Genomic DNA, 72,089 nt, shown 5'->3' with positions numbered 1-72,089 from the left:
TTTAATTTGCCTTTTTTTTTTTTTCCTAGAGGAATAAAAACAACAAAAAGACAACCTAGTCTGTCGTGAGATTTCTGACTGATTGTGGAGTAATTTGGGCAGAATGGAATAGAGCCTGCTCAGTGGTTCATGAACAGCACTTATCCGTACTCCATTATTTTCCTTTTAGTTTGCTTTACAAATTAGAAAAGGGCACCAGTGTCAAATTCTTGATGCAAGCCTCTGTGTGAAATGATAAGCTAAATCCTAAATTGAGGTCAAAGCTGTTCATGTGGTTCCTGCTGCTAATAAAAACGCTTTTCTTTGTTGCTGCCTGCTAAGAATGCCTGCCCCATTTATGAAAAAGATCTTATCCCAAAAGAGACACCTTTCTGCAGATGTTAGGGAAAAGTACCCCACTTAGTCTATAACCTCTCCTTAAAAATATATTGCATTTTGTAAGGAAAAAAAGTAGCATCGCTGCATTGAGAGTCATGCATTTATGCTAGCTAAAATTCTGGTTTTCTCTGCATGGATCATCCCAGGGTATTTTTCTGAGTGGTTCACAATGCGAACAAATAATTGGCAGCATCATAGAACTATGTTCCAGTGACTTGTCACTTGTGAAATCTCCCTTTAATTTCAATTCAGAGAGGGGCTGAGGAGTTTCCCCCCCACAATTTCCTTTTTTTTGTGACTCCTGAGTCCAAAATGGAAAAAAAAACCCCACCAACCCTGTAGTAATTTAGAACCAGCTCTTGCTACCTGCAGAGCTCTGGCTGATGTGACCCAAAAGCTGATGCCATCACACCCTGCTGTGGGATGATGCAGCACCTGGAAGAGTGATGTCCTACCTTGGGCACGAGGTTCCGTGGGCCCAAAGCTGGGTGGAAATGACTCAGGAGAGGTTTGGTGTCCCTCCCTGAGGAAGAACAGCGTCTGCCAGAGGGATGGGTTCAATTGTTTGGGCCAGTTACAATTTTATCCTGAAAATCATTATCTGAAAGTCACTCGATTTTAACATTTCCATACATCTGTCAAAGCCTTGGTGCCTGAACCTGTCTTTTTGAGTGAGCTACTGACTCTGCTGTAGCTATGTGCAGCCATGTACTACTTTGTGTGAGGAGATAGCTGATCCTCCTCCTCACACTCGGACACCAGCTGTCACTGTGACTCTGCCTGCCTTGGTTCTGTCCCCTCTGCCGTCACAGTAAATGGTTTGGAACCCGGTTACTGCAATTAAATATATTCTCAAATATCGCAGATGAATCTTCTTACGTTTTCTTTCCTTTCCTGGGAGAAAGGAAATAAATTCACCTGTAAATACAAGAAATGCGGTTGCTACCCGTTGGGGTTAGACAGCTCAAAGTTGTCACAGGAGCCTGACGTTTCGGAGACTGCAGATCCGCTCTTTTTCTTCCACTTTTCTTTATGTCTCTGCTAAGCCCTTGGTAACTACCGTGAGATGAATTAAAAGCGTCATTTTGAAATGGCTGGAAACGCTTATAAATTGGAACCGTCTTTGCTGGGAAGTAGTATGAGATGGGATCGAGGCTGGCGGCAAGGGAGGTTTTGGAAGGGCATCGCAGTATATAGCACACGGGCTGTGCGCTTGCGTGTGTGCCCTTAAAACGACTACCCGTAAAGCAGAACCACAAGCAGAGATGTGAAAGCAAACCAGGGAAGATTGTTTCCTTTCGTACTGTTTCTATAAAATAATTTTCTAATGAGATTTACAACAATAATAGTCAGGCAATGCAAAATTTATATGTATTTATGACGAATTATACAAATGTGATGATACGAAGCAGTGCTCTCCCGCATCGCTCAGTGAAGATAACCCTCATCTGCCTTGCTTTGAAATAGCCTAAACGCTGACACAAATACACATACAAGGAAAGGCAGAGTAAGGATAAAGCTGAAAGATGTTTGTGTGTCTGCCCTGGGAGCTGCTGAAGGGCTTGAAAGATGAGAGAATAAGAGTGGAAAAGTTTACCTGGAAAAAAAAAAAAGACATAAACATCCCAGAACCAGGGACTGCAGTCCTCTGGCCTTCTCCTCAGGAATGTGCTCCAAAGACAATGTACTCCAAAGAGAACTGCTGGTTTTACTCAAACCAGGCTTGTGAAACATTTGCCCCGTGAAAAAATCGAGCAGCAGAAACAGCTCAAAGACTGCTCATTTCTGCATGATCTGCCCCAAAACCACTGATGTTTGTCCCCAGCTCTGACACGTCAGGAGCTCACAGGTCTAGAGGTGACAGGCACCTCGTAAACATCTGCTTTACCCAACCTTTCTTCAAGGAAGTCCCAGATTAATTCACTGGAGGGAATTTTTCACAGCCTTTGCAAACATTGCTGTCATAACCACATGAAATGGTTGTGTTGAGCAAACGTCCCATTTTCTCTCCTGTTGTACACGGTTCCTCTGCAGAGCCTCCCACCTGAGCAAGCACGGGGAGGTGGGGAGAAGAGTGGTGGAAGGCCAGCAGAGACCACGCAGCCTGTCCTCCCCAAACAGCTTGAGTTTCTTTACAAGTAGAACTCCTCTCGCCTCCAGAGACTGAAGATGCCCTGCAGCAGTGCTGCCTACTGTGCTGAGATCCCCGCGGGGACGCCGGGCTGGCGGCGGAGGAGAGCCAGCCGAGCTTTTAGCCACGTCTCCTGGGAACAGCCCTGGAGATGTCCTGCCCTCCCTGCTCACCTCCTCTCTGCTGAGGCTTGGGCTAGATGTAATTGGTTTCAAAGACTGAGTTTAATGATTTTTAATACCAGTTAAGTGGGTGGGTAGAGGTACCAGTGCCAAAATGTCTTGAGGAGGGGAAGAATTCTGTATTTCCTGTTATTTGTCTCGCTTCACAGAATCCCATTTTTTAGTGAACAGATGGAATATTTTTGGTTTGTTGAACCATTTTGTCATCACTATTCAGCACCCGCTAACCTGACAAATGCTCTTGAAAAACACACAGTTATTGCAGTCTCTGGTCCTCAGTTTTACAAGAGCTACTTTACTACTTGGTTCCCATGAATCAAAAGAACTATTTATTTTTCTTTGAATTTTTTTTTCTGCCTTAAGATCCAAAGGCTATTCTCTACCTATCTTAACCAAAATATGTTGGTCTAAGTGGCAAAAACTCATTCAAAGTAAGATAGAGGTTATTCTGCCAAAGCAGGAAAACTCTTGGATGAAACCAGTAGGGAGCGGGATTTCTGTCCAGGGAAATCTACTCCCTGTTTGCCAACACTGACTGACAGCCAAGGACAATTGTGATTTTTTATTTTTTTTTTTTCCCAGTTGGAAGTGGTGGTTTCTATTAGCTTTTAAATGCAGAAGTACGAGGAGGTTTAGGTCAGCCTACCCTACCTCTGCAGACTTCGTTGGTTTGCTTTCTGTCCTGCTGAACCCATTAGCTCGTGCTTGGCTGAGGCGCAGTTTCTATGGGGCAGACGTGCCTCTTGTAGAAAGGCAGGCTGTCTTCAATCAAGGACATAAAAGATGGACCTCACACGGCCGCCTTTGGTAGGACATTCCCCTGCTGAATCACCACGATGGTTAAAACTTGTTTTCTTTGCAATTTGAGTTTGTCTGGCTTCATTTTCCATTGCCAGACATTTTTTGTTTGTTATTCTTTTCATGCTCTTTTTCCCTTCCCCTGATTTCTACTGCCTCCTACTTTTCAGAAATCTTTAAACTGTGACAATCAACTCTGGATTCTGGATTTTTGTATTGATTGCAGCACCCTACATACAGATACAAATCACACCCCTATTTTTATTCACTTCTCCTCGGTCAAAAGGGAGAGTACCTGTCTCATGCATTTGGGTAGGATTCATATTAGAGTGTTACCGCATGTGTTCTTTAGAATTCTGACTATGCTTTTCTACCAGCCTCTAGTTCACCTCTCAGACAGAAATCACAGCAACAGAAGAGACTGTTTTATATTTTTGCTGTGTTGTGACCCTTACAGTGGTTGTCCATGTGTTCATTACCTCTACGGCTGGTCTGAACTTGCCTGAATTAGAGACTGTGAAAGCAGCTCAGAGTTGCAGGGTGTCTGTCAGTTTGTTTTGCATCTGTCATCTCTGATACATGGCTGCTCCTGAAAAAGAAAAGAGCACGAGCATGGCTATAAAACCAGAGACAAGTAATATTTTCATGAATTATGTGCATGTTTCCACTGGTGAAGGTTTTTTTCTCCTTTTTCTGATTTCCAGTTAGAAAACACCCTTATGGATCTTAAACTGTAAATGGAAAAAAATCTCAAGAGGCACACGGGAGTGAGTGTAACTGGGCTTCTACCCTGTTTTGTTAGGACTACTAGGGGAAGCTGTCTCAGGAAGGAATACTAAACATGCCCTCCTCTTTCACCGTGGCAGTGAGTCATGTCTCACTTTGGATATTATGAGTCCTGGAGAAGACTTCCCCAGTGTTTCTCATGTGTCAGGAAGGACAAAGGAAAGAGTCTGCTTTGAGGGATTCTGATACAGCAGCAATTCTTTACAGAAAAAAAAAAATAATTCTTAAAGATCTTTTATACTCTTTCTGGTAAATTCCTGCATTTTTTCCCCTTAATTTTCTCCATGGTAATGATCCAAGACAAATACTCCTATCTACTGCTCTAAAGGTGATAAGACAGTTTAGGCAGCCTATGTCTGATCTGTGAATTCTAATTCAGTGAATTCCTGAATTTGTTTTATTATGCGTATTCATAGCATTCTCGTAACAGATCCAGCATGTGATGGCAGATCCACGCCATTTAAGTCCCTGACCAGGAACAGCAGAAGATTGTTAAACCTTGATACACTCGCACAGGGAGGAGGAGCGTTCCTCACTAGCAAAAGGCAAGTTTGCCAGCGGGGATTGGGATTTCAAGGTTAGAGATCCCTATACAGCCACACCAAGAAAAAAACCCAACTAAATACCAAGAGGAAGGACACATAGGAAAAGAAAATTTCAGGCAAGAAAATTAAAAAAGAGGATCTGCTTTTGTGGAAGAAACTGTTTGTGACTGTTGGACCAGCCAAGGTGAATGAAAAATCACTTAGGTCAGTTGAAACTCCAAGATTTGGAAAAAAATATTCATGAGGGCAACGTTACATCCCCCAAAAACCTGACTTAACCTTGAAAAATCTATAGATGGTGAGAAAACTGAGGAAGATAAATTCTCTTTCCTCCTTTGTTGCTGAACATTATGTATTTGTTCTCTTTACTGCCCAGGTTCGGGGGCTACAGTATTTAAAAGTTCTGTAAACCCAGGTATGTCTGCCTTGACTAGCACACTGAAGAGAGGAACACCAGCCCTGAAATGCTCAAAAAATCAGAAGCTTTGGGAAGGACTAACAGAGAGAAATCCCATGTTTGGGGAAAACCAACATTGACTACGCAGGAATATAGTGAAAATTTACGCAGGAAGTTTAAGGTGTGTGTAAGCCCAACACAACAGTGCACCAAACGTGTGCCTGAAAGCCACGCTGCCTTTGGGGGTGTATTATCTTTACGACTAAGCCATTGATAATCTGCAGTATCAGATTTTTTCCAATGCACTTAGCTTCTTTCATCAAATTCCTGAAGTTTCTTAGAAATCCCGATTGCCCAGTGCTCCTACTGAGGATAAATAAAAACCTTCTGAGAACTTTCAGCTATTTATTCAAGTATTTGATTTGGAACAGGAGTTTTCTGTCTTTTGCAATTCAGCATACAAAGTACCAAATGATTTTACATGAAGTGATGCGGTCAATCGATTTTAAAGCCAGAAGAGCCATTATTGTAATCCTACCTACTGCAGAACACAAGCCCAAAGAATTCATCCAGTAATTCAGAATTCAAGTATACCTGAACACATCTTAGTACAAGTCTTCTGTCCCCAAAATCAAGAGCTTTAATTTTTATCACATATCTAAATTTGATTATTGACCAGTTGAAAGCTGACCCCGTTACTTAATGAAATATTTCATTAGTCAAAATCATGAAATCAAGAAAATAAAAAAAATTATGCAGGAGAATTTCCAGTGTCCCTAAATATAATATAGAAAATGTTTAGATTTTTCCTGTGATTTCATATTTCAGTTAATATTAGATTTTAATTCCTTTAACAGGAAAAGTAAATGATGGCATCACTATAAATTACTGAAACAAGATGTTTTGTCTGAGCCAGGATCTTCTGGGAAAATTTATGTTAAAAATAAAAAAAAAAAATAATTGACGTATTCTGATTGAAGCCAAGCCCATTTTTCAGATCCTTTAAAATCCTCATGAGAAGGAATCCTACCAAACATTTTACATCAGCTCCAGATGAAAGAGATTTGTACTTTTGAATTCATATTTCTGCTTCTGAAATTATATTTTAAACGAGCATTTACACAGTGTTTATAGTATAAAAGCATCACGTAGTTTGTTTGTTCTTTATTATTGCCATTCCTATAACATTGACTGTATCCACATTAGTACAATATTTTCTGAGCCCAAATTTAATCGCACTTCTACCACTGTAAGTACACTGACAAGAGATAAGAATTACTGAACCAGTATGCTCACAAACAATACTGATGATAAGAGATTTTTGCTATAAACAAAAAAAATTAATGTGTGTTTTGTTATGAAGACCATACATGACATGGTTTAGTGCTGGACTTGGCAATGCTAGGTTAACGGTTGGACTTGATGATCTTAAAGGTCTTTTCCAACCTAAACAATTCTATGATTCTATATTCCACAGGCAGACGAATGCCTCACTGAAAGTTTGGTCTGGCCATGTGAAACAACAGTCCCGAGGACTGAATGGATTTTACGGCTTCTTTTGTAGCGCTGTGGAGCAGAGGCTGAAAAAAAAAGAAGCAAACGAGCAGAGACTGTCTGTATGTCGCGATGCTGTTATCAACCAACGCTTTGGAAAAAACTATCAGAAACTCCATATGTCCCAGCTGCAATGCAGAAGAGGGGAAAGCTGCAAGCCCGGATGAATTTGCAGTTTGACTCTCAGTCACAGAAGTTCAGAAAACTAGGTGAAGGTAAATTATGGTTATTTCAAAATTATATAAATAATTTTGAGAGGCTCATTTGAGAGGCCTCTCATTTCATCTTTCACTTATCAGTTGAAGAAATGAGTCCGGCCCATAATCTGACCGGTCCCTCCAAACCTGCCACAGGGGTGCTAGTTTCAGCTTGGGTGGCTGGTCTGCACTAGCAGTGCTGCTGATGGACAGAAAACAGTGACAGCTGACTGAACAAGCAAATCGGAAGGTAACATAACCCCAAAAAATACATAAGGCAGGGGATTAAAAAAATAAAGACAGGAGAAAAACAAAGACCATGGCTGTTGTTAGGATGCAGCCAAAGCCAAGGAGGAAGGGACATCTTTTCTTTCATCTTCCCTGTCTCTGACATTGCTGCCTTCAGCATCGGGCAGGGATCAGAGTCAGCTGGGAACCAGAAAGCAGAGGAGGGTCAGCAGGTGTGATGTGAGGATTGGCTTTGAGCTCTACCCACCTCGTTTCACTTAATCATATGCTTAAAATTAAGTGATTAAGTGAATTGGGCCCATGGTTGTGTCTGAAAGCAAATGGTGTTCAGCTCTATGGAAAATTATTCATGCAGTTTTCTCTGCTCTACTTCTTTAGAAAGCTTTTGAAAACATAAAACCGTGCAAACGATGGAAAAAGCACCATTCCCTTTGACTTTCAGAAGTTACTCAAGGGTCTCTGCCTGTCCCAGTGATAATCATGAAAAGAGCTTTTCAGCAGTTGACATGGGCTCTTTGTTACCCTTCGGTCTTTTTCCCAGAGATGCTTTAAAGCTCACTCTTCTGCTAAGTCTGTGTCTGTAACACTGCATAGTTTTCAAACCGTGGTCTTAAATTAAGCTCATAGCTGTCAAGGGGACAGTAACCTTTTAAAGGAAGCAAACGGACAATCAAACATGGCTACATAAACACAGTGTCATTATTAGCCAATACTTGGCGAAGGGTTGGCAGGCAGGGAAGGTCTACAGAATGCCTATTTCTTGTTCTGCTTCCTATTTCAGGGAGGACACACTTTTCTCCTGCCATAGGTTGTCTAAGGGCAGCATGCTCTGCCCAGGCAGCTGCCCCCAGCACTGTCCCCAGATGTCCCTCACTCTCCAGGGCCAACTGGAAACATGAGCCTGCAAACAGCCAACAGCACAAGGGGTTTTGTTTCATTCTCCATGGGACCCCAGCGCCAGCCCTAAGAGCCAAGGTCCTGTACATCGCCACTGTAATGGTAACGAAGCTTCCTGGTGCCAACACCAACAGCCTTTCAGTCTGATGGGGTTGAACCTTTCTTGGGGTGAAATGGAGGGAGTTCTGCTCCCATGCCCATTACTGAATTCTGCACAGAAATTGCAGGCAAGGATGCCAATTAACACTAATTGGGATTTTTTTTATAGGTGGACACGTGTCCATTAGGAATCTGATTGATAGACTGAGACAAGTGACTCATTTTGCTGTTGCCATAAAGTTACCATTGTACCATTTGGGCTTCTTTAAAAGGAAAATACAGCAGACCTCACCGGCAGCCATTAAAGCCAAAGAGTTTTGCCACCACTGGAGGAGAGAATTTTACCTTTGGATGCTGGACATTTGACCTAGGGGTAAGTATTGCATTGCCTTGCAGTACGTTTATCCAGAAAGAACACCTTGCTGGATAAAAATATAGCAAGAAATATTGCTACTTAGCTTATCAACACCTCGTGATTTCTTTGTAAATGCTCTTCAAGTTTTTCCTCTTGATGCTCAGTTTCAGAATACCCAATTTGAGCTTTATGTCAGTACTAAAGCCTGTTTTGTTTAGGTTTCCTAAACACTTTCCAAACACCTGGCTATCATTGATTCACGGTGAGCTGAAGACCAAGGAAGTATATCAGCTTCTCTGATAGGAAACTGCTTGGTTTGGGCACAGGAGGAAGCTGACAGCTCCATTACGAACTTGTCAGAAATCAGCTGTGTTTAGAAGAGGACACCAGCCTCTGGGTCTCCAGCATGAGGCAATGAAGGAACAAATACGGACACCACACAACAAAGGTGAGGGACCCCAAACGCAATTTTCAGCTGCTCATCCAGAGAAGTAAGTAGCCAGCCTACGGCATCATTCTTGAACAACTCTCTTGGCAGGGAAACTGGTTTTGAAAAATGCTGCTCATTTGGTTTTTCTTTCCCTGACCCGGGGCCCCAACGTGTGGATCATATGCAAAGGCAAGATCAGAGATGACAGATCAGTTTTGCTCTCAGATACAGTCAGGTAGATGAATAAATTCATCTCAGTGAGTTTTGGCATTTAGGAGCAACAGCTGGAAAATTCCTTTTAGCACTTCCTTGACATAAATCGGTTGAAAAACAGGTAGGTTTTCTTTGAGGGCAATCGGCTGCGCTGGTGTCCCCGGTCAAGCCCCAGCTCTCCCCAGTGTAGAGCACAGAGACCAGCCTGCCTGGGAGAGCTCTGGAGACAAATCCAGCCCTTGAGTTTTCTTATGCATTTTGGTCATCAGAAGTAAGGCGAGGCTTTGGAAAAAAACACCTTTTGATTTTATAAATCTCTTTTTGTCAGTCACTTGATTTTCACTTAAGTATAGTATTATGTACAGAATTCTAAGAAGTATTACTCAAGTCTTGCTTAATACCATCCCTGAAGAGAGGCTGAAATCTCCTAAAAAAAAGCAGTGGAGATTGACAGACTGGAAACAAAACCAAGAGCGTTGACAACAGCATCCAGTGGATTGGGAAGGATCCCAGAATCCAGTGCTAGCTTTTCCTTCCTGGCTTGGAATCTCTTATCAGCAGAAAGGCTGCTAATAGAAAACAAATTTTCTATCTGCTAAAATCCCACAGGTATCCAGGCATGAGAAGGTATAGTGGAATTTCTCCACCCTTTGCCTCACCTAACCCTGTCCCAGCCACTGAAGGTTCCTTCTCACAGACTTCTGCAGTGGTTCACCCTCTAGTGAGTCCCCTCCCAGGCCAGCAGGATAAATTATCTCCCTACACCACTCTGATCCTTTCAGGCATATCAGTCCTCTCGAAATCTGGGCTGGATTACGTATTTACCAAGCCCCAGTGCCAATGGCTTTCCACAATATATAAATGTTATTTCAATGTTCCTCTTACGAGCCTGCTGACGATGACGTGACTCGATGGTTCAAAGACTATGAGCCAAATGATTTGAAATGATAAATATCTGCAAAAAATACCCCCACAACTTTTTAAGTTTGCACCCTTACACAGTAGTGCCCCTCTAACAGATGGAGCGCTGCTTTGCTGTGTACACTGAAGCAGAGGAAGAAACACGCTGAGTGCTCAGCTACTGAGAAAGGGAGTGCCTGCAGGTGAGGTTGGTAAGTAGGCATTTTTCTTTCTTTTATACATCAAAAAAAAAAATATGAGAGAACATTTTTTTTCTTACACCCATTTTTTTTCTTACATATACTATCAGGTGAGTGACTTTGTAACATATATTATACTATATCGATCATGAGCTTAAGAAATAACGCTGACTGTAAGATAGTTGGTAAGTCATGTATCAGAATAGGCATTTTTTTACCATTTGCACTGGCACTAACTGTTGATCTGTTGTTGCTAACACTGTAATTCCTAATTGTCATTCCTAATTATGCAGGACATAATCTTGCCAAACTAATCTCTTTTTTCTGTAGATGATCCATGCACGAGTTTATTGCATGCATAAGGATGCAGCAAGGTTGTTTGCTTCCCGAAATGGATGGTTTCCGACCCTGGCTGGGTCATGGTGCCTCCTAAAACAACATGTTCTTTAGGCCTGGGCAGAGCTTGCGGTTGCTGTGGGCAGGCTGATGGGGCAGTAACACCAACCCAAAACGCTCACCCTCAGCCCCATGAGGACAACACAGTGCCAACAGCCCATATAAAATAGTGAGACTATCCTCAGCTTTACTTAAATTGCTGAGAAACACTGATTTGTTCCAGGACAGATGCAGCAATGCCAATGCTTCATATTTGCAAATTAAATCCCACTGTGCTGGGTACGTGTCTGGTAATGAACTAGGACTAGCTGTATTTATACTACAAGAAATCAGAGTTTTCCTCTGTTTTTTGATCAGTGAGGTGGGTAGACAAAAAGTACATCGTGTTTCTGTCTTGCTGCACTGAGCTGCTTTCCCACTGGTAGAGCTGTGGATGCCCACGGGACCTGTAGCTGAGGGGTGAGCAGGGCTCTGCTGGGTGCCCCACGAGGGGAGCGGGCAGCCTGCCGTGTGCTTGTCTGCAGTGATGAAGAAACCCCGCCCTCACAGTACCCCTCTTTGGCATCTGGAAGGAGCTCATGAGATAAATCAAGCCAGAGGCACGAACCTCACTGAGCTGTGCGATACCCTCTGACACTGAGGTTGCCAACAGCTCATGCCCTTTGGCAATGTCTTGTGTGGCTCTTACCATGCGCAAATAGGCCTGTCTGGCCCCTGGATAATGCCAGGCAGCATCCTTTGGGAGAGCCGGAAGAGCCCCAACCATCAGTATCTTTATCTTACCCATGATGATGCTCACGTGTGTGCGCTTTGCCCAGGTGGTGAGCAGCTGCGGGCATGCACTGGACCTGCTCCTAAAGCGACCACCTTTTTGCAGGTACAGCCACACGTGTGTTCAGGTGCCAGCCTGGGACATAAGACCCCCTTACTCCTGTAAGCCAGACCTCAGCCCAGGAGTTGCAGATACCCTCTGCAACAACACAAACCTTGATTTTTACTTTGGTATAAGAACTATTTGGTGCCTTATGGTGTCCCCCTCTTCCTGAAGTCCATTCACACTACCTGTAAAGTATTTCTGTCAACGTGCCAAGGAAAGCCTTCAGACCTCTCTCTGCATTTCAGTCTGCAAACCACAGAGCAACCAGGTCAGCCATTAGGCGACTGAGTGTCTTCAAACGATGGAGGCAAAGGTTCAGGTGAGACACGGCAGTCGCTGCACACTGCTGGGCTATGGCGCTATGGATTGCGGACTGCTGTGGAGTTTCGGTAATATTGCTTCTAAAAGCAATATTACAGCTTCACTTTAATGACCTTATTGATAAGCTGAAGTGGCTCCCATATTGCATCACGCCCTGGGAGCGGTGCTACTTTGCTTCTTCACTGCTGAAATACCAACCATCCAGATAGTGAATTGAAGGGCTAAGGAGATTTTGTATTCTGCTGAGAACTCTGGAACGATTTAAATTGTAAATTATTGAGGGAATAAATGGTCTTTTTGTTCTGTGTTTGGATAGATGTTAATGTCTTTTAACAACAGTGACTAAAAAACGGTCAGGGTATCTTTCAGTGAGAGCTATTGCATTAGCTCCGTTTGCTTCATCCCTTTTAGCTATGATGTAGCTAGGATACTATAAAGTATCCCCATAAAAAGGAAAAGCCATTTGCAACAAATTTCAATCTTTACAACATAACACATCAGTGGACATTTTCTCCCTTCACAGAAAAAAGCCGCAGAATATTCCCCAAATCAGTGTATAAGTATCTGGTTTCTAACAAACAAGAGCTGAATTTCAAAGAAAAGACACCCCCACTTTTTAATAATTATGATTTAGGCTACAGTCCAAGAATGTTTTCTACCTTCAGACAAAAATAATTCCCACTAAAATTTTATACTCATGTAAAATGTCTCAAAATGAAAACCTACATAAACTTGTATTTAAATTGTGTGGAAAATTATCAGATCACTTCTGCTGTCATTTCAATAATATGACAAAACACTAATAATGCCACTGAGGTTGAGACTCACAGATTCAACAAAATTAATTTTCTGAATGGTGAAAGGTAAACTAAGATAAGAGGTAATGTAAACCAACACTAACAGGACAGAAAGAAAACAGAGTAATTCCCAGACTTTTTAAACGGCACGGAGGTCATTTACATGCCAACTACAAATTCACAGCCAGCCCCTTCATAAGACATTTGTTTAGCCTGGAGAAAAGGATTCTCAGGGGAGTCCTTATCACTCTCTACAACTACCTGAAAGGAGATTGTAGAGAGGTGGGAGTCAGTCTCTTTTCCCAGGTAACAGGTGATAGGATGAGAGGAAATTGTCTCAAGTTGCACCATTTAGAGGAGGTTTAGATTGGATATTAGGAAAAAATGTCTTCACTGAAAGGGTTGTCAAGCATTGGAACAGGCTGCCCAGGGAAGTAATTGAGGCACCATTCCCAGAGGTATTTAAAAAATGGGTAGACATAGTGCTTAGAAATACGGTTTAGTGATGGTTTTTGTCAGAGCCAGGTTGATGTTTGGTCTAGATGATCTGAAAGGTCCCTTCCAACCTAGGCAAATCTATGATTCGTGTGCATGATTCTAGTGGGACTCTTCACATGAGTAAAACTACTCTGATATATACGATATCTACGATATCCCCAACTGGAGTACTGCGTCCAATTCTGGAGCCCTTACTACAAGAAAGATATGGATGTGCTGGAACATGTCCAGAGAAGGGCCACAGGGATGATCAGAGGGCTGGAGCACCTCTCCTGTGAGGACAGACAGAGAGTTGGGGTTGTTCAGTCCGGAGAAAAGAAGGCTCCGAGCAGACCTTATAGTGGCCTACCAGTATCTTAAGGGGACCTACAAGAGGGCTGGTGAGGGACTTTTTAGGATGTCAGGTAATGGTAGGACTAGAGGGAATGGATTAAAACTAGAAATGGGACGATTCAGACTGGACGTTAGGAAGAAGTTCTTCACCAGGAGGGTGGTGAGACACTGGAACAGGTTGCCCAGGGAGGTGGTGGAGCCCCATCCCTGGAAGTTTTTAAGGCCAGGCTGGATGGGGCCCTGAGCAACCTGATCTAGTGGGAGGTTTCCCTGCCCATGGCAAGGGGGTTGGAACCAGATGATCTTTAAGGTCCCTTCCAACCCTAACAATTCTATGATTCTATGACTGTATGAAGCTGAGGATTTGTCCTGAGTTTACCAGGGAAAGGAAAGCCTAGAAAAGCAGCAGCTCAGAAAGAGCGGGATGCTCTCGATAAACACAGCAAGGCATCAAGTATTGGAGACAAGTACTTAAGCCAAAGAAACTCTTCAAGCATAGGAAAAAAAGCATTAGCTGTCCATGGATACATACAGGGCAGACTAGAAAAAAGATTCCTAGGCATTATACTTCTATCAGGAGCCACTCTTACCTGCGTCTCTGACTCACTGCGTCTAGAAAAAAAAGTGTTTAAATGAGTAGGTCAGGTCTTACCAAACTGGCCTGCCTTGGACCCTTCTGATATGAACCCTATCACTGACTGACATTCCATCTCAGCCAAATGCACCTGGAGGGATCCTGTGCCAGGAGTAGGATGATTTCTTCTCTTCTTCCCCTTGAGCCCTACTTCCCAGGTTCCAAATCAGCCAGAAGGTGCTGCTGAAGTCATCATAATTTTTTTCTGTTAGATATCATTACTCTCACCGGCCATCCAGTTTTCCATGAAGAAACCAGTGATGTCACCATAACTTTTCCCTTACAAAATAAAAAAAATAACAACATCTGTGATGTTCAGGCAAGCTTTTCAATTTTTTTCCCCCAAAAAACAATGTCAGGCCTTGCTCTGGGTCTGGCTGAGGTGGAGTTAATTCTCTTCACAGCAGCCTGTATGGTGCTGTGGTTTGTATTTGTAATCAAAACAGCATTGATAACAGACCAGTGTTTAGCTATTGCCCCATCAAGAAGTAGGCTGGGGGTGGGCAGGGTGTTGGGAGAGGGCGCAGCTGAAAATCTGAACATTGACCAGAGAGGTATTCCATTCCATATAGCATCAAGCTCAGCAATAAAATGGGGGATAGTTTTTCCAAAGAAGCTGTTGCTTGAGGACTGGCTGGGCATTATCTCAACCCATAAGGTTTTTTTGTTTTTTGCCTTTCCAATTCTCTCCCTCACCCTGCTGAGGGGGGGTGAGCAAGAGGCTGGGTTGGGACTCACCTGCTAGCCAGGGTCAGCCCACCACAGACCTTGGTTTTCCAAATGTGTCCAGTCTTAGTCCAAGTATCCCAAACGGGATCCTTAACCAGAACTGGCTCTCTTGTATGCCCCGCAGTTCTATGGCACAATGTTTCATAGGAGGTATAGCTTTCATTTGAACTGGGCCCATTTTTCACCAGGAAAAACATGTTAATTCCCATTTGGTAGTTCATTATATGCTTAGGTAGTTGGAACTTAAAATATCCATTTGAATAGGAACCATATTTTTGCTCTAGGGTTTTATTTAATAATTTATTCTTATAATAGTTTTATTTAATAATTTATTCTTATAAAGTGCTCTTGGTAGGGTTTAACTACTGCAGTACCTGCCAGAAAGGCAACACAACAGGGTACAAGGGATTCTGGCTGTTTCCAAGGTGCATTAATGATAACTCCCTGACAACTTCTTGGTGAAGGAGCCGATGGGAGGAGACACCCTTCTGGGCCTCATCTTTGGAAATGAGGAAGGACTGGTCAGGGATGACAGGGTTGGAGGCAGCCTTGGCTGCAGCAACCATGAAATTGTGAAGTTGAGGATCCTGAGAGGAAGGAAAGGATCAAATGGCAGGATGACAATCCAACAGACTTTGGCCCGTTCAGGGCGAATTCTTGGAAGAATCCCATGGGATATGGCTGGAAAGAAAAGTGGTGCGGGAATGCTGTCTGACTTTCAACCCCCTCCAAGCTCAAGAACAGTCCATCCCAAAGTGCAGAAAATCCAGCAAAAGCTATAGGAGACTTGCACGGATGAACAAGGAGCTCCTGAAGAAATTCAAACATAAAAAAGAAGCAAGGTCAGATGACCCAGGAGGAAGAGAGGCACTGTCTGAGCATGCAGGGATGGGACCAACTCCCACCTGAACATGAATTTGCCAGCAGGTCGAGGGAGGTGATCCTTCCCTCTGCTCAGCAATGACAGGACACATCCGGAGTTCTAGGTCCAGTTGTGGGCTCCCCAGGATTAGAGACATGGTCTTAACTGGCATAAGACTGGTGAAGATCCACAAAGATGATTGAAGCATCTGTCATATGAGGAGAGGCTGAGAGAGCTAGGACTGTTCAGCCTGGAGAAGACTCAGGGGTATCTTATCAATATGTGTAAATGATGCTTCTGTGAGGAACAGTGGTGTCCAGTGAAAGGGCAGGAGGCATTGGGCACAAACTGAAATACAGAAAAATCCATTTAACTATATATACATACACAATTTCTCTCTCTCTAAATATATACATATATAAAAGTAATTTTTTTTTTTTAATCTGTGTAGCAGGTTAAACACAAGGTTGCCCAGAGAGTTTGTGGTGTCTCCATCCTCAGAAATATTAAAAACCCAACTGGCCCCAATGATGAGCAACTTATTCTAGCTGAACCTGCTCTGCTCAGAACGGCTGGGACAGACAATCTCCAGTGGGTCCTTCCAACTTTAATAACGCTGTGAGACAATACACATGCACACATATAAATACATACAATGTTACAGAATAATGTGATCCAAATTTATGACCAGAGATCCCCAAACTCATATTAATACCAGAATATTCAATCTGATAAGGAGTCTCATTAGCACACATTAAAAAAATCAGTGTAAGAAATAAAGGGAGAGGGGAGAAAAAAAGAAAAAAAAATTAAGATGGACAGAAAAATCTCCACAACCCAATGACAGACTTCACACTCAGGAGATCTTGGCTCCAGTCTTGCTTCAGTTTTTGCCTTTAGTTTTCCTCTTAAAATGGAACGGTGCTAACAAGAACTCCTCACCCTAGACCACCCCATAGTTAGCAGGGGATGCAAGAGCCTTCAATCCAGACCTGTGCTTCAATTCAAGCAGGAGAATCTGTGTTCTAAGTCTTCAAAGTACGCTTTAATCACTAAGCAAATGGGTAAAATACATCAGCTGTGTCAGACAAGACACACGAGGATAAAGGAGCCCCTAGAGATATCCCATATGGTATGGATGTGGTGCCCGGGGACAGGACAAGAGGCAATGGGCACAAACTTGAACATAGGAAGTTCCACCTAAACATGAGGAGGAACTTCTTTACCCAGAGGGTGGCAGAGCACTGGAACAGGCTGCCCAGAGAGGTGGTGGAGTCTCCAACTCTGGAGACATTCAAAACCCACCTGGATGCGTTCCTGTGTAACTTGCTCTAGGTGACCCTGCTCTGGCAGGGGGGTTGGACTAGATGATCTCCAGAGGTCCCTTCCAACCCTATGATTCTATGATCGTCAGGCCTGGCCTACTCCTGAAATCTTGTAAATACAAGATGGAAGCGTCTCCCTGATCAGTTTGTTGCTTTTCCCAAATGTCCATTTTTTTCCCGGGTGCTGGCCAGGGAAGTTGAGACTCTCCAATTTCTCTGAAGATACCTAACCCCAAACCAAGTTGGCAGCACTGCAACAGACAAATCCCACTGAGGACTTGGGCATCAGGGACAGATACTCGCTAAGGAGACAAAAGGCACTGTTCTGCTTACCAGCTCTGTCCTAACACAACTTGAACAGAAACCTTTTAAACATAGGCATTGGGATAAGCCCAATATTATTATTATTCAGAAATTAATTTAAAATCTTCATAGTACCAGCTATTTGAGAAGTCAAATATCACCACGTATGTCCCTGCTGACATTAAATAATGTAGGAGTTCTTAGGGAAGCATTCAGCCTGGTTTGGATTTGTGGTCTTACCTGGTAGTACAGAAAAGAGCAGCGCACTCATCACTGCATTTTGTTCCACCTCCCCCCAACATGTGCTTTACAACTTCCCATTTCAAGACAAAGTCGAGCTTTAAGGTCTAACTCTTCTCTTTATCAGCACAGTTGCTAATACCCAAAACATGCTCTAGTTTATCAGCACAGTTGCAAACGGACTGTCCTGCCCAGAGATATATTCCAGAAAAGCACCTCTGCAGATTTTTTTTTAATGGCCAGTTTAAAATGGAGATTAATTCTATTAATTTACCTTTTCCTATCTCATGAGGCTATTAAATCTGACAATTAACCCATCGCTTAGAGGGGTGCTTCTCCCTGCCTGGCTGAATTAGGCCGTCGCGTGAGAAGGCTCCAGCACAGAAACCCGCGTCCTCTGCAAAACGGGCAGCCCCGAGGTTTAAGAGATTATACTGGATGAGTCATTACACAAGATTTACTTCTGGCCGACAGTTTCGATAAAGAATAATGCTTCCTCCAGACAAAATTACCCAGAAACTGGCACCTCGACATTTCCTAACCTCCTCCCAACGACAGCCCCCAGCAAGCAGTGCCACCAGGCATCGCCGCCAAGGGCTGGTAAATACCAGGATTTATAAACAGCAGTGAGAGGGAGCTGTAATGAGATCAATGTCGAGGATTGCAGCAAATGGCCTATAAAGCAATTTTTAAATGGGATTTCCTGCAACAAGAGCCAGCTCCCAATAACCTGTTCCAATAATACGAGGTGAAAAGGGTTGGATTTGAATTATAATACCCGATACTAAGGCGTGGACAGACAACTTTGTGCTCCCCTTACAGGCGACTGCTCAGGCAATTTGTTAATCTCTCATCAGGAAAGAAAAGGAAATCTTAAAATAAATCTATACGGGTACATCCAGGCCCAAATTACTGTGCCAGGGGGATCCAGCATTGTATAATCGAAAGGACACAAACTGTCCCGTCATTATTTGCTGTTATTACATGGACTATTAGATAGAAAGGAGGAATAAAGCCACAAATGAGAGCAAGCAGCGAGCACAGCCATGTTTGTTTCCTTTTTCCGATTCCATTCCAGATGTAGTTCATAAGGAAAAAAAAACAACACAAAACCCACAACAAAAACAACCAAAGAAAACGAAAACAAAAGCTAGTAAACTTTATGAAACTTATCTAAAATAGATGTTTTTCATTCAAAATTTTCAAGGCACTAAAGTTTCCCTACTTCTGTTTAGGCAAAGGATTTCTTACCTGGAAAAAGTCTCTTCATTTCTAAGGGCTGGTCTCTTACCTCCTCCTGCAAAACCCCACCACTTACAGCCAAAACTTTGATACTTTGCCGAAAGATCATCGAGCTGGGGGGCAGGGACGCCGGCACCCCCTGCGCACGGCGCAAAAGCATCCTGCCAGCAGCCGCTGCCGGCCCCATTCCGGGCTAAACCCGGGCAGGTTCCCGCGGTGTAAAGGGGAGAACAACCACCCTGGGTCCCCGGACTGCCTTTTCCCCGGATACAGCGCTGCCCTAGAGGAGCACAGCTCCTTTGCGCTCTATTTTCAAAGCCGCTCCCTCCCAGCTGCGCGCTTCTGCACGAAGCACAGCCACCTCTTTGCCCCGGCTTTTTGCAATTACATCCATGCCACAACCAAAAATCAAACTATTTCAAAGATTTTTTTTTTTTTATTTTTGCCTTTACTTTAAAAGAGAACATTTTAGCAGAGAAGGCGCCTCTTTAGGTACATCTGGTCGTGATTTTCCAGCGCTGCGTTCTCATGAGCCTCTAGTTAAAAATAAATCAAAGGCAGGAAACTCAGAGAAGGGAGTTTTCGTATTGCGCCGCTGCCCGGGCTTTCTGGTCGTTAAACGGAATTTGTAACACTTGGGGATTTCTTTCCACGTGGGGGCGATTAGCACGGTATTTAAGGACTATTAGCGCGGGGTTTGTTAACGGTGATGCCTGTTTAAAACTACATGTGGCATCTCAAACTTTTAAATTACTAGCCCGCTTGTCCCAAAAGGAGAAAGGTGACCCTAGGAAAAGTAACTGTTAGCACTCACTGCTGCAGGTCTTCTCAATGCGGGGGTGCTCCCCCACGGTGATACGAAAGCGTGAATCCTGGTAGAGCTTTAATTCCACATATTTGAGGATTAATATATTTTTTTAAATTTATTTTAAGAGGAATGAGTGCCTGAATTGTACCGACCAGTACGAAAATTTCAGGAAGGCTATGGGGTAGGACTTACCGCTGCTGTCGACAGTACACCTGACTTTAATTTCGCAAGTGAACTAACAGCAAACTGAAGTGACAATTGCCCATCCGAGCTGGGTCCCTCTTTTCGTTTAGTTCTTATCTACCGCTTCCACTGGCATAGGGGCTTGTTGTTTTCTTGGTTTTACATCTCACCCAATCTGAACATCCGAGCGGCATTTCCCCAAGCGCTTTGGGGACCCTGTCACTGCCGGCGGGGCCGGGGCGGCCCGAAAAATTTACCATTTTACCCATCTACAAGCTGCAACCGCTGGTGCTCTCCCTGCCGTCCCTCGGGAGGCTTAGGGCTTCCTAGGGGTGACCCCGGTTCCTCCTCTCGAGGCCCCGGTCCCTGCCGGGACTGTCCGGCTTGTCACTGACCCTGACTGTCAGCGGGTGTTCCTTCGTCCCCCCCTGAATCTCTGCTAATCGCTTCCCCAGCCGCCCTCGGTGAGCACGAAGGGCGCTGAACGAGGGCTGGCCGCTTTTCCGTGACTGAGACAAGGGGAGAAGGAGGAGGGCGACGGGTTCCTCCCTGGAAAATAGCCGGGGGCTCTGGGTTTGCCAGGTTCGCGGTGCGCCGGGGTCCTTCAAGGAGCAGGGCCGAGCAGCAGCTCCCCTTCCCCCCCCCAGCCTGCGAGAGAAACCGCCCCTTTGCCCCCCATCCCTCCCCCCGAGCCGACCCGGTTTGAGGATGAACAGATTAGATGGGGCAGAAAGGGGGGTTGGAAGGGAGCAAATTTGCTCATTAAAAAGGCTTCAGAGGTGACATAAGTCTGTCAACCCGCTGATCCCAGCCCTCTGTTCCGCTGGGGGGGTGGTCTCCCGGCCCCCGGGTTTATCTAGGGATCCCTGCAGGTGGCCCCGGTTGGGGCGGGAGTGGCCCCGGCGGGGCTGCAGGGCCGGCCCCGGGCGCGGGCAGCCCGGGCGCTGCGTGGAGAGGCTCCCGGTTGCCGGTGGAAGGCTCCTGCTCTCTTGGCTTCTCCCCCTCCGTTGCGATGTTCGGTGGACGAGAGCGCAGGGCGCTGCGGCACTTGCGCGGTGCTGGGTGGGGAGAGGCCTGAGGGACTGAGACAGGGCAATAAACAATCAAACAAACAAGACTTAGGTGGAATGACTTGCACCCAGCTCGCCGAGGCCGCGTCTCCTCCTTTCGCCCTGCAGGGCTGGGAATGCATGCGGGGAGCGACGGCTGCGGGAGGAGCCGCCGGGAAACCCGCCGGGAAATCCGCCGGCGCTTCCCCGGCGCAGTGACCGGGGGGAAGGCGCAGACACAGGCACGGCCCTGCCTGACAACTAATCAATAAAGGCCCATTAACCAAGGCTTCCAGGAAATGGTGTGAATCCCCCTGTTTCTCCTTTCGCAACCGACCAGCAGAGCAAACACGAGTGAAATATTGCAAGCCAGCAGGGCGGTATTCGTACAAAACCAACAAATCAAACCTTCCCTCTGTTCGTTTCAAGAGAGAACGCCGAGAACTGCAGTGCTGCTGCCCCTGCCTCCCCCCCCCCGCAAAAAAAAAGCCCCACACCCAACCAACAAAAAACCCAAACCAAAAGAAAATAACCCCCCAATCAGCAGTAGATTTCATAGGTGCCCAGGGACGAGCGGGCTCTCGCACAGGCATGTTTGTGGCATGTCAACGCTACCAATGGCTTCACACACACACAGATGTGAGAAGAAGCCGGCGAAGTCCCACTTGGACCCACGGAGGGGCTTCAGTCGCCGCCCGCCGGGTCCCCCCGTCCCGCGGGTCGCGCTTGTGCGGCGGCGGCCGCGGCCCCCGCGCTGCCTGCCCGGCTGCGCCCGGGGAACGACACAGCATCTCTGCTGGTGCTCCAAATGTCACCAAAAACCCTTTGACCACCTGCTTATTCCCCTTTCCTAAGAGAAAGGAATTAATTAATTGCGTATTTGTATTTATACGCTTTCTCTCTCTCTCTCTCTCCCCCTCCCTCCCTTCCTTTAATTTATTTTCTTTCCTTCTTCCTCTCTTTTCCTTCTTTCCTTGCTTCCTTCCCTCCTTCCTCCTCTCCCCCTTTCAGTCTTTCACCCTCTTTCTCTCTCATTCTTTCGTTCTTTCCAGTCGTTGGCTCTGGCTTGAAGGAGATCCGATGTGATTGAACTCACAGGGCGTTGGAGGGCAGAGGTAAATTAAGCCAAAGCGACAGAAAAGATGAAAGAGGTTTGCTCGACTCGGGTGCCCGCGGACTGCTGCCCTCCTCCTTTCTCCCCGGGGTCAAGCAAGCTCCCCGCCGCCTCCCCCGGGACCCTTCTCCCGGTCCTGCCCCGCAGCTGCTTCCTCCGACAGCACCGAAAAAGGATTTTATTTTTTTTTTTCCTTCTTTTTACCTGTCGCCCCTCTGCCCGCCTGTGACTCACCGGTGCAAGCGGGGAAACCGCAGGGAGACGATGGGATGCAGCGAGGAAGGGAGGGAGGCGACCTGCGGGGGACAAAGCCCTGCCAAAGGAGTGTCTGCCCCCCACCAAGGGCGAGGGGAGGGCTGGCCCCGGCCCGGCAGCACCGTGACCGGGCCGGTGTCTCTGGACACCGGGAGCCGCCGTCCTCCGCTCCAGGGCAGGGAAAGGCGGCCCGCGGGTCTGCCGTGGCTCCCCGCCGCAAAAAAAGGGGGAGAAAAGAAGGGCAGATACGGCCCCGATCCTTACGCTCCACCTGCAATTCGGACCTCGCATCAATACAGTTTAGACCTTATATTTTTATTATCGCAGAAAGTAATGATAATAATAGTAAAACCCCACAACCAGACAAAAAAAAAAAAAGCAGTGATCTACTGCAGTTTAACATTCCTTTTTGCAGACCAAGAAGTGAACGTCGGTGCTTTTTCGTCCAACAGGACCTTTTAAATGTTAAAGATGTTCGGGACCGTGTTCTGGATGCCTCGAAATGCAGCGACGGAAGAAAACAAACAAATCCGATTGCAAATCTTGGTGCGTCCCGGTTTATCTTCTGAGAAAACAAAGGAAAACACAAAATGCCGGGACCAACGAAACAACTGCAATCCCGAGCAGCGAAAACCCGAGGCATAAATAATTTGCAGAGTACTGGCACAGCGATAAAAAGTCATCTAAACGGACGTGCAGCTGCATTTTAAAGTTGGTCCGTACACAACCACCTGCTGAAGTGGCCGGTAGCTTTAAAAACATTCCGTGCTCTGTTCATTTCTCTAAAATAATGTATAAAGCGAGTCGTGAGTTTTCTTTATAACCGTAACGAAATTAAGCTATCGAAATGGGAGTGTTGGCCAAAGATGCTGGGATGCAGGACATCTAATATCAGCCCGAGAAGAAATACATCAAAACCGACGAACAGGAAAATACAGCGGAGATTTAGAGGAAGTAAAAACACAAAACAAAGCAAAGTACGCAATTACGTCCCGCCTTAACACCTATGTATTTCAAGTGACGAGACGAGAAATTGCATTTGGAGTGATCAATCCTATGTTAAAAAACCTCTGGCAGACACTTGCGGAGGGCTGAGAAATTTGGATCGTATCATGAATGTGTTTTAAACGGAGATGTGATTTTTTAGGACGTAAATACGCAATATTGATTTTATTACAGTCGGAGAGAAATAAACAAGCAAATACAAAATAGACTTAATACTTTAAACGCAAAAATAAATTAGTCGTGTGTGGGGTTGCTCGCATATTGATTTACTTCTCTGGTGGATCATTTCTCGAGGGACTTATCTACAGAAAAAAAATAAAAAATCAGGTGGATTTTTCCCGGCGCAAGAAGGTCTTCGGTAAAAGACACAGAGTTCTCCTCCCGAGCCCTCACCCCTCCCCAGACGCAGGGTTTTTTGGCTAGAAAAGCATGCGTGATTTGCAGCACACCCACAACTCGCTCCCAGTGACTACTCCTTCCCTGCCCGAGTCTGCTTAATTTGTAAATAAGTTTCAGGGCCCCTTTTCACAGAACCCAGTTGAGCAGGTAATTTGTTGTTAGTGCTTGTTTAAATGTTGTGAACCATGCACTCAAAAATAGGAAAACTATACACAAAAGAGGCAAACATGGGAACACAACTGGAAATTATTGAGTTATAAAAATGTCAAAGAAGAGCAATTTGCAAAGAGGCATCAGTAATTGTCCCCTACATTAACGGAAATGATTTGCCAAGCCCAACCCTTTTGTTCTCCCCAGGATGGACGGGCGCTTCGCCATCGACCTCAATGGGACTGGATCAGCACCTTTGCATCAGGCTCTCAGCCCAGGGGGGTGCTGAGGGCCCGGGGCCGGATCCTGCCTTTGCAGACCTGCACTCCTGCAGTGTGTTTTCAGGGGGAATCCGGTGGATTTACCGTAGTCTGCCTGGATGGTAAGGAGAGGTGCACATCTGAGCCTCGTGTTTGAGGGCGTCTTCCAAGGATACAAGGAAAGCAATCGCAGCTGCGTTAATAGAAGTGATGAATGGAATGCACAGATTGATGGGATGGTCTCCAGCAGGCCTGGGAGCGACACGCTGAGGCCCCTGCTCATGCCAGCGTGTGATGGTGTTCCTCCTGCCTGGAAGAGCAGTGCTTCCCCCCAACCCGGGGAGGCTTAAGCAAGTCCATCACCTGCTGTTTTGCTCTATCATCTCCCCCAAATTGCATTTCATAAATGAACTCCCATGGTAAAGACAGTCTGGCTTCTCCGTCTGCAAAGAGCCTTCTTCCCTGCAAGAGCATGGGGAAGAAATTTTTCGCCGCAGGCTCGTCCAGGGCAGAAATAAAGCACCCACTCGTGCTTGCACAGACAGACCATTGCTTTGTGGGGTTATATTTTGTTGCTTACCCTATTCTGCCTTATTTAGGACACCCCAAGCTTTGGAATTGATGTGCAAAGAGACCAAATCCCCATATTCAGAGCCATTTGCTCCAGATTCTGCCTCCCTGAACCCACTCCCCTATCATGAGCTTTTTTTTTTTCCCCAAAAAAAACCCCTTTCTTGCGCCCCCACAGTCTAAAAAGTAAACAAACAAACCTCAAAGCTAGAGGCTGATGTGGTCATGTGACTGAAGGTATCAGGGCTGTAACCTGTCGTATTTATTTGTTAAGCCAGCCCAGGTTCAGAGTCGGTTTCTAACTGTTCACATTTACATCTGCAGGGCTCTGCCCAGGCCCTTGCTCGTGTTTTGAGAGGGAATATTTTGCACAGACTGTGACTCAGTAAAGTGTATCTGGTGTTAGGGCTGCCAGAAAGGTTTTCTCTCAGATCTGCTTACTATCTAGGGAAGCATAAAACCAACACCCACTATACAACGTTGCACTGCGAAAAATGCACCTTATGAGTTTCAAAGCATTATGATAGTTTTAAAAGCAGAACGGGTCGTGTGATGTGTTGCTGGTGAGAGCTGCAGTAAAACCCCCACTGAATGCAGTGAGGCCAGGCTTTCGCTGAAGTCTCTGCCTCTGATTTCATTGCTGAAGTATACCAGGCAGTCCTAACTAATCAACAGCAGGGAAAAAAGACAGCTCTAAGTGTATTTTCATAAGAGAATTGGCATTTACCTTCTTAATAAAGAAAAAAAGGAAAATAAACATACAAAGTTCAGACATAAAGTTCTCTTTAATGACTGGATTAGTATCTGGTATGTTAACCAACTTTAAAAAAAAATCATTATATGATAAAATTGCATTGATTTCAGGTAGAAATCTCCTTTCCCCTTCTACCCTCTACGTCCCAGTGGATAATTTTGTAACTTAAAAGCAAAATGAATATTTTGTACTTATCCTAGAGGATTTTTTGTTAAGCTGATTTCTTGTATCCCATGAACAGTATTAGGCAACAAGATAATATGGATTTTCCTCACTGAGACCTATAAGATAGGATTAAAGGACTTCTCAGGGCCTGATCCTGTCCTCCTGCACTTTTCAGGCTGCTCTGCCTGGTACTGAGGAGCCAAGAGGCCATCGAGCCCCTGCCGAGCAGATTCCAGCTCTGAGTCTCCGAGCCAACAGCCGCTTTGCAGGTCTCCCCATGGTGAGCATCACGCAGCTGCCTCGGCCGAGCCGGGTGCCAGAACCGAAACTCCACCTGGAAACACAAAGATTATTGCTTAGAAGAAATGTAATGTTGATTTGCTTCGATATGGGCTGCTCTTCTGCTTAGGGAATTCACGGAAGTCTGGATTTTGACATCCTTCTTCACATACGCTGCCCTTTGCCTTTCAAGCCTTTCATCAGTGCCAGCAGGATGGTTTGAAGAAAATTCCAAGCATACGAACAGGCTCATTATTCTGATCATATGGAGAAAATCCAGAATTGGGCTGGCAATTTTCAAGCTTGGCTTTTGATATTTGGCACACGGGCAAAGTCAACCTTACTCAGGATGACAAGTGTGTTAGGCCAGGATTAGGTGTTAGTGGGACCAGCTGAGGCAAAAGGAAAACTGACTTTGGTTGCTGTGCAGATGCTTTAAAAAGAAGAAATCCCAGGCAGGATGGATATGAAGACTAAGTTTGCCTGACATTTCCTTTTTTTTCTACAGCTCTGTGACCTGATGCTTAGGACTTTGGCCTGAATTTTACTTGACACAAAGGGAAAGGAATATTTTTGGCAGGGAGAACAGAATGTGTTGGATATCATTATAAACAGTGAGGACTGCTGCAAATGACCAAATGATTGCTGGAAAGATGTAGCTACATCTTCTGGGCAGACCCTGCAGTGGTGATGTAGCTCCCAGAAATATTTCGGAAGTAACAACAACAACAACAACAACAACAACAATAACTGTAAGAATAATTTACAGTGGCAAAAAGATCACTACCATCACTGCTAGGAACACCGCATTCACACTTCGCTGTCAGAAGCCAGGCAGCTGTCACACACTGATTAGAGATCCGCAGGTGAGGAAAACAAATGTGCAGAAAACCCCTAAATTATCCTGAAAACTCTTCTGAAGAACAAAATAATTCTTTTTGTACCACAATGAAAAAGTGTGCCAAAGCTTTGTAAGGAGGCAAAGGAAGTTAAGGGATTTAGACCCCAATGATATTCAATGACTCTCTTAACTCCTTTAGATATCTTTGAAAGTTATCCTGTAAATTTTGCAGCAATACCTTGATCAGACAAATACATGAATCAGCAATGGGTCTTAATTTGAGGAAGACTTTCCAGTTCTATACAAATTTGCTATTGATTTATGAAACCGGCATCTAATCCTTCCCAGTGTGCTTATATTTTTAGCTTCAGATAGGTCACTGCGTGTGCAATGCATTTACTGCACTGACAGCGAGAGTTGCAAACTTGTAACACCCTTCTGTTTCTATGAAAATGCAACAAAAATTTTTTTTAGAAAAAGTCTAGGTGAACTTAGAATTTAAACCTTCTTTTAAAAGAAAATTTCATTACCTCACACTGAACTTTATAAGTGGAGGGAAAAATATATGGAATATATGTGTATATGTGTGTCAGTAGGAAGAAACCAGTTATCTTCTGCAGATCATTTGCTCAACGGGATTTTATTTATACAGAGTTTTTTAAATTTGGAATTGTAATTTGTACTCACTGATTGGCACAAGTGAGAAATTTACTTACTTTGTCCTTTTTCTAGCTTTTTTTTCATACCCTTTCAGAAGACTAGTCATTCCTTTTTCTATGAGATTTGTTACAGTTCATTTTTTGATCTACCAGTTTGCCTTGTAGTCACAGCAACTGGATCCAGCTGACAGAAGGAATTTCGATAGCATTGAGAGATTTTTAGGAGTTTTGGTACTACTGACATAATCCTCTCACAAGCAGAAGCATCTAACGATGAATCAGAACATGTCATGTCTCCTACCTTGTCTCCTGCTCAGGAGTAAATATGCACATGCTGCTGCCTTTCAGTTTGAGCCTGATCATCTGCTGTGACACAGCCGCGTCTGTAAGGTGCCTGTATTAGGCTGCCCTGGGTCTCTACAGCAATCTATGACTCCCCTTTTACATGAAGGTCTTTGTAGAAGGTTGGCATGAGATAATTACTAGGTACCAGAAACAAACTGCGATGCTCTATATGGTCTGACTCATAATAAGGTGAAACTCCTGTTTGTTTTTCAATGAATAATACATATATAAAACACGGCTCCCTAACATAATATTTACAGAGGTACTTCTGCTGTCTTGCTAAACACCTGCTTATTTTAATGTCTGAAGATCTTCCAGCATTCTGGCTTGTATCAGGAATAGCGTGGCCAGCAGGAGCAGGGAAGTGATCGTGCCTCTGTACTTGGCACTGGTGAGGCCTCACCTCGAGTACTGTGTTCAGTTTTGGGCCCCTCTGTACCAGAGGGACATTGAGGTGCTGGAGCGTGTCCAGAGGAGACCTACCAGGCTGGTGAGGGGTCTGGAGACCAAGTCATATGAGGAGAGGCTGAGGGAGCTGGGCATGTTTAGCTTGGAGAAGAGGAGGCTGAGGGGAGACCTCATTGCCCTCTACAACTACCTGAAAGGAGGTTGGAGAGAGGTGAGTGTTGGCCTCTTCTCCCCAGTAAATAATGACAGGACCAGAGGAAATGGTCTGAAGTTGCAGCAGGGGAGGTTTAGATTAGATATTAGGAGGAATTACTTTACTGAAAGAGTGGTCAGGCACCGGAACAGCCTGCCCAGGGAGGTGGTTGAGTCACCATCCCTAGAGGTGTTTAAGAAACGTCTAGATGTGGCGCTTCAGGGCATGCTCTAGTGGCAGAGATTGTAGGTTGTTTGGTTGGACTCGATGATCTCAAAGGTCCTTTCCAGTGATGAAGATTCTATGATTCTATGATTCTACGATCTTCATTCCCACTGTTAATTTGCAGCTTTAAAAACTCCAGCTGAGACTGTAACTAGTTCTTCCTGACTTAGTACCATCTTCGCTACTAAAGTTCCAGATTTAAAAATGCGATCCGGAGCTGTAAGCTGGGTGACTTGACTTCCTATACAACATCCTCAGCTATGTCCCCATCTCACCCAGTCCTAGGATGCCTCTACGTAGTCATTGTAGTCTCCTGCTTGTAAACTACTTCCAGTACTTCTGAAGTACTATCTTTTTGAGATATACTTGTATTAAGCTCAGCAAGTATACTTGAATATGTGAAATGCAGGATCAGGAGGTTAGTTCTTTTCCAAATGCAAGAATTCTTGTTCTCTGATCTGTCATATGGGAGCCATTCTGGACATGCAATCGCCTGTCTTGAACTTTCATGTACCTTGTTTAATAAATCTTTTCTGAGGTGAGGTAGTTCCATAAAGTATTCAAGGGGTGTGTATGCATGATGCGTTTGTTAAAGTAGCATCGTTCTGTATATTGCTCCCTCTTCCTTACCTAATGTTTCCTAACACCCTATTTTTCCTTTTGTCCACAGCTGAACACTGAAATGATTCTTTCAAAGATTTATGCAAAGTGATTCATCATTCCTTTGAGGATGGTGATAGCCAACAGTCCAGCACTGTGTACTTATATGTGTAGATGTGCATTTATTCAAGTATGTGTATATACTTACATAGAGTTTCATTATTGGCTATGTGCATGGATTTTTGTTCTTTGGTATTGAATTTGTGTGTTTTTGTCCAATTTGTACCAAAAAATACTTCTGAAATGTTTCATAGATGGTTTTAATTCTGACCACTCCAGACAATTTCGTATCATTAAAAAAACCTGCTACCTCACTACTTACCTTCTTTCCAGACCATTCGCAAATATGTTGAACATCTGGATGCCTGTGGGACTTCATTAGCAATCACCTTCTACCATTTATCACTACTTTTTGTTACAAATCTTTTGAGCAGTTATTAATCCACAGGAGGATCTTCCCTCTTATCCCATTAAATCCTATCTACTTTAAATGGTTCTGATAACTGACCTCATCAAAAGCTTTTTAGAAATCTAAGAACATTACATCAAGTATGTGACCTTTATCCACAGGCATATTTTCTGCTTTGAAGAACTTTACTACACTTAGGAGACATAACTCCTCTCTAAGAAAGCCATTTCAACTCTATTTCTACCAATGCTCAAGGCAGAAGTCAGACATACTGGTTTCTCGTTCTCCAAGAGAGCAACAGATCCTTTAAAAACCGGGTGTCATGTGAACCTCTCTCCCTTCCTCTGGTCATGAGACTGATTTTAATAACCTATTTAGGAATTTCAAATCTACATTTCTTCAGGACTCTTCGGCGAATGCTGCCTGTCCTAGGGATTTGTCACTATTTATTGTATTGACCTGTTCTGTAATTTCCGCTGGTGCTGGGGAGAGCCTACAGACTACGGTTAGGAATCCATATGCAAGGGAAGAAACCTGGTTTGAATTTCCTCAAGCAGTTGAAGGAATGGGATGTGGATCTCCTTCCAGCAGGAGCCTTAATCTCTATTAACTACCACTGTGTGTACGCTACATTTTGTGTTCTGCTGTGTCTTACTAGATCAAACCCTTTTTGAGGTGGATAGGCTGAGGAACGGGTATTTTACAGTTTTGGCTGAGTTTAGGTATGAGATAAAAAGCCCCGTCCTGTGAAGGCTGAGTTGAGTCTGGCTGAGCACAGATATGGAAGCTCTGCTGTACAGGGACTTGGATGTTCAAAGTGAGGTGTCTGTAGAGTTTAGCAGCTGCACACTTGAGTTCCACGTGCGTTATCCCCATATCTGCCATTTTATTTCCACACCTACAGCCAGCAAAGAGGAATGGTCTCATTAAATGCAAAGAGAATTTTTTTCATAGAAAAATCATTATTGTAAGGGTGTGCTTTGGTAAGTGGAGAAATGAAATTTTCATCATTAATACACTTCTCAAATACATCTCATACCTGCAACTTTACTGTTACAAAGAAACATACCAGTCACTCATTTCTACAGGAGTTCATGCCAGACTCCTGTTGAAACCTGGCCCTTGGACTTGCAGCGTTTCACTACCACGTGTAAATCAAAGCAGCAGAACGTCCTGGCTTTCAAACGCTTTGGGTGATGGAGAAGTGTCCAGGTCTTGTGGATTACGTAGGGGAAACATATTGTCATTGGCAGCAACATATTGTCATTGGCAGGCTGGGTAAACTGCAACATCCAAGATGCTTTCAGTAAACCAATACAAGGTGAAGAAATATACCTCTTTTTGTTTGTTTGTTTGTTTGTTTTTTCAGTACTGGAATTGCAAAGCAGTATCACTGTCTACCCTACAGCATTATACATACCAAAATCAAACCCCATGCATCTGCTATTAAATGGGCTTTTGCAATAATTCCTATACATGTGTAACCAAGGTATTGCAGGGAAAGCCATCGTGTTTTTGTTTGTTGGTTAAATGCTTTGTGTGATTTCTTAAGAAGCAATATTCAAGGTTATATCCAGAAAATTCCCCACAAGTTGTTTAAGCACGTAGAAATCACAGCATCATCTGCAATTTTATTTGCAAGGTGCACTGTAGACCAGTGAGTACAACGCAGCCAGACGGTGGATCCCGCTGGGACCTCCATGGAGTGACACGCCTGCCTGCTGCACAATTCCCATTTGGCTCTCTACTTTTGTCAGCCCAATGCAGATGGACAACTTCTGCGTCTTGCAAGAGTGCAAATGATTGCAGACCACTGAAGGTGACATTGTCAAATGTATTATTTCACACTTGATCTTAACGTACATGTAAAAGTGTCTCTTTACATGTATGTTTTAAAGAGCTTAATCAAAGAGGCAGCTTGTAACAACAGATTCCGTGGTCTCTTGCTACGGCTCTTTTGTAGTTTTACTAACTATGATCTGCATAATGATCTAATAACACAGTATTATCTTACTATTGTAACATAGACACAGGACATATTTGCAGTCATGGATATTCGTATTAAAAGATTGTGACCAATGTTTTCAAAAGCAGCCAGCATCATTTACCATCGCCTGAATTCCACCTGTTTCCTCAGGAATTAAGCTATCATTTCTCTCAGAACAACCTTTGCAGGTTTTTGCCTCTGCTCTCCAAACCCTAATGACATTTTCCCATGAAATGGGGAAAATGACTTCATGTCATCCAACCCGTGAGGTTCGTAGTATGCCCATGCGGGCACAGCTTTTTCAGAGCTTTATGACCTAACACCGGGAAAGGTGACATCAGGGGATGAGGTGGGGATGCTGACAGAGGGAAGAGAAGTTCTATGCCTGGTAGCAGAACTTCTATTGTCATCATGGTGAATCATCCCCAGAGGAAATATAAACTCTAAAACTGCAGATGTCCATGTTTCTGTCCTGTCTTAATCCCAAAACCAAAAGAGAGGGAACCTACCTGGTACTTCACACGTGTGGCGAAGTCTTAACTCAAGGTTGCTAAAAAACCATGGAGAGTCTCAAAGTTACACAGCCCTTCACAGCTTCCTTTCTCAAGAGAATGAGTCACGTGCTGGGTGGAATTGCCTTACATACAGAAATAGGATACACCCAAAACAAGAACAAAAGTGAGCGAGGACCTGAAGAGTTGAGGAGAAGAATGGAAAAGACAACATGACATTTTTGCCAAAGAAAATCCTGTAATACATATCATTGCGCTTTAAAAGACTAGTCTCAGGCTAAGATCTGAGTGTAATAAAGTGCAGTGTGGAGTCACTGTGCTGTGGAGGGTGAGGGGAAGGAAAATGCCCTTGTGGCTGCAGAACTCCCTGGACTGGTGCTGCATTCCCCACCGTGGTGTAAAATGTGCGCAGACAGATAACTGTGCAGATAATCCCGTAGATACTTGGGGAAATGATGTATTGCTGGCTCTCCTTAGACCAGCAGGGCTTTCATTCCATGCAGCAAGAAATCAGGGAAAACTGGGTGTTAAGGGAGGCATTTGTCCACTTCTTGTCATAAACCATAGGCAGGGTTTGTCTACTGTTTTGGCATGAATGATATTCTGGGGAGCAAAAGTACTCAGATGCTACTCATAAAAGCCACTTCTGCTCTGTGTATGTGGTTTAATTTTAATTTAATACACTGTAAAATACAAATCATGGTAAAATACTTATGCACTGTGGAAACGCCACCCCAAATTATACAGTAATCACTGGAAATCTGATTTCTAACTGTGTGCAAACTCCTGAAGCTAAGGCTCATGGACTGGCAGCAGTCAGTTTATACGCTATGGGTGAAGGTGGATGATATTTTTCTGTGTGATTCTAGAAAGGTAGAGTCAGTGGCACGCTCAGTTTCACAGCATAATTGGGAAGCAGGTTAAAAAGTCTACAAAAGAATGTGGAGATACAGACAAATACTAAGATGCTAGCTGAACAGTCTGATTTTTAACTGGTGGGCCACCAGTAAAGACCTACTAAAGTTAGGGATGCCGCTGTGCGCACTGTAGTTTTTCAGACTAGGGCAGAAAATATTGATTTAGCCCAAAGAATATTTGAGGTACAAGGCACAAAGGTGATAAAGACACAACCTGTCCATTTGTATCTCTGAAAATCTTGCCCCGAAACTCTTAACTCTGGGTATCTCTCTCTTTTTTTTTTTTTTTAAATGTTGACCTCACTGCATTCCAGGGACTCTTAGCGATGGATTAAGGGTGTATTTAACTGTGACCAATCCGTTATAGCTGAACTCCTGAGTTGTCTGTGGTCTTCTGACTAGTGTGAATTGATGCTTGGCAGTGCAAATGTCTCTCTCTGTAACTTGTATTTGTTCTATGGTGTTCACTGCCTATTTCACTAAAGAGGATCCTGTTTTGTGAACACCTTCCCATTTTCCTAAAAAACTTTCTGAATTTTACTGACTGAAATTACAGGAAGAAAAAGGGTGGGCTTGTTTTCTTTTTCTTTTTCTTTTTCTTTTTCTTTTTCTTTTTCTTTTTCTTTTTCTTTTTCTTTTTCTTTTTCTTTTTCTTTTTCTTTTTCTTTTTCTTTTTCTTTTTCTTTTTCTTTTTCTTTTTCTTTTTCTTTTTCTTTTTCAGCAGTTTTTGCAATGGTAGTTTTCTTTTTTTGACTCACTTCACCTGATTTGCATGTTAAAACACAAATTCTGGTCCACTTTGCTTCCACCATTCTCCTAAGCAGAAGGACAGTACAATTTTGATGAACTATGAAACTCCTATAAAACTTGCACAGGACTTACGGATTTATGGTCACATAATTAATCATTTTAAGAGAGAAATTGTATGCTGGGATAGTTTTCTAACCCCAAGGTTTTCTTCTCTGTAGGTAAGTGCACACAACCAGAACATGTCTGGTTTACAGGTACTTAACAGGCTACTACATTTATTTACTTCTTTGGGTGTCTCAGATAAATGAAAACCTCAGTGGCACCAAATGGAAAATGTTCAATGTGCTTATCACTAGCTAATAGCAGAAGAAATAACAACTCAGTTAAAAAAAGTCTAGCTCTTCACTTTCACTCCTGCTTTGGCACTTCTCTTTGTGAAAATTTGCCTTTTAATTATGAAAACGTTAAACGTGCTTTTTATGGCTCTCACGGGACTTCGTCGTGGTTCCCACATAATCTCTCGGATGCAAGTCTTGATAATGAAAAATATCAGAAATGCCCGTATTCCCAGAATTCTCCGGGGATTTGTAGGGTAATTTACGCGGGGAAAGCCCCCAGCCCCGTAGCACCGCTCCCGCGCTGAACTGCTCCCCTTCGCTGTAACACCAATGACATCTAGCGGCTGACTCAGATTCTTCACGAAGTTATGAAATAAAAAAAATGAAGGAGGGGGGGAGGAGAAAAAGAAAAACAAATCCTGTCTGTTTCCTCCAAGTATTTGTAGGCACCCCTTCCAAACTTCGAAAAGCTTTCACTGCCATTCCCCCCTCCGCAACCCCAACCTGATCACGACGGCTCTCCCAAAACTGCAGTTACCATGTGAAATTTCACACTGTGTGCTGCATTTTAGGCCAATAATGTCAAAGAAACTCCTAACCTGCGAAAGCGAATCAATACACAGAGAGTTTAAGACAGTGCAGCTCCCTGATGCAATCTACCGATGATCAAAATTTGTCTTACTGAAGACTAACTCGATCCCTACAATAAAAAAAAAACAAAAAGAGAAGAAAGAATTGAGGACTTTGAGCTCCCAGCTAAAACCCAAACATTTCTCACTGAGAAACTTTCTAAATCTTGTACAAAAGCTATAGGAGCTTTAAGGGGCGGGAGGTAGGGAAAGAGAGAGAAGGGGAGATGGACCATCTAATCATAGGAGAGATGTCTGCTTCACTTAAAATTACCCTATTGATATTGCCAAGCACCTCTTCTGCCTCTGACACTGCTGGGCAGCGCCTCAAGTGTGATCCTGTGATAAGCAAGCTGGAGGGGCCATATCAAGTTCAGTGGCTTGCACCAAAGCCCTTATTTTCTCCTTTACTGTGAATAAAAGCTGGAAGCAGAGCACATGCAATTTATCTTTGCTATTCCGTCTGAATATCTTTTTATCTCCTTTCTAAGTTACACCGTGGAAATAATTTATTTACCCCTCCCTGTGGACGTTCTTACTATTAATACAGAAGCAGTGCCCGGGAGGCCTAGCCACAGATGAGGACATGCAAGGTACTCTGCAGGCAGTGAAAGGCTGACCCACAAGTACTTGAGTCCAAGTAAGAGGTTGGTCTCTGGAGCCCATCTTCCCAAAGGCTCCTCTTGCTTATTGCACTGCATCTGCCGCTATCCAAGAGCCATCAACAGTGTTGAGCTTGGACATAATGCCCTTTATTTGGCATCCCCTTCAAAGGAGTGTCTCTCTTGCCTTATGCTTGCTGCAGTCACAGTACATAGGACAAGAGTCATAGGTAGATAAATAGATAAAAGTATGAGAGAGAGCAAAATAAAGTAGTGGGGCAATTCCTTCAAGTTGTCAACTACGCTGGCTCAAAATTTTCTGATAGATTAAGTTCTCTTGGGAAATATTGCTTTGACTGAAATTAGTGACTGAGAGTGAATAATTTACATCCAAATTTGACCCCAAAATAATTAAAAAAACTGTATGTCATGTAATTTCTAAATGTTGTAGCATCAAAGGGGAAACTATGATGATGATAATCCCCTTTTTTTGGGATTATAGTTTGTTAGATAATGTTGACTTTAAATTTTCAGTTGGGACAAAAGAAATATTTCAGAACGTCTTATTTCTCCATGAAGCAGGAAACCTTAGTTTCAGCTGGACTTCACTGAAACTAATAGTGGATATAGCAGCTATTTTGTATTGCTTTGTTATGTTTTTATAAGTAGCAGCTTCACTGAGTAGCCAGAATGTATTCCTCAAGAGCAAGCTGATAACACCAGCTGAGATTCAAGACCATTTTCTTCTAGAGCATTTGCAAAAGTCACATATGTTCAGGAAAGAAAAAGGAAGCATGATCTTAATATATAGAGAGCTAAGAGAGATCTTTGAAGAGATTCGAAAACTGCTGTTTGATTTTGAACTCTGAAAGATTAATAGGATCGTTTTATGTGCCCAGTCCAGCAATGATCACTAACCTAATTGATGACTGAAGGAGAATAACAATTCTCAGGCTTTACTCGTTCATGTACTACCTCCAATAAGTTGTTGTGAGGTAGAACAGTGGAACATTAAACTCATCCATCATTATTAGCTCCTGTACAACAACTTGCAAACTGCTGAAATGGAATCACGCTCAACCTTCCCAGCATGATTTAAATGCTCAGAGCAAGTTCCTCTTGTTATGTGACCCTAGATAAGGAGTAAACAGGGAATTTTAGGCTGGAAAGTACTGCTGCTTCGAAACAATCAACATCCGCATCTCTCTACAGTTAAGTATGCGGCAGTGGAGCTGTCTCTGGGGTCCGCTGGCCATGAACAAGTTGTACTCCAGGTCTTCTGCAAGGCTGCCTTTTAGTTAGATTTATACCCCCCTATTTCTCCTGCCCCAGCCCCAAGCTCTTCAAAATGAATTTACTGGCAGCAGCACCTTCTCTAATCAAAGTGGGAGGACAATATTTTTTAATTTCTCGACAAGTGCATGAGTAGTAAATGGAATTATTTTTAGACGAGAGATAGAAGAGGAGGAAAAAGTGATGGGACAAGATGAGCCCTGGGCACAGGAGGAATTAGAGTTGAAGTAATATAGTCCAGTTCTGCACAGACTGTACCTCATTGTTGCATTTAAAGAGGAGTCTTGGAGCGCAGGCTAGACAAGAGCCAGTGCTCCGGCAAGTGGTACTGCAATCTCTGTTATTGAAAGTGAAGCAACTCTTGGAAGCAACTTCTGGATGATGACTATTCATTTATGAAGAAAGAGAATCTAGGGTTATCGGATGACTTCAGCTTTGCATAAATAATAGAGATCACCCCCAAATTCTTGTTGTGATTTTGGCACGTTAGTTGTCCGGACAGCCATGAACATGGAGAAGAGGTTATTCCCTTTGTTTTCTTTGATAGGCTTTTCTGTATCTGGCTGTGTGTGTGTGTCTCAGTCCTCCTCCCAGCTTTCTTTCCTTCAGGCTACCTAACCTCAGCTCCTCCAGCCTTTGAGTCTGTTTTCATGCTTCTGAGTGAATTCTTACTATTTTCACCCAGACTGTTTTCAAATAGGTCACATTCAGCACCTAAATCCAAGAAGAGTATGGAGCAAAGAAGAATACTCCCTGTATTTCAGGCTAGATGGTTTACACACTTTGACACGTTGTTGATGTAGCAGGATGTTGGTAACCCAGATTCTCCCTGTGTTGCACCATCATCCCACATATTCTTTTCCAGCTAGTTTTACCCACCCACCCGCATCTCTGTGCTTTGCTGAGATCACACTCAGTTCTAACCCTGTTCTCCAACTTTCTGATGAACTGCAAACTTTGTGCGGTCTGCAAAGCATAGACTTACTGAGCAGAAAAAGAGACAGGTTGTACCTCTTACATTTTGACAGTAAACTGCTGAGAGATACTCAGATATTTTTACTGACAAGTTTCACATCTACCCATGGAAGTTCTATCAAGACTAAGTTTCCTTTGCTTGTTTAGAAAACATGCAATCCTTCCACTGAAGTTCATCAGTCAAGAGATATCATGTCTACTGCTTTCTTATCCATAAGGCCTGCTGTTCTACCACTAAAGCAAACCAAATTAAATTGTTAAGCAATTTTTTTTGAAACAATTTGCTTATACACAATATATTAAGACTCAAATGGTGGAAGGCAAGGAACATTTAGGAAGCTATATCTAAAGCTTTTAGTGCAATAGCAAACTCGTGTAACCACATAAAAATAACATCAGATACATTAAGTACATTGCACAGTGACGATTCCCACATCACACCTCCTTACACTTGTTACCCTGGATGACAACGAGATGGACATTTATTTCTACCTGTATTCCTAGCCTGAGCCTGTCTCCAGAGTTTAGCTAGAGTGCTTTCTGGTTGCTTGCACTATACTTATAATTTACTGAGTGTTTATCCTTAATAAGAGTTCATTTTCAAGAAGGGCTCCAGAGCCCAAACTGACTCAGCTCAATTAATTTATTGACGGAGACTATAAGGACCTTAATCAATCAGGCAGACAGTTGCTCATTAGAAATGCAAAAGGTGCTGGGAGTCTTCTGCAGTAACTGCAGCAATGTGATGGGGCAAGTTCAGTCAGGTTTTAACACCTCGCTTGCTTCTATAAATGAACCAGCAGAAAATGGTTTATGTTAAAAGAACCTTGCAAAAATGTTATTGTTGAAAGTATGTAAAACTGTGACTTGTTTTTTTTTTTTTAATTCTTATTACTATAATGGCAATGAGAATGTATTTTCTTAGGCGCCTTTTCTTGTCTTTCCTCTCTGGCTTGCTTGTATAAAATGTGAAAAGCTATTCCAAGCAAAATTAAAGACTCTGGCTAAACAGACAAACATTAGGTGTTGCAGCTTCCCGTGAACTCAACATTTTAGTACATGAATGTGCTTGTGTGGCCAAGGATGTAGAGGAGTAAAGCTGTGCCCTTTATGGCTTCCTTTTTGGACTGCCTGATGTCTCTGCACTTCTATGCAATCCAGCCCTAGGCTTAGTTGTCCTAGTTCTTTTGATTAGCCCCAATTGTGGCTCAGTCATGATCTGAAATTTGTAAGCAGGACAGTGTAGGAATATTGGGTCAACACATAAACTCTCCAAGATTTTCACTGTATAATGCACTACTTTTTACTCTCTTAATTCAGGTATATGCACAGTACTCAGATATATATATATGTATATACAGTCTTCTATTGTTTTCTAAGCTTAAATGCTTGCCTCATCTGAGGCTACTCCATTGTTATTTGCTACTTCTTGGCGATTTCTCCACTTCTGTTCATTTGCAGACTAAGTTCAAACCAGTGATTTTAAATCATACACAGCCAAAAAGTCAGTCTTGACTGAGGAGGAAGCAACTGCCAAGGAGCACAGTGCCTACTCGCTACCAGCTGAAATATGTGCCTGTTCCCTAATTTGATAAATAGGTCTCTAAGGCCAAAGCCCCCAGGAAGATTGTGCTACACAAACTGCGCAAACAAACACCCACAGGTCAAAGAAAGCTATGGAGCATGGGGAGTAGTTATTAAGCAAGTTCTGGTTGTTTCTGGGCCCTTCTTACAGTTTTCTGCTTTTCTTTTGCACACAATAGAAAACATGAAGCACAAGAAGCTGTCATCAAAAAAAATCAGTCCTTCTCATGGTTTTTACTTATGCTTAAGGATCTTCATGGCTAAAACTGAAATGTTTGGGACCAGTTTTACATGTAAGTGGTGAACTGAGATCTTGGTCAAGGGCAATCATACAACACAACTGAAATTTTAATCATCACAAGATGCAGTTAACAACAGAAGTAGCAAGATGTGATTAAGAAGGTGAAGAAAAGCGGTAAGAGGTATTTTCATATATTCAACCAGTTATACAGATGATGCTTTCAGAATGGCGGATGGCTCTGAATATATTTAGTTTAGCATGACAAAGGATTTATTGTCCTCACGCAAAATAAAAAAAACCCAGAATCTGAAAGCTGGAGTTCCTAGTCCCTGTACTGCCATAAACCGCTTCACAAGGGGCCAGAGAATGAAAGTAGGACTCTGCTTTTAAACTGAGAAGGTAACAGAAAAAAGATAGCTATTCAGAGGGAGAGTAATTCATGAGGTCTCGTAAAGGACAAATAAAAGGGTTTAATATAGAGTAATGACAAAGCAGTGTCTGATTAGATACCTGACAGTGACCCTCCAGTAGCTGTATCATATATTGCACCATCCAGATCAGCACAGGGCCAGTGGCACCCGCGCACAGGCCTGTTTCTAAGAAATAGTGACCGTAGACCAGAGGAATTGTTTTCTGCAGCTGAGCCAAGAGCCCTCAGTGTCCAACATGGTGTCATCCAGATGCCCACAGAAGATCCTCTCGTGGGACTGCACATGGATGCTTGTGTCATGTGAAGAATGAAAAGCAAAAGGAGCTGTGCCCAGAGGTGCTTTGAGTGTTGCATTCGGTGGAAATCCTGTGGATTATCGTTGCTTTAAGCAGCGTTGGTTGATGCTGAGCCCAGGCACATGAACTTGGCATCAGGCAGACTGCAATTTTCGTAGCGTCTTCTTACTGCAGGGAAGTATGGCTCTGATAAGCAGTCAGAACATTTGGTTTAAAACTGGTTTTAGATTTCTCAATTTTCTATACTTTGGTTTTCCTCTTGTATTTGGAACTCAGTTTGTAAAATGTTAAGTCCCAGTCATTTCTAGTCGTCTTCTCTCTGCAGAATTACAGGTTTGTGAGTGGGAAAGATTTCAATGACACCTATTTAAAGACTTCAGTGAAAAAGCAATTAAGTAGATGACAAGATTTTTTTTAAAGAAAGGAATCAAACTAATTCCTTCTGAGCAATTAAAATGTAAGTTTGATCTGCCCAGACAGGAACGCTTCTATTTAATTACAGATCAGCTATATTGATTTCATAAATCCTAGAGTCCGAGAGGTTATTTAAGGATTATACATACCGTCCAGTGAGTAAATCCACCAGTAAGTAGGAAACTCAGTATTTTTCAAGTTTACAGAAATTCCTCTAGAAGTGATTCTGTGTTTCTTCCTTAAGGAGAAAGAAGAATATATGACCCTGTTGGTACCAACAGCACAAATTTTGCTGCTGCCTGTTTTCTGCTTACGCATGGTCTGCCAAACTGCTATAGAATGTATCTGAGAAAGGGCTATTGAATGTTGAAAACAACAATAATATTTCCATGGATTTCCAATCTTTGCATTAGAGCCCTATCTCTAAGAAGATAAACTGCAGATAAGCACCTAAAGACTGAACGCCTAATCCTATGCTATCACTATAAAACTGGCAGTCACTATCACCATGGAAATCCCATTTTAAGGGATGCACAAAGATAAGCAAAGAGTAATCTCCTGAAAGGTTTTTTTTTTTTTCATCATCATTGAGACCGGTGTCAGCTTTCATTGTCTCTAGATCTGGGATTCTGCTCAAGAACTGACTTGTGCCAGACAGAAACTTCAGGATCTTCATGTGTGTGCAGAACTTGCTGCTGGACTTCTGCATGTCCCCTTAGCCAGAGATGCAATACCAAATCAAAGTCATAATCCCACCAAGATCAAAGGTTTCAGTGTGTTAACCACGAACCAGCAGCAAAGCCTTTGGCTCAAGATATGATCAGCTATGGGTGGATAATTAAGGAAGATCTTCCTGGATTTCAGGAGCTGTTGTAGAAAACAAAAAGACAACTCCTTAACCACCACTCTTTTTCAGTACACTGACACGCGCTGCAGTCTCAATAACGTCTCTGTGCTTTCCAGCAGTAGCTACATAAATATTGAATCCATCTGTTAAACGCAGGCCTTGCTCATTGTTCGCCTCGTTACTGTGCCAGGATATATTCTTGCTTTGACAGAGACTTTAACTAGAAGAATTTTTTTTTGCCAAAAAGTACTTTGCAATTCAATATTGTAAACAACGGGTCCTATTTATCTTTCAAGACAGATTGGTGACACTCATAAGAAGGGTGAGGAAAGTGAGTCTCTCTCTGCCTCAACAACTACAAAGTTGCTGTAAGCTTCGAGTTTGTGCTTTCTGAGACACCAGCAGGAGGTTTTCTGTCTCCTAGAGGCAGTATGTTTGTTATGTACTTAATTCATTGCTAAGAACCTTCTAGTTGCATGATTTTGCTTCCCAGTTCACAAAAAACAAAGTCCAGTGGTGAGGGCATTCGCTCCTGCTTTTCAATATGACAAAACTGTGCAGCAGTAGTTTAAAACAATGTTATTTGCCACAGGTATTGCATAAGCCCCTGTATGAACAGAGCACTGTTATACGAAACATTACAGACATAGTGAATAACATTACACACCATTCACAAATGCGTACACCCATTTTATTGCTTTCTATAAAGAGAAGATAACAAATGATAGGGTGGGCACGGCTCCAGGCTTTTCACAATAACAATAGCTGTATCCTCTTTAGCCAGTATTATTGAAACGCAAGACATACATCATTTCATGAATTGCACTATGAAGGGTCAAAGATTAAGAAATAAATATCCAAACACATTTACATGACCTTAGCAAAGTTCTTGAAGACGGAAATAAAATTGTCATGTATCATGTTTAACACAACTGACCAATAGAGGGCAGCAAATCCCTTGCAAAACGCAGGAGTGCAACAGATTTAGGAGATCGGATGCACAAAGTATGGCAACGATTATATTATTTAGATTCAAAAAGCAAATAGGGAAATACCTGATTTACAAAGTATCTGCTGTTAACTCAGCAAGTCCCTAAGTGTTCTGGTACATCAGCAGTCCTTAGCTGGTGAAGTATGAAGGCTCCAATTCCATAGAGCACTTCCCAACATGCTAAATGTCTGCTTAATGACATTTCAGTTTGATAAAGTGCCTGCTTTGCTTTAAACATAGATTCCTGAGACTGGGACAGAGTGAAAGGATGGGAGGAGTTTTGGGAGTTTATGTTCACTATTGAGAAATATTAACCTCGGTTTCACATGCAGTTCTTGGGGTTGGAGTCTCGGTATCTGATATAGTGCAGACGGAAGATTTCCCTGTCAATGGAAAATCCCAAATACAGTTTCTTTGATGTATACTAGGGAAGGAGTTCCTGCTGCATTCTTTCACTCCACAGAAATTATAACAGTTTGGGTTTTGGTTGTGTTTCCCCCCTCCACATTCAACTGCCTGCCTACTTAAACGAAACCTGGAGAAAATGAGAACCTTCGAATCCTTTAGCACTCAGTTCAAATCTGCTGAAGTTAGGCAGCATGTTTAAACACCCAAAAGACCTCAACCCTATATTCTAGGGGGTGGGAAATAGATCTGACAGATTGTGGACAGTATAAACTCAATTTTCTTCAAAAGAAAGCCTTAGACTTGCAGAATCAGAATATTTTATTTTCCTCACTGGGAAATAAGTTTAAGTTTAAGAGGCATTAAATATCTGTAGATGAAGGCTAACATTCTTGAGAAAATACTTCTCTGGTTTTGTCCTACATGAGATGGTAGAAAAAGTTTGAGAAAAAAGCCAACCAACAAAACCCTTCAAATGAGGTAAATTTACCTTTTTACTGAATTATATTTATTTGGGGCATCATTGCCTTAACGGTTCAATATTTATCCACTGTCCCTTTTCTCTCTGCATCTTGATAAAGGGGAAGTTTGATCTCATCGTAGCTCAGGAAAAGTGTTATCTGCTAGCATAACAGGCTTGAATTTACCCATCAGAACAGAAAAAAGGCATAGAATAGAAAGACTTGAGAGACTCATTTAAATACTCAAATGGATAGAAATAATAAGGTATACAAGTACAAAAATAATGGTGGAGACTATACTGTGTATTTTCAAAGAAGTGTAATACATACACATGGACAATTCTCCATTCAGCTATTTATAAACCACCCTTCCTCTCACCAAACCATTAGCTATCTGTAAGGTAGGCTGGGAAAGAGCAGATTTTGGATTTATTTAGGCACCGCGACATCATTGAAAGTCTATCCTTGAAGGTGTGTTCTTACTCATTCCTATAGCTTAAGTATTATCTTTTAATCAGATTTTTTATGACAGTGACACAGAATTAAAGACTAGAACATTGAAAATAATAGATCCTTATGTATTTAAACAGCAGCTTAGGAGGAATAACAAAGGCAGCAAATCTAAGTACTTCTATCTGCTGCAGGGTTTTGGGTTTTTTCCTTCTTTCATTAAAGCATTTTAATGACTCTTATTTATCCCAGTTATACCCTCCTGGCGGACATCTTCGGAAGGCCCGTATCACTTACATAGAAGGGTTTCTTATTTTCTTCTCTTTCTCCTGCACAAAACCTAAATCAGGCACGTGGCTTGATTTTGTCCCTACTGACACCACTAACATGCCATGGCCTATTGCTCCAATGCACCAGTTGTTTAACAGCAGCTTTAACAATCCATTACAAAAGCTAGTGATGTTGAAAATGCTGAAGATACTCTGACAGGGTATCCCCGAGGAAATGTATTGCAGAGCTATATTTGTTATTCTCTGTTCAATTCACCACAGATAGATGATGGTTTCATTCTTACTTTGTTCGAAAACTAAGTTTATAGATGACAGAGTCCAAACTCATCCCTAAGCATTTTGCTGTATTGTTTGAATCAAGCGACAAGAAAATACAGCAAAGACTTCTTACCAGGGCCTATCTTCGTTCTCCTCCTCAGGCACTTCCATCCCTGCCTATTCCTATCTCTGGGCAGTTAAAGGAGGGGGCTACATCTCTCAGCATGCCCAGAGAATCTTCTTGACCTTTCTTCAGCTTAATTAACATGCAAGAAAACAATGCCAGTTTCAGACAAATTGGGCAGCAACCCATAAAGATAATCCTATCAAATGACACAGGAACAACAAGAAACATACCTGGAAACCACATCTTTGAACAGTAACTAGGAATAGAAAGCAAATTAAGTGAAACTCTCACAGGCAAAAACCCCAAGAGCTAAATAAAGCATGGAGAAGCAAGGAAGCCAACATTTGGGAAACACGTTAAGCTGATGTGTTCGGGTGAGGCTGCGCAGCTACAGGCTCTCAGCTTTGCTACTGAGCTCTCTGAAGAACAGGATCATAGCAATCACGTAGCTCCCAAATCCAGCAGAGGTAACAGCTGCTAGAGATGTTCCTTTACTCAAAGCAGAGCCGAGATCAGAGACCTGTTGCAAGACAATGCATTTGACTAATGCTGCATACTACAAATGCACAAAACAGTTCCTCTAGCTGTAGCACTGCTGAAGGAGAAACATTTCTACAGTAATTGTGAGAGATTTCCTGGTAAAAGATCCTTTCTAGCTGAAGAGTGGGAGGGTCAGGCCCAGCAGGTGATGGAAAGTCCTAGTTAAGCCAGCTGGAACAATCAGGTGCAGTAGGGCCTCACAAAAGTCGGTCTCTTAAAATGAAGGGAGGTGAGCACAAAGTGTTCCATCTTGAGGAGAAAAGCAGAAGTGAATAGCTGTCTGAGTAACCCTAGGTTTCGCTTGAGCTTTATTAAGGTAAGGATGCTGTATAAAGCAATTATTTTATTAGGAAATTTGATCTGAAGTTTCTGATTTGTGTGGGTTAAAGTCATATAAAGAAGCTGGAAGTTTTTCTAATGTCTGCAACAGGCAAAGCTTTTATCAGAGTATCTGTAAAAATTTTAATTTCATTTTTCTCTTTCATTATTTTGAAAGTGAAGTTGGATCCTCATATTGTGGGTTTCTGAGGCTAAATTTCCTGCAGTGAGGTAGTGTTTTGCACTTAAAATGGATAGTCTGATATGGGGGTTGTTGAATGTGTTGGTAGGTCACGTGTGAGACAACTTGTTAAACCATTGAGGTACCTGTGTTTAGCACTTGGCTTCTTGCATTTAATTTTTGTTTTTTAAATGCCTAGTAGCTTTCAGTTACTGGGGAGCAGGGGGGAACCAGTAAGATTGAAATAAGGAAAATAAAACCTTGATCCAAAGGTCTTACTAGAGGAGCTTTGAGCATGCTTTTAGAAGTACTTTTTTTTTTCTCCTTGAGTATTAGTGTTTGAGCTTTATCATATGTCAACTATTTCATGTCTTTAATTGTATCTCTCAGCTACTTAAATGATCATTCTCTAGGGAGCTGAAGTTTTAGAAGAGAAACTTAAAAATTATATCAAATGTATTCAGCATAAAATCTGCTAACCTGATCAGCTCTTTTGACTGTAATGACTCACTCCTCACTTGATAGAGAGCGCAGTGCTTTGGGCCCTTGCTGCTGAGGCAGTTCCCATGTAATTCCAGATGCCTCTGCCCCTTTTAAGGAACTGTGTGTTAGGTGCATACCAGCCTGTGTTGGTGATCAAGTGAGTGAATCCCTGCTGTTCTTTTCTCCTCTGTTATGTATGGGTAAAGGGCTACGTGGATTATGGTAGTGCTAGCGAGAAAGGACAGGTGCACAGCTTATGTAATTGGAAATGTGATGAAATAGAGACTGTATCAGTGAAAGAGTGAAGAATCACGTTTGGAGTAGAAGGAGAGGGGAATTCTGGTGTGAATATGAGGATCGTACATCCACCAGTTCTTATGCTGTTGTGGAAAACCTGAGGACTTGCTAACAAAAAGGCTAGCCAATGTCTTATCTGGGTGACTGACGTACACTTTGTCAGTGATATAGTTATACGTTCAGCTATACAATGCCATTAAAATAAGATACTGAAGTAACACTGCACCTAGTTCTGGACCTAGTTAGACATGGTAGGAACATCTCTTCTGAAACAGGTATCGGTAGTGTTCCACCTTGATCTAGTTAAAATATATCCTCTCATATATCACACAGCATCTGGAAAGGGGGAGAGAGAGGAGAGCACTGGGGTGATGAGGCACTTGGGACTGGCTATATGTCCCTCTGAGCCGGATCTTGGATCTAGGTCCTCTACAGCCCAGCCTGGGTGGTTGCGTGGCTGGGCTGTGCACACCCCATTCTCCTGAGTCACTGGGGTGGTGGAGCAGGAAGAAGCAGGTTTCAAAGAGGTGCTGTCATCTTCTGGTGAGCTGACACTGCAGCATTCTTCTGAGGCCAGAAAGAGTTTGAGCTATTTTTGGAATATCCTACTTGTAGGGACGTAAATGGGTTCCTGGTACTTGCAGCAACTGGGCATTTTATGTAGCTCCTTCAGGGGTATGAGAAGTGACTGAGTTTTCACAAAATGCTGAGTGAAATAAGGGCAAACTTTATCCCTAGTGACTGATACCTCTTGTGAATGTAGGTGTATTTGATATCGTGCAACACGTGGTAGGACCCAATCCTGCATTTACTTAGCCAGATACACCACTTCAAGTAGCATACCTTGAAAGAAACACTTAATCAGGCAAAGTAAGGATAGCAGAAGTCTTACAGCCTGGGTATTTGATCATTCAGCACTCATAGGAGAAAAAGCTTAAGCACGTTTCCACTTACAATGCAATTTCATTATCTTTAACTTTCTTTTAAATGTATTGACATTTAAAAACTCGTTGCTCTTCATTCCCCACCCCCCGCTTTTTTTTTTTTTTTTTTTTCTTTTGCCCCCAACCCTGTTCTGGCCACATGTACATCCGGGTGGTACCATGTCAGGCTGGTGGGTTATGGTGCAGGTGCTTTGTATGTGTATTTTGAAGTACCCCTCTTACTTCCCTTTAAATCTGTGCGTAGGCTTGCATGACTGAGCAATTTAGCCTATTATATCTGTAGATTGTTCCTCTTTGTTACTTAGGTTTTCAAGGATAAAGAACAAGAAGTTAAGATCAGAGTAACAGAACGTGCTTCAACTCTCCTTTCTCTCTGGTGGTCAGCGTAGAACGAATGATTAGTTACACTGTACTGCAGTTTAGTTGGGACCTTATGTTCAGTGCCAAAGCACTTTGTCTTCATTTAGACCTTGAGCATATAAACACTTGAGCACGTATCTAGAATTGCTCACATGAGTAAAGCTATTGACTTCAAAGTTATTGACTACCCATATGAGTAACGTTCAGCTTTCATAAAGTCCAAGGTCTGGAGCCATTATTTCTTGCTTATGCAAGAAAAGGAGGCTAAGAAAGCTGTGCCTTTTGTACTGTTAGCAGCTTTTTCTCACAGAGAAAGATCTAAAAGTATTTTCAGTATTGTTATTCTGGAGATGTGGGGAATAGAAGAGTGAAGATATCTTCCCCTTCCAGAGAGCTGGCTCAGGGTGTTCAAGTCACTGTATACTATAACAGAGGTTTTTTTCAGTTAAACTCTTTCTGAAGGTTCTTCTCTGCAGGCGTGGTGCACTGGTGCTGGATCCAAACCCAGTCAAAGCCAGTAGAAAGGACTTTCCCTCTTCTGTGGTCCCCCCCAATGACTGTGTTTTCTGGCAGTATGCTGTGGTGCTTCTCAGATCCTCTGCAGAAGCAACAAATATCTGGATTTCTCCTGTGTAGCGTAAGGAACGTGTGGGTCATGTTTGACACAACTAACTTTGTGTTGCTGAAAACAAGCCCAAAATGGGACTTCATCACTGTCTAGCATGATGTGTCACAAGCCCTGGGTAAAACCCCCTTAATATCTTCTATAAAAAGCTTGCCTTTTAAAGAGTAAAATCCCAGCTTTCAGCACATAATGCTATCTGAAGTATCCAGCTCTGTGTGACTAATAGATTCCATTGCTACCAAGAGCCACAGCCAACATGATGGAGACTTCTGTCATGAGATCTTCTTCGGAAGACCACTACAAACTTAAAAAAAAAACAAACCAAATGACCCAAAAAACCCACCCAAAACCTACAAAACAAAAACCACCCGTACCCCTGTAACCAACCAAAACACCCCCCATCCCACCCTGTCTTTCTGGGTGAAACACTCTTCACGTAATGAGAACAGTATTTTTTTTTTTTTTCCCCCACCATGAAAAAGGTCAAGAAATGGTTTGAGTTGAGAATCTGGAGGAGGGGAGAATCTGCCAAGCTCAGAGTGAAGTGTCTGTAGTGGTGCCTCATGGGGGGAACATTGCTCTAGTTTTACAGTTTTTGCCAAAGACAGAGGATTTCAAGAGGGTGACATTCCTGTGTGCTCAGAGCTATTTTTCCCTTTTGTTTGTTTTGGTTTGCGTCTTCCTAGAGATAGTAAAGGATGTGGAACTGAGAACTCCCTTCAGAAAAGGAGGCTGTTTGGGGGATTATTTCCTCAGTTCACAGCTGTCCTTTGTGAAGCTCTCTGCAATGAAGTGCTACCGCAGGTGGGGCAATTGCTGAAACAGGCAGAGCTCTGTCAGCGGGATGCTATTGTTTCTTTCCTGTCTGCTGTCCACTGAAACCACGGCTGCTACAGCTGGTCTGGAGTTGTATGTGGGATCATGGAGAAGGAGAGAAGTTGTGGTTTGTGTCGCAAATGTGCAATACAGGAGGAGTGAGACAAAAAGCAAATAGTTAGCTCCTAGGTAATGTGTGAGACCCACCCTGGTCTCAGCCTGCCCGTGGTGACAGATGTTGCTCTGCACTATTTCAAATGCATGTAAATGTAGCTGCTGAACAACTGGTTACTGCAGACTCAAAAAGCCTGATGGCTTACTTGAGTCTTGGGGGAAGCCCTGGTGCTCCTTCGTTGACACCTTGCAAGGTGCCCCTTCTCTATTTCAGTCCTAATGTAACCCTTTTAGCTCCTAATGGGAATTATTCTGAATATTCTGATATTCTTACCTCTGAGCCCCGCTCAATGAGGTGCAATGCGTGAAAGCTATATGCCATGTACAGGCAGGACTGTCCCTAGTTTCTGAACAGTTTTCTGTAACTGTCCATGCATCTTTTTACTTCCAGGTAAGATTTCCACTGGAGATCATGCAAAAAATGATAGATCCCTTCTTAAGGAAGCCAGATAAGTCATTGCAGAGGTTAACTGTGTATTTCAGTACAGTGAGGTTGAGATGCTTGTGCTGATGAGCACATCAACCTAATTCAAAGTTGTATTATAGTTGGTATTACATAATATCATTGTACTACTTGCTTTTGATAGGGCTAAAGCCTTGTGGAAAGGGAGACGGTATCTTGAAAGAATCCAGAACTAAGAATTCTGGCTAATATAGAGTAAGTACAGTCAGACTCTGCTGCTATTTCATTGTAAGCAGAGAGCTTGGAATAGATAAACAGGTATAAATTAGCAGCAGCTGATGAAAGCAAAATGCAGCCCAAAATAAAATGTTACTTGACTCATTTAAGGAACATAACATGCTCTATATTTTTCCGAGGATTAATTGCTGCTTACTTTCTAGAAAAGCTGTTTTTTGCTCTACTGAAACTATTGTAGAGCAACATCATAACTTGACTCTCTTGTGCATACTGCTGATGGTGTTATCACTGTGTGGTGCCTGTTAATGGGCTGTGTAGCCAGGCTAAAACTGGAAACCAAAGAAGCTCTTCTGATGACCCAGTAAGCTTTGGATTTAAAAAAAACCCAACCAAACACACACAAAAAAAACCCCAAAGTGATTGTTGTAGTAACAATCTCACTTCTAGACTATTTTTTTTCAAAACCTTGTGGCCATGATTTAGCAGTCTGATCAAATAGTGCTAAGGAAGCCTCACTTGCATGGGCCTGTGAGATGCTGAGAACCAGCCTTCAGCCCTTGCTTCATTGAAACTGGGGAGAACTGACGACTGTAACACTTTCCCTTTGGATATACGGACCTGAACTGGTTCAGAGGGTTAGCTCAGAAGCATAAGGCTTTCTGAGGTCACTTGTGTAGAGCAAGCAAGGTGTGCACTTGTGTAAACATAGGGCAGCAGAGGGACCTGAAAAAGGCTGTTTTGTCACGGTCTCGGGACTGACTCAAACTGGAACTAGAGCTGGGATCTCCGCACAGCACTGCATTTCGTAGGACACAAATAAGCAGGTCCCTTGTACTGAGCAGAGCATGGAACATGGCTCCCGGGTGTAGCTGGTTCTTCTCAGTTCCAAGTATAATACTGCAGCCAGGTTAAGAAGTCTTTAGTGCAAAGTCCCATGACTGAATTAACATTGTGTTATGATGTGGTCTTGCAGGAGGCAACGTAGTCCTATATTCAGGGAGTTTTCTGAAGAGGAAGAAGGGAAAAGGCAGGTGACTAAACTGGATGAACTACAAATAATGGTGCAAGCATACCTTGGGGAAAAGAGCCTGGTCCTGGCAGAGGCTTGTACTTGGAACACACAAGCTATTTTCTAAGAATCCAGCTAATAAAGAAATGCAGCATGTGATGTCTGTGAGCGTTAAAACCAACACTGAAAAGGTATAATTGGACTCCTGTTGTAGTTAGCTGAGGATGGAGATGTTCCAATCGGGCAGCTTCTCTTGGTTATTGCCTGGGGCTGGGCATGCCAAGGAAAAGCAGGTCACTACCTGATCAGCGCAGCCAGCTCTGGCCAGTTGCCTCCAGCCCATGTAGAGGAAGAGGGAGAAAAGGCTTGTTGGTTTATTGGAAGGATAAGACAATGTATGTTCATGAAATACTCCGCATAAGACTCTTAAATGTTTCCCACTAACACGGGGAGTTCACAGTCTCTAAGTCTCTGGTTGTCTTGTGGTTTAGTGATGCAGTATAATCACTGTCATTCAGTTAAGGAATCAAAGATACATAGACTTGCTGAAGTGCAAACAGGCGCTCTTGTGGGAAGAAATGAACTCGGGTCTTTTGTCCACAAGACAGCCTCCCATCTAGCTATCAGTCTCTAGTCTTGCCTGCCAAAACCATTGCAGACACCTTCACAGGAATCAAGGAAAGGGACAGTGACCATTATGAGTGGTTTTAGTAATCTGCTGGTTTTCCTCCCTGATTTGGTTGATGAATATCTCTGATAGGAAGATGCTCTTGGGGTTTTACTCTTCTAATGGTAACCCCCCTTCTGTGGGGCTGGACTGAGCTTTGTGAGACACTAACTACATCAGGGATGAGGGAGGTGGGAGGAAAATGTGTGTAAACTGGTCTGTTCAGATGCGTTGTCATATGTCTCTTCAGAAATGATGTTCCAGTGCTCCCATTTCCTTGCTCCTTTAACCACCTTCTCCCCTGCTGTGTGAATGGTTCCAGTCTCCACCTCGGAGGAGCCTCTAGGTTGCTCTACCTCAGTTCCCTGTAAACTTTTATCTGAAGAAGAGTGGGGAACTTAGGGGGGAAAAAAAATTCCAGGTAGTGTCCAGGTCCAATAGCTTTACAGGTAATAGGTAATCAGACACAAAATCCATTTAATGTGTGAACATACTTGGTAACAGTTTCATTTCTTCTGCGAAAGTACTTGTAGTTGATATCAATGGTGTAACGGCTTTAGTTTCTGTGGGGGTGTGTGATATTGCCTGTCTGCCTCTCCTGCAGAGGGGATGTTCCTGGTGAGTATCCTGGTTTGCTTGCTCTGTGTGCCTGAAGGCCACAGCTGATGCCGGAACCCAGTATCAGTGGGTTTTTAAGGGGGGTGTGTGGTGTTTGTTTTTGTTTTTTTTTTTTTTTTGGGAGGAGGGGGACCATGCACCTTGCCACAAAGCTTCATGTGAAGGGGTGAAATATGGAAAGTGGTGGGAAGAAGCCAGACGAAAGAATTGTGATAGAAGTTGCCTGAGGTGACAGAATAACAGGATAAGTCCTGAGACCTGTAGTCTCCACTCTTTATCTTTTGTAAATTTAATTTTCTGGAAGCATGCAAATATCCATGTAGGCATTGTCCATCAACACTTCAATGTAAAGAAAGGCAGATGAGTCTGGTTATTGTTGCCCTGTGACTGTAAAATCGTTGTGCTGTAGCTTCCCACTGAGAAGGCAATACACTGTTTTTTAACTTCTTTTTGATAAGAGAGCGGGTACTTTATGGGTCCTAACTCAAACAGAACTGGAGGGCATGTGGAATAGCACATGGGGAAAGGAGAGGGGAAGGAATAGCTTTTGAACAAAAGGCTATCTAAGAAAACAAATGAAACTGCAGCACTACCTGCAGCTTTCCAGGGACACAAAAACTTGTTTCTCTGCCATGGTAAGCCAGGTGCATGGTAACCCTCTAAGTCAAAGTACATGGACAAAAGCTGGGGAGCCAAGTCCTGTCAGCAAGGGAATAAAACACCTGAGACTATTTCAGTTAATGGGAGAATGGAGCAGGAGGGACAGAAATGCCATGAAGCAAAGTGAGGAGATGATTTTAACAAAACACCCACACACTAAAAAGTAAAGCCTGAGCAGAAAATGCAATAAGCGATGCAGGTCTGCCCCACTCCTGGTGCTGCATTCTTTCTTTCTGAGAAGACCCATTCCAGCATGTGGAAGATCAGGGAATGATTATGATGAGGACCAGCCACCACCAAAAGAGGCTGGTGGAAGCTGGGCTGCAGAAGTCAACTATGGAGGGTGGGAAATGCCCCCAAAAGTAATACAGGGCTGCAAGTAGTGGCCTTTCTTCAGGTAGAGAATTGATGGGCCAGGCTTTGATACCTTGATTAAGGCTTGGATTGGAGAAACCAGCTCAGAAAAATGCCCAAGACATACATGTGGAGAGGAATATAAAGGCACTGAAGATGTGGAGGGGCTCAGGCACTGTTGAGCCTGAAGCTGGTAAATGTAGCTCTGAGCAGAGCAAGGAGAATGCTGTAACTGAGGTGGAAGAGATATATATTTTTCTTAAGAAAGCCAAAATACTCCAAGTAACAAGACAGCTGAAGGAGTGAAGTGCTTGCCTGTAATATGCTTGTCCTGTCTTTGAACTAAGGAAAAAAAATTAAAATAAAAAACAAGGTCTGAAGTAAGTCTTAAACAGAAAGAGGAAAAAGTAAGCTTGAATCATCTTTATTAGATGATACTGGCTGTTCAGTCTCTAACCAGCCCCAACCACACTGGTTGCTGGGCTAACACAAACTTGGCTAACTTTCTCTGTGTTTACCAGCAGGTTTACCGCGTGGAGCATGAAAGCTCAATGAAAAGACAGGAAATACCTAAAAGTGCTACTTGGAGATGTTTTACTTCAAGATAAGATTTGACTAAGAGAATACATCACTTCTTTCTCTTTTCTATTAATTATCTTTTCAAATAATAACTTGATGGCTTGCTGTACTCAGTTGCTTACTCTGCAGTGTGAACTGGTAGTTTCTTCAGGAATCTCTCCCTCTTGCCAGTGGTGGTGCAGACAACAAACACATCAAAGCTACCACGTGAACACAGGATGGCTGTCATAACCTGTGGGAGATGAGTCCCTTTTTGTCTGGTCTGCTGTATATGGTATTCCCCATTTTAAATTGGTTGAGGAGGGCTCCTGCTTGAAAGAAAGAGCCATTGTGCCTTACTGAACCAGAAGATTATGGGAATGATGAAGCCTGTCTTTGCTGGGGAAATATCAGCCTTTTAAAGTCCCATCCTGTTTTGTTGTAGGAATGAGGGGATGGTGGGACAGAGGGGGGACACTGCTGAAGGGACAGTGGACAGCCTAGGACAGGGGCAACCCTGAGGGGGGACCATGACCCACACCTGCAGGAGGATGTCCCTGAGGGGACTGCTGGTGCCCCAGGGCAGAAATGACCCTGAAGGTACTGCCCCTGAGGGCGTGATGGCACATGTCAGAACAAGGGATGGCAGCCTGCACCCCTGAGGGACCAGAGCAGCAGGAAAGCCATTAAACTTTGCATAGTAGAAGACACCATCCAACCCTCCCACCTCCTTTGCAACATGTTGCTGCCTTAACCTCAGGCGTCTGGCTGAATTAAGTGTAACGCATAGCAAAACCAAGAGAAATTGAGCTTAAGGAAAGGGGAGGATATGTGTTTATGTTGACGTCTGCTTAAATGTCTGTCCTTAATTTTCTCAACATCTAAACCACTTACCAGGCACTTGTATTGACTGTCAGGAAATTAAGTGAATTTCCTCAACTCGGCACTATGTCGCCTGTGATAGCAGACCATGAGATGACTCGAAGAAATCCATCTGAGGCATCTACTGCTACCCCACTCATCTTATATGGGCTTGTTGAGCTGGTTTAGGTATGGTGTGTCAATCAAATGTGAAAACGCTGAGTATGTAATTAGAACTTTGTTCCCTCCCAGTGAGCAACTCGTCTGCAAAGATGTTGCTCTTTCCAATAGTTAGTATTTCATATTCTTACGGACTTAGGTTACTTCAAAAGAGGGCCTGATGTGTACTCCAGTATGTCCCATTTTTGTGGATTTTTTCCTTTCTTTCATGTTTTATTATAGCTGGGGAGATAAAGGAACCATTCTCTTAGGGGAAAAAAAAGTAGACTTTGTCCTTGTAGGATAATCACTTCCTTAAATTTATCAGTTACTCTTTAAACAGATATTGTTACAAAAGAGTGGGGTCTTTTCTCAGTTTTGATTTCTTTTTATCCTCTTTTCTTCATATCACTGCTCTCTGTGCATGAATCACCATCAGAAGCCTCAGGATTCTTGCGTTCTTTAATGCTGTTCTGTAACTTTGTTTTCCCTCTTTGATATGAACTTCTGGGAAGCTGGAAAAACACTTGGGATAAGGACTATGGGTCAGGACATTGTTTAGTATGCAAGGAGCGATGGGCAGGGAGGTGAGGAGGAGGTGGCTGCACACTACTTCTCTCCTTGTGTTTGAGTGTAAGCCTGTAGAAATATTAATCACAACACTTGCCTTTTGGCTGGTAGTAAATTGGCTCAGTCTCATCTGGCTGTAATCTGATCATCCAAACAATGCACACTTTCTGAATCCTCTAATCCCACAGTATTTTTTGCATGATGGTCTCCCCCCTCCAACCCACATGGCATTAGTCATGCAGCAGGGGTATGTACTCCCTTTCCAAAACTCTTATTTTTCTGTATTGTGTGTGGTTTGGTTTTTTTTTTTCCTGTGGCTTTCCACTCACAGATTGCAAACTTTGCTTTAATGCCACTGTCAGGACTGAAGTGCTGCAAATGTCTTGAGCATTTTCGGTGGCATTTTTGGCCAGGCGTGCTCATAGGAGCACATAGGTGGGCCACCATCTCTGGTGTCTCAGAGGAGGGTGAAAGCCAATGATAATGAGTGCAGCTCTAACACGGATGGTAGGGATGCCTGAAACTCATTTATGTGGCGCAAACTGTGGATGTTCATTTCTATTTATCTGACTCACTGCAGGACCTTGTTCCCACAGAACGCAGTAGGAGCTAAGAGTTTATTCAGGGCATGATAGGAGGCTGGACCAGTTAATGGAAAAGAAATCCACAAAGAGAAGCTAAATGCCTGAAAATATCTGAATTGGGAAGCTGCTGATCTGAAAGTAGTAGGAAGCTGTGAGTGCTGGGGGAATACCCTGCCCTTGCTCTTCCCTAGGCATTCAGCAGTAGTGTCAGGTGAAGAGGAGGGTATTTACACTCGATGGGTCCTTGGTCTGACCAGATAGAGTACTTATTGTTTAAATAACAGGTGAAATAGAGTACAGTGTCTACTGCCAGAACAATGTTGCGCTCTCTATAGTTTTCTTTAAAACGGTGAATGACCAGCTAGGATGTCATATGCTTAGGGGCTTTGGTGGGACCAGCTGCATCTGTTTCTCTTCATGATGGAGAACAATGAGTTCTGTTTCAAAACCAGGCTGTTCACTTAAAATGGCTCTTCCTTTTCCATGAAGGATTGCCCTCTGAAGGGAGAGGAGGAGATGGAGGTGGAGTGCTTTTACAAAGAGGTGCTGCCAGAAAGCTCAGTATGACAGCTCAAGAAGAGGTAGAACTAGCAACCAATGCTGTTGGGCAATGCTAAAGTAATACCAAGACTTAATCCTAGTTCAATTAATCTAAATATGAGTTAGTTGCTAAATCACCATTTGGCTCTAGCTAACGGAGGCATAATACGGGGCTAACGGCCAAAACTGCTGCTAAGAAGGAGGTTTCTTTTGTTAAACTTTAGGTAAGTTGAGACAAGCTGCTTAAATGCATCATTCTGGGAAACAGAACTTTCACCTTTTGAGTGTTTAATCGTTGTACGGTTTAGAGAATTGAATATATTACAAGGCTAAACAATACTCATGTGATTCATTAATTTGATTGGTCTCTTTTAATTAAATAGCAAAACTTCATAGCTTAGGTAGCAAACTGCTGGAGGGGAATTAGACTTTAAAGTAAAATACAGATTGGTGTGCCTAAGGGGAAAATATTGTACAACTTTTTCATGGGCTCTTAAAAGCAGAAGAGAATGTGTTTAATTTGATAAGCCGATCTGACTCTCACCCTCAATGGCCAATTCCCAAATGTCGTTGGGAACTCAAGGGTCTCAAGTAGAATAGTTGCTCTTGAACTTTTTACCCCAAAACTCTTTTGAGTAAAGTTGAGCTGACATATAAGCCCACAAGGAGCCAATGAAACAGCTGAATAAAAATGGAAATGGGACTTATGGGCTTAGTGCAGTAGAACTAAACATTGTAAGGACTTCTTTGCTTTTCCCATGAGTTCCTATCCTCCTTTGATTAAAATAGAAGTTTTGTTCTGGCACAGGCTGCAGCATGTATAGCTACAGTGCAATGGAAAGGAGAGAAGAAATTGGGAAAGCAAACTGATCAGTATGAAGAATACAGCTTTACAAGGGTTTCTATGAATCTTCTTGGTCTTTGAATAAAAACTGAGGAGGAGAGGATACCTCTCTTCCTGCTTGGTCACTTATTTCAGTAAAGCCTAAAGGTTTCTGAAAGAAAAGGCTGAATTTGCAGGGGAATTTATAGCCTTTCACAAAATAGATGAAAGTAGTATTGTCTTCCTTTGTTCTTAAACTGAAGTACAGAGAAATATCACTGAAACCACAAGTGATGAAGTCAGAACACTTCCCTCTTCAGGCTCCTCTGGGAATAAATCTAAACAAAAGCCCCTAAATCAGAGGGCTAATGGATGTGCCAGGATGGTCTACTTTGTATCTTGCTAAAACATACAAGTAGGCTTGTTGTTTTAGTTTTGTAACTGGAATATAACTTTAAGTCAAATGGAATATCTGAATATTAATTTGGCTGGAAGACTGATGAGGATAGGGGAGAAGAGATGTAGTTCTCAGTCATAATCATAATGATTTATACAGTTCTGAAGACTGTTGGGAATATTTAGAAACTGAGTTTATTCCTCCCAACGTTTCTTTTTTTAGTAATTGTGTATTCAATATAAATCACTTATAGTTTGGACTTACCTATTTTTAGTGAGAAATGATTGCCAACCAGTTTCTTTGCAACTTTTACCTGTGCTGCCTATAACTTTACCTTGGAAAACATATTGATCCTTTCAGGGAAGCTGACTGCTGGGAGAGGTGAAGAAATGAAATTTGCAGGTCTGATTTCTGTTCTCAAACTGCTTTGTCTCATGAGCTATTAAAGAAAATAATAATTAGGCTCCTAACCCTCATGAGATTTGAACCCTCTCCATATAAAACAAGATTAAGCCTGTGTCACTTCTGACTGGCTGTAGAATTGTAAGTATGGAAGTATACAGATATATTATCTGCCTAAGTTTGTGAGACTTCTTTTATTGACCAGAAGAATTTCCGATTTCAAACAACTGGAAAGGAAAAAAAAATTACACACAATTTTAAGCTTGCTTACGATGAGCAAAACCAGTTGGCTGGGGGATTGGTTCTTTTATTTCTAACTGCTGCTTCTTATTAGAACAATGTGATGTCCTTTATTTGTCTCTTAAAATGCTACATAACAGCAACCCTTTATGCATCCCTTATGCTTTTTAGGCTTCTGATCATTCAGCACTCTGTGGACTCTGCCCCACTAGCATTCACATGTATTGAATGATGCTGGAATAGATCTCCAGTTTCACTCTGGGAAAATTTGGCTGAACAAAATGGTTGTGGGACATATTTCAGCTTATGCACGCCATTGTGGTGCTCCTCTTAGCTAATGTCATGGCACTGACCTGTAGATCATGAACATGACCATCAGGCTTTCTCTTCAAGAATTGCTCTTAGCCAGCTGTTTCCCATGCTTAAACTCATAATGAGCTTCTCGAACAGTCTTGGGTGTCCCTGATTAGACTGCATGCACAGCCGAATTGTTCTTTTGCTTTCCTGCTGTTCCTTGTGCTACGAAACCAACGTACTGATCGATGCACAAGCTTGTGCATTATTATCAGAATTCTGGAGTTCTGTAAGCGGGATTTAGTCATAGCGCTTGATGCTGGCTTAAGGTTGGAATTTGACTTTCAAGCTCAGAATGAGTGTGTAGGGCTTTGAGTAGAGGCAGTCAATTAAAAAGAATTCTTACTCGTGAATGTTTTCATGTGCCTGAATGATGCTCAGGGGCATTATGATTCAACAGAGTATTAATTATTGATGATCCTATAGGCAAGTATTTGGTATGTATTAAAAAATTATTCATGGAGCTCTTCATTAAAAAAAGTTATGTTGAAGGGGGGTGGTAAACACTTATTAATCAACTAGTAATGTAAGCTGGTTTGATAACACTCTGCTCAAAGAGCTGGAATATCAAGCAAATTAACAGTCAAAACAAATTGGTGAATATTTACCAAATAACCATGTCTACAGAGATATTAGGGCCCTTTCCAGTTTACCAGACACAGATATACTTTAAAGAAAAATCTATTTGGGAACAAATAGTAAAAGTTAGTGTAGACAGTGCCTTTAAAACAAAATTGTGCAGATCTGCATTGCTGGAGACGTTATCATATACAGTTTTCAGGTGGCATTTTGCAGCTTCTGTGTCATACAAATTTTCTTAGTTATGCTGGTTATAGATTACAGTTATGCTCAGACTACAGATAAGGCTGTTTGGCTTACCTTAGGCAGCAATGTTGATTTAGACTTGACTGCAGTACTATGGGTCAGACTGATGGGCTGTCTCCCAGCAGTGATAAAGATGGAAGCTTAAGGAAGGCTTCGAGAAACTACTTGTGTGTGCACAAGGAGTAGTTCACTTTCCTTCTCAGCTACTCCAGGGAATTTCAAGTCCATGTCTGCTCCTGTTGTGTTACTGATGGAAATGCCCTCAATAAATGAGAATGAAGGCACATACAAGGGGCTCTTTAGCTAGTGGTTTACATCCAGGGTTCAAGGGATACAAACAATGTTACCTTTACTGACCTTAAATAAATCTAGCCTGAAGATCACTCAAAAGAGTGTCTCCTCAAATCTTTGTGCTCAAACTTTGAGAAATGAATACTTGGGTTGTTCAAAAGCAGTTTTCACTAGTGCGGCTACACTTCTACTGAACTCTTTCCAAAACCTCACTCTGGACTAATTACTGTACAGACAAATGATTACTTGCTGGAAAGCTGCTTGATTATTTGTATCAAAGGAAAGAAATCAATTAAATGAAATAATTGAACTTCGTGTTATTTGACAAGACATGACTGTGGACAATTAGTTCTTTCATGAATATATACCTGACTTTTTTTGTTGTCATTTTTTTTAATGACAAATAATGGAAACAGTTTATTTAATGATGTGTAATTTAAGCTTTAAACCTAGATAGTGTGCATTAGAACAAATTTACTACAGTTCATGGGCGGGGGGGGAAGGTACATGAGGTCAGCCTGACATTAATGCACACAGGTATATTTGAGGCTTGCAGTGATTTTAAATTTGCCATTAATTTCAAGTGTTTTAATTCAGTTGGTTGGTTGTTTCAGCAGAAAACTTCCCTTTCCTTGTGAGCTCAAGCAAATGTTGCTTCCTCCTGCTGCCTATCCTTCCCACCCTCTAGCTATTTCAAATAAGATCCAGCTGAAGTACACCTGTTAAACACAGGAACAGGCTTCCTAGAGAGGCAGTGGATGCCCCAAGCCTGTCAGTGTTTGAGGCATTTGGACAATGACCTTGGTCAGCCCTGAATTGGTCGGGCAGTTGGACTAGATGATCCTTGTAGGTCCCTTTCAACTGAACTGTTCTATTCTAAACTCTTATTGCTATCTAGGATATCAAATTCTACAAATGTCACTAATACAAAAAGCTGGGTACAGATTGACTGGCTTTGCTCGTGTGGTAGGAAAAGCTGTTCAGCTCCAGTAGTAGAGGCCCAGCAGCATGATACCAGAGAAGGAGCTACTTGTTGATAGCTGCAGCAGAGGCATTACTCGAACAAGGAGTTAACAAGCTGCTCTCTTTCAGTCAGTTGTGAATTCCAGGGAAGTGCTGGCGGGTTGGCTGGCCACAGTATTTCAGCTGGCACAAATACCTGCTGGGCTGCTGCACACTACCAGATTGCTACATGCAGGTGCACACAACGAGATAGCAATGAGTTGATTATGATTTTTTTTAATGATCCTGAGAGGATGTTTCTTAACTGACAACCTTCATACTATTAAAAACCAAATAAAAGTACCTTGCATCTGCTTCCCTGCCCTCTCTCATTACTCCTTATAACTTCAAAACTCCGTTCAATTAAGTCCAGTACCCACTCGGTGATACACTTCTTCATAATTACTTAAGTTCACCAGAAGGTAATTTTATGAGTAGAAAAACGTAGCAGTTAATCTTCCTCGATGCAAATGCATTCCAATTTCTATGGTGTGATTTCCACTTTATTTCACATATGCTAAAGCATACCACTTGGTCTCCCTGGGTAATATTTCATGTGTTGATGAGTCCCTTGGTGACCTCGAACCATAAGCATTGAATGACCAAATACCTCTAAATAACCTCTTGTCCAACTTCTTCTCTGGCTGCTTATTCACACCTACTTGCCAGTGGTCTAGAAGGGTTATGATTTTAGGCCAAATAATAATTGGGGTTTTTTCTAAGAGTTGAGGATGTTGGTTTTTCTTTCTGAAAACTTAAACAAAAACACAGCCCTGTTTTTTCACAGAGATAAACCTGAGACCTTACCGAGTGGAAGAGGAGTTCAGTGTGAGGAGAAAAGCACTAGTTTAGGCACCGAAATGTAATTAGAGGAATGGAGTTAAGTATAGGTTTCTTCACACGCTTGCATTGTTGTGGTTGCTTAAACTGTTTGAGCCAGTTAATAAAAAGCGAAGGGATGTAAGTATGAAGATGTGGGTGCTCACAGATGAGACCTGTAAGACTACAAAATTGTTAGTGGTGCTGCTTTTCATATGTGTTTTCTCTGCTGTTTTGTCTCAAAACTGAATTCTGTGAGATTGAAAGGCAGAATTTGTTGGTTTGCAGGACGCTTTTCATTAGTTTTGGTATGTCTTGGTATTTACGAAGATGCCAAAGTCAGTAGGAACATTAGATTACAAAAGTAACCCTAAAAAGGTCAGCAGGTCTGACATGCAATTTTTCTTGTTCAATTAGGCTTTATATTGATATTCTGTCTGTCTGACCAATATGGTAATCATCGAATATAAATGATGTGTGGGAAACTGCTGTATGTTTTTGTTTGAAAAACAATCAGAAACCTGAACAGCTCTAATGACAAAACTAATAAACATTTAAACTACTGTGTTTCATTCTGTGTTGGCTTTGATCGTTAGCTTTTGTAGTCTACTTGATTTAGAAATTTGATAGGCAAAAAAAGTGTCCAGCTGTGGCATCTGTAAATAAGTTAAGAAATACTGTTTGGTTTTTTCATTACTTAACCGAATGGAAAGATATCCAGAATTAATCAGAAATGCGTGAGGCGTACTCGCTACGTCTTCCTTTAATCTAATGCCTGTTGCTATGATTCATCATCATATTGCAAAAGTCAAAATATATTGACCTATATAATCCTTCAGAATGCTTGCTCCACATATTTACTATGTGTCTGATGCTGTTCGGTGGAATATGAAGAACGGCCGTCTACATTGATTTGCTAGGAGAAATGAAGGGAGGATAACGGCCTCAAGTTTAAATAAAATAGGTGTAAGCATCAAATAATTCAGGAGAATTAGAATTTCAAACCCAATCCATTTCAGTTATCTATTGTAGCTTGCCAGTATCCTAGGATTTTCTTCATTTGCTGTAACTTCGTGTTCCAACAACTCTGAAGTCAAATTGGAAATGCTGAGAACGAGAGGTAGGTGATCTTTCTTGTGCAGTCACAGCACGTGCCTGATTAATTCATGGAATGGACCTTCATCTTAATGAAACAGGAATACTCGTTTATAATTCTACAGTGCAAAAGAATAATGCAGGAATTCAAGTCAATTCAATTGGAATAAAACCTATTAAGGTATCCTTATTGCCAGTCCTAATGCTACTAAGGAGCACAGACATTAAAATTTGGAACAACCAACCATGCTTCTTAAATCTTTCAAATGACATCTGGAACTAGTGTTTGACCCTTCTTTTATGGATTACTTACTTCCACGATGCCATTGAAAGTTTGCTTAATCCCCTTTTAATGCTATCTTTGGAGTTCTTGCTATTTTCAGTACTGAAGTATTGATATTATTTTTCAGATAAAGCAAACATGTAAATTGCTATTAACTTATTTTATTTTTCTGTAATAGTGATTAAAGTATTTAAGTATTTTAAACTGCTTTAAGTATTGTTCTCTTCTACCAGAACACTTTTAATCTTGTCATGTTTTCTGTGCTGTCCTTGTCTCTAGAAATCAAAGTAAACAGTTAAGGAGGAGTGTTCAAATGCTTCAAAGATCCATTTGTGAAGTAGGATGTAGTAGTGTTTCATTAACTGTGTGGGTTTTGCTGATTTGTAAGCATGTCAGAAACTTTAAGTTGATTAGATGAGAACTTTCTGGAAAAAGTGGCCTTATGGGGAATGCTGGGAAGCTGTCTGGTTTTAACCAGTCTTGAAAGACAATCCAGATATAACTGCCTTTATGGAGGGAATATATCTGGAGCTAAAGGGCTTTTACTCTGGTATAGCAAAAGTTTAATGAGAACTTGTGTTTGGGAAGATGATTCAAAGCAAGACTTGTATGTCCAAATAAAAAAAGAACAGTCTTGTTCTCTCTTCCCTCCCTCTTAGCCCAAAAGACTAAGATTATTCCAAAGACTTAAATACTAAACATCAAAAGCCCTTTTGGAAGAGAGAAATAAAAACTGATTTTAATTCTTGTGTTTGGCTCTTACTAACTCCGGCATTTTCAAGGAGAAACACCGTAAGACTTTTATTAATAAGCAAACTGTAAATGTAACGAAAATGGGTAGGTGTCTGACTGGTCTTTGTTTCCTATCATACCAGTCTCCCCTCTGGGTAAAACGTTAGAAGTGTGAACACTTGCCTTGTTCCATTCAGCCTTATACAAAAGCCAACGCTGTTGAAAGTTGCAGAAGTGTGGGAAGGAAAATATTTTTGACTTCCCATTAGATCATATGTAGCTGAGGAAATGTTTCTGTATATTTAAACACAAAGTTTTAAAAGAAAATGAATTATTACACTTGAAACAGAAACCAAATCTGACCACTGTATTTGTTGAGGACTTTTTTCATCTACCCAAATGTTTGATGGTATTTTAGTAGAATGAAAGGTCCACTGGTGATCTTCAGGCAGAAATTAGTTCAGAGGACTTTTGTCTTAGAAGGAATAGCCACCCTTCCTGGGGTATAATTTTTTTGAATTGAAAATATTGCATTCACATAGCTTTAATTGCACATCTTGATGGAAAAATTCACAGGGTTCTAGACATCCTGGGTATACTAGAAAGGCTTTAAGTGAGGCCCAGGTGTCTGACAGTAGTCTGTTCATCTGTGCTGAAAAGGGAACTTCATGGAAACTTACACTGTAAAATTAATGTATATGGAACACACGCTTTCATGAAAGACTTGGGAAACTGTTCAGTTTTGAATGAAGTAGGTTAAGCTTATGTCCTGTATGCAAGCACTTCTCAGAAGTAGTCAATAGCAGGCGCTGGAAGTACTACGCCTCAAAAAAAGCCCTGCTTCACCTGTAAAACCGAGCTTGTTTTGTCTGTAAGTTAAATGCCAAATGTGTCAGCACAACAGTGCACTTTGTGCAAGCCTTTTTACAAAAATTGATTTTTCTTTGTACTCATTCCCTCCCCACCAGACCATCTGCTGTTGGCCACTCTTGAGAGTGCTACATGAACCGAGAGTACATGCCCACGAAGGAAGGCAGCTTGGTGTTTGGGTGGATTTTTTCGGGCATGTTTTGCAGGGGGGAGGGAGAAACTTGGCATCGTTCTGCATTCCAGCAAAGATAAAACATCCAGATTCTCTGCAGGACAATCTGGTGTGGGTTTTCTCTGGGAATCATGCATTTCATACTTGAAATGATTTTGATGGGGGATAAAAAACAGTGTATTTTGGAAGAAGTGAAACACATCATTCTGGAAAAAATGTTAAAACACCACACTAGTTGGAAAAATCTGAAATTATGGCAAAATTGACCACATTTCAGCCTTAGTTCAAGGGAAGGCATATTCTTGGGCAATGCACACTTGATGATGTCTCTAACTGAAACGATAATAAATGTTTAATAATCATTCCTTGGGGAAGGTATTTCCATCATTTATGTTTTTCATTTGTTTAGCAGTTGACAAAGATATCACAGTACCTCAGCGTTCTGTGGGATTAGCTGTGCCAGGAATGTGCACCCTAAGATGAAGGCAGTATTAGATAAACCACTCTTGAGAAAGTTTTGGCAAAGGAGGCCCTCGGTGCCTTGTGGGTCTGACAGCACAGCTGTTAGCAAGTGTGGCATGTCACACCTGCTCTGTGATGGCTCATACCAAAGGGTGTAACGACTGCTGTTGTCTTTCATAGCAAGAAATACCTGGGTAGGAAGGCTCTTTGATTCTGGCAACAGTCCTAAATTTCCATGGCGAAAAATTCAATTCTAGTATAGAAGCAGCATCAGCAATGTGTAAGCCTGTATGGCTGATATTGAGCAGTAGTTTGATGCAATGGCAGTCTTCCAGTTGTTTTAAAATAATAAAGCAGAAGTGGAAAAATCCTGAACCCAGCCCACGTGGGCTCTGCAGTTGATATGGGTAAAACTTCTGTGCCACTGACACTAAACACCCCCAGCATTAATTTGCATTACCTGTAACCCAAGTTATGACAAGTCTGACAGCTCAATTGGCTTAACTAGGGCCTGACCAGGATGATGCTGCTGGAGAACCTGTGCTGCAGTGATGGACTTCAGTGGACTTCTGTTTGTCTATTTTTGTCTACGTAATGATTGTGCATCATGCAAGGAATAACAATGCAAACAATTTTCTCTTCTATTAGAGACCTGAAGACTCTAACTCTACAAATTGGTATTAAATTTTTGTTATTACCTTGGTATAGCAGTTACGCTTTTGGTCAGCAGTGAAACCAAGAAAAGAGGGCTAATTGTTAGTATTTCTCATGACTTTGCTCTTTCTACTTACACCATGGACTCTTAAATGTGGTGTTTTCCAGTAGATTCTACCTGTGCATTTGTGTTAGTGGTCTAATATAATTGGTAGCTCCAAGCCTTTAAAATAGGTGCTCTTCCAATTTTCTCAATCTTTTTGTAAGAAAATATCTTGCCTTGCTTTGGCAATTATCTCTATTTAGATGGTGATATGCATGCCCTACTTAAATGATGCAGCAGTTTAATTAAATTAATAAATCCTATTCAATGTCTAGAATTGCATATGGATTTTCTAAGTCTCAGTTTAAGTTGTTCTGCAAGAGAGAATTCATGGCTTGTGGAATGGAGCTGGTTTTGGAAAAAAAGACCAGGTCTGCTTCTTAATTGATAGCTTACTGCTTGGCGTGCTGTCTTGTTGAGCAATGAGTTAGTCACAGGCAATGCCTGTACTACTAAATAACACAAGCTCACGACACAGATGTAGGCACTAGATCACAACCATCAGTACTGTTCAGTTTGTTAGCATGATCTCTGGTATCTTCTGGCAGCCCAGACTGCCATCAGAACAACTTTCACATGCAAATCTCTTCCACTGATAGTTTCGAATATGAGCTCACAGATATGCAACCAGGAGCTATGGATGAGCGACAGTACAACTGAGGCACTACAGCCTTCGTGACCCAGGAGCCAGTGTACTTTTCTCTGCCAGTGCCTCCCTTCTTTGTATATAGCTGGTGGGCCTCTCAGGACCAGGATGAAAAATGTGCAGCTCAATGGTATACACTGAGGTATGGGAAGATAATTGCTGATTGTGCTTATATCTGCAAACTTCTGTAAATTATTCTGAGTTCATGCCTATTTGGCCAGAAGAATACCCCTGTGCATAAGCCTGCTCTATGAGGCTAGGAGCTCTAGAGAGAAAACCATTTTGGATCCCAGATTTGTTTGCCAAAATGGACCAAGGAGAAAGTCTATGCTCTACTGGGCACCTGTCACCAGGTTGGTCCTGTCACCAGCGCTGACCCTGCCACCTAGCACTGCAGCAGAATCCTGAGCAGAGCTGTAGGGAGACATGACGGTTTCTGCATTTGCTGTCCCTGTCTGAAAGGATCCCCAGGGACTGATAGGAGGGAAGCAGCTCCTGGGGAGCCATGGGGAAAGTACTGCACAGACCACCTCTGTGACATGACAAAGTCCTACTCAAAGAGAACTGGCTGTTCTGGGAGAGAGAGCAACTTATTAGGTATGTGGGTGTTGACATCTCCTGAGCCATCAGCAGCTTGGCCGGCTGGGCAGTGCTGATATGCTCGTCCATGTGGGACTGAAGCTCCAGGCTGCTGAAATAGAAACTGGGAATGATGGAATACCTCCCTTTTACCTGTCCCCATGCACACCTGGATGATACCTATTTAAATAGCAGCTAAATATGGCTTTGGTTCCCCTCCTCCCTTGTGGTGACAAAATAGATTTTTTGAAAGGTTATTCACAAAGAGAAGTTGCTAAAAGCTGTGTCGTAGCCTTTCAGCTGGGGAGTTACAGAGACTGTTGCTGGAGTGATGCTGCCAGGTGCTTGTGTGGGGGTAGCATCAGTAGAGAGACAGTAGCAGGTTACATGTGAAGAATAGAGAAGAGGGGATAAGAACAGAGACCTTCAGTTATAACAGCGGTCAGTGTGCCTCGTGAAAAAAGAAGACTTAACAGTAGGGACTGTCAGCATGAATATAACCTATTCCATGCATCGTGGGAAGGCAAGGCACAGACAGAGGAGGAGTTGTGTTTGGGGAGGGAGGGGGTGAATGCTGCTAAGTGCTTGTGAGGGTTTTGATGGAAATATGCATCATCCAAATTACCACCTCCGGCTCTGGAATTAGAGGAGGCAGACAAGTTGTGCACGGCCATCTGTGCCAGAGAGGCTGGACAATGTGTACAGGAACTGGAGGGCCTGGCCCTGCTGAGATCCCTCTGTCTTGCATGAGGACGCTGGTGAGCGGTTTGGGTTGTGCAGCAGGCAACGGCGCTACGAGCACTGTTGATGATATGAATTTCCAGGCTGTCCCTTAGTGTTGACCACAAGGTGGTGAACCAGCTGGACACCTGCTCCACTGAGACAGTGTTTGTTGTAAACTGGACCTATGACCTATAGTCAGAGATGGAAAGCAACATTTTGTGTTTTGCCGTGTACAGACAGTGTTCCCAGCAACTACCTCTAATTCCGGGCAGGAAGAGCATATCTTAGGAATACTGCTACTGCCCCGAACTAGAAAGTCCCATGGGAACTCCAGATAAGAATGAAGATTAATCTGCCATGGAGCCCCTAACTGAGGGCAGCTTGCCTGGCTCCAGCCTGAGGAATGAGGCAGGACTACAGATGGGCCACACAAGGCATCTAAAGGTGTCTGAAAAGCATAATGGGAAAATGCAGGTACAGGCAGAATATTCATGGCAGGCGGCAGGATGTTGTCACACCTGGTGCCCAGCACAGATTTCCAGCCTGCAAGCATAGAACAAGGTGTGCTGAAAGGTTTCCTACCCTGCTGTCCGCTTCATTGATGGAGCGAACTGAGTGTGACCACCTAGGGAGCTGTGGGGATTAATACGGGCAAAATCATGTCAGAACTTCTCTGAGCCAGGGCTGGCGACCATGACTGTGCAACTTAGATGTAATGATTGCGTTCTGGGGGTGACTCTTAGCTGTGTGTATAGGAACCAGTCTGTGCCATTTGGCCTTGGAGCCCCAGGGTCCTTGGCTGTCTTTTTCTCAACATAGACAAATTGGTCTGGGCTTACCGAGCTTTATCTTTTCCTTAGCTGGATCTCTAAGTTTCCATTCTCAGGGCTGTAACTGCATGTCTTTGAGAAAGTGTATAAAACTAGTGGAGTATGAAAGAATAAGAAAAAAAAAAAAGAGCAGGTTGTAAGGAAAGGGAATTTGTGAAATTATTGACTTGTCAGCTTAACTTCAATTAAGAGGAAAAATTCTGGAATGGAAAAAAATCATCTGTAAGCTCCTGGAAAATCATCAAAGAGATGAGTAGCTGCCAACACGGTCTATTTTTTCAACCCAGTTCCCTTCTGTGACAGAGTAATTGGCCAGTGGATAAAGAAGACGCATTAGATCTCACATTTTGAGATTAGTGGAGCTTTTGCTACTCCCTTGCATCACACTTTCACAAATATGCATGTAAATTAAATTACAGGGTGAAAAGCCAAACCAGTTGGATAATCATGCCCAGAAAATTAATCTGATATCTGACCCAACAAAGATATCAAAAGAGGTTTCTCGGGGTTTTTGAATGGGATAGCGAGTTAGCCTATTATTTACAATTTTAATAGCAAACTAGAAGCAAGCAGACTGATTTTATTGCTAAGCTAGTCCTTCAGGCTTGATAAACTCAGGATAGAATCAGAAAAAAATGACAGAATTTAGAATCATAGAATGGTTTGGGTTGGAAGGGACACTTAAAGGTCATCTAGTCCAACCTTCCCTGCAATGAGCAGGGACATCTTCAACTAGATCAGGTTGCTCAGAGCCCTGTCCAACGTGACCTTGAGTGTTTCCAGGGATGGGGCATCTACCACCTCTCTGGGCAGCAATCTGTTCCAGGGTTTCACCACCCTCATCATAAAAAAAAAAAAAATCTTCCTTCTATCTAGTCTGAATCTACCTTCCTTTAGTTTAAAACCATTACCCCTTGTCTTATTGCTGTAGGCCCTGCTAAAAGGTTTGTCCCCATCTTTCTTATAAGCCCCCTTTAAGTACTGAAAGGTCACGATAAGCTTTCCCTGAAGCCTTCTCTTCTCCAGGCTGAACAACCCCAACTCTCTCAGCCTGTCCTCATAGGAGAGGTGTTCCATCTCTCTGATTATTTTTGTGGCCCTCCTCTGGACCTGCTCCAATAGGTCCATGTCTTTCCTGTGCTGGGGACCCCAGAGCTGGACACAGTACTCCAGGTGGGATCTCACCAGAGCAGAATAGAGGGGCAGAATCACCTCCCTCAACCTGCTGGCCACACTTCTTTTGATGCAGCCCAGGATGTGGTTGGCTTTCTGGGCTGCAAGTGCACATTGCCAGCTCATGTCCAGCTTTTCATCCACCAGTACCCCCAAGTCCGTCTCTGCAGGGCTACTCTCAATCACTTTATTCCCCATCCTGTATTGATACTAGGGGTTGCCCTCATCCAGGTGCAGGACCTTGCAATTTAGAGGCGGAAGTGTAAGGTGTTAAATTTGGTTGGGATGATAAATAGAGCAAATATGTGATGGGTGGTTCAGAAAGCTTCCTGGAAAAGGAGGTGGGGAATCATGGGATTTGGGATGTGATATGAATCAGAAGCATCATGCTATGTTTTTTGGCATGGGAAGGAAGCAAATGTATCAATACACGTTTGTATTGTCTGCAAAATACGGAACGTATTCCTATTTTGCTCAATGTCATCAAGGCCTTAGTTGCAGTGATACATCCAGTTTTTGTGCAGTACACTTCAGAGAAAATATGGTCCACCTGGAGATTTTCCAGAGGAGAAAGATTGGAGCAGTCATCTGGTTTAGAACTGCTGCTCTTCAATTAGAGAAGGCTGAATGCAACAGGTCTTTTAATGAATAAAAGCTCTTGTGAATCTATGCATCAAACCTGTGATGCACAGGATGATAACTCCAGTTAATGGTTTCAAATCAAGGAAGGAAGGTCACTGTGTATTTTCACTTCCTTTTTTTCCTGAGCTAACAGGAAAGACTGTGTGAAGCACTGATGGATTGCTGGAAGAGTCTGTGCCACCTTTGCTTTGGAGGGCTCACAGAGGAGGTGAGGCTTAGTCCAGTGTTCTGTCTGTTTTATGCAGAACTAGTTTTCTAACAATTTTCATGATAACATTGGTAGCTTATATAAGGGAAAAATTCCTAACAAGTTAAGCAAAAATTCTTGTCTTGACACCAGGGGTCTTTGTGGCTGAATTTTAGTCTAGGTAAGGAAAGCATAGACCTTTGGCCAAACAGAAGAAAACAAAATGGGAGAATCTTGAGTTTGGGGTCATGCCTGTACTTTCAGCAAGAGGAGAAAGCACTGGAAATTCTGGCATTCCATCCTGCTTTATGTTATTTGCCACCTTGCATGCTATCAAAATATTCCAGGGTCTCACTGAAATATTGTATGCTCTGACTGTTTGTATTTATCTGCACAGCATATGTTAGGAACAAGATAAGGGGCATCTGTACAGTGTAACACAGCTCTCAGGCCTCAGAGCAGCTGATACCTGCAGAAAAAAAGGGGATATACTGGTGATACAACCCTCTTGCAAGCAAACTATTTGAATGTCAGCTGCTCAGACCCCCCATCACAATCCAGCTGCTGTAAGTCTTGGCTGTTCAATGACTGGTGACAGTTCAGATGGGAGATGAGAAACAAATCTCTGCTGGTTTGGATTGTCATGCGGTGGTGAATGCTTTGGAGACACTTTCCTTACTGAAAGTACAGGCCTGGTCACTTCTCTCAAGCCTGTAGGGTATTGCCATGAATTTAGAGGAGCAGGTAACACGTGGTGTGCAGAGCTTGTCCATCATGTGCTGGAGTGGCATGCAGATTAGGTACAACAGTATCTACACAGTGAACTGAGTTAGGATTTCTTTTTTTTTCCCACGCTAGTGTGATAGCAGGGTTACAGCCAGTCTACCCAAAAAAAGGGCCATCCAGGCCTCATTGAAACCTGAAGTACTTGGCTGGTGTGATGAAATGCTCCCCATTGCTGATACAGTCCACAGTAAATATTGAAGTAAATTTTGATGCTCATTTGTTGGGTTGATATAGTCCTTCCATGATTTTGTGTGGGGACTTTGTTTTGGGGACATAGGAATGATGAAGCCTATCCCCACCCCCCGGTAAAGGTCTGCAGAAGTATGGCCAAGTTACTAGGCTTCATGCTGCCACTACCCTGCCCTGCTTGGGGGAAAGCAGATCACTGGAGAACAGTAGCTTTTATATATGTTGCTTTCAGTTGAGTGCATCATTTCGATGCAGTTGTCATGGACTGGCCTAACCACATGGTCTAGGCTAGGCTTGTGGGGTACAAGGAGGTATATAATTATTAATCTCTGTTAATGTCATCACTTGGCACAAGAAGAGAGGAATGGGTGTAGACGATTCACTAACTTTTACCTAGAGCAGAGCTGGAGCTTATTAAAACTTGTCTCGGTTACAATAAGCAGCTAATGACCTTCA

This window comes from Chroicocephalus ridibundus, chromosome 5 (genome assembly GCF_963924245.1).
Source record: "Chroicocephalus ridibundus chromosome 5, bChrRid1.1, whole genome shotgun sequence".
NCBI lineage: Eukaryota > Metazoa > Chordata > Aves > Charadriiformes > Laridae > Chroicocephalus > Chroicocephalus ridibundus.
The sequence above is the reverse complement of the archived record's forward strand: the minus strand, read 5'-3'. Positions refer to the sequence as shown.